Raw genomic sequence first — 66555 nt, 5'->3', positions numbered from 1 at the left:
CCAATGCGTCGATGCCACGTCGCAAAGGCGCCTTTCCAAGGAAAAATCCTTGCACTGGTGGTCAGAGAAGCTGGCCTCCTTGAGAAAGGAATGCCTTAAAGCAAGAAGGACATACACCCGATCTAAGGGAGATCCTTTGCTGAAAGAGGCTTTCAAGGAGGCGAAAAAGGACCTCAAGAAAGAGATCTGAAGGTCGCGACGCCGTAGTTGGAAGGTCCTAATCGAGGAAGTCGATAATGACCCATGGGGTCTGGCTTTTAAAATCGTTTCTAAGAAATTAGTGACGAGGCAAAAAACCCCCGGCCTGGACAATCCCGATTGGGTCAGAAAGATAATAAGTTCTTTGTTTCCTCCTGCAGAGCCGTACCATAGAATGGACTGGAGTTTTTGCAAAGTCGAAGAGGAACAACTCTTTACACTTAGTGAACTGCAAAAAGCAGGCAAAAGATTGAAAACAAGCAAGACGCCTGGAATCGATGGGATAAGTAACGAGATCCTAAAGTTGGTAATCGACACTTCACCCCAGATTCTGCTTCGATGCTTCAATCTTTGCCTTCAGAGAGGAGAGTTCTTCTGCGACTGGAAGCGACAGAGGTTGGTCCTCCTAAGGAAAGGTGAAAAACCTCTAGATAAGGTTTCATCGTACAGGCCTATATGCCTGCTAGATACGATGGGTAAACTTCTAGAGGATATGGTTCTGCAGAGAATGCAAAGCCACTTGACCGAAGAGAATCGTCTATCCGATCACCAATTTGGTTTCCGTACACGCAGAAAAATTATTTTTAATGATTACAATAGTCTATATTACAGCGCGGATATGTGACCACTTTTTGGAATGATTACGAAGACTATGTAATGTGTTAAGAATTTAGTAGGAACGATTACTATAGCTGTTGTAAGGGATACCTTCATGTTTGTACTCCTTATAACAGCTGTAGTAATCATAACAAAAAGTGGTCACATATCCGAGCAGTAATATAGACTATTGTAATCAGTACGAATAAATTTTTCTCCGTGTAAAGGCAAGTCCACAGTTGATGACATCCAGGCAGTTGTGGACATAGCCAAAGCAGGAAAAAACAAATTGGGACCTGGGAAAAAGAAGAGCTTCTGCGCGTTGGTAGCAATTGACATACGCAACGCGTTTAATTCCGCAAGATGGAAAGATCTCATCGAGTCGATGGAAAAGAAAAACATGCCGCCCTACCTGTTGCGGATAATGGATAATTATCTTAGCGACAGGTGGGTTATATATGAGGGAGACACCTGCACTCTGAGGGAAGAGATGCAGCGTGGGGCTCCTCAAGGCTCGAGGGTGGGTCCATTTGTATGGAATGTATCTTATGATGATTTTCTGCGAATAGATCTGCCCGAAGATGCGGTGATCGTCGGCTTTGCGGACGACGCGTTGTTCGTGTGCACTGCCGAAAGTGAGGGGCTCTTGGGACATTGGTGAACGAATGTCTGCGACTAGCAAAAAGCTGGCTGGATACCAGAGGTCTTGAAATGTCCCTGGAAAAGACCGAGGCACTGCTGGTCACAGACAGACGTGGTTATGAGCTCCCACGAATCGTGATAGACGGATTCGAGGTCAAGTGGAGTAAACAAATTAAATATCTTGGTGTGGAGTTGGATGGAAGGTTAAACTTTCACCACCACATGGCTGCGGCGTCAAATAAGGCGATCGAGTGTGCGGCTAATCTTTTACGGCTAATGCCAAATGTTGGCGGACCCCGTGAACAAAAAAGAAGATTGGTGGCGAGTGTCGCCCACGCTAAAATGCTCTATGCAGCACCAGCGTGGGCCCCATCCTTGAGGAGTAAAAGATGTGTGACCATCTGTGAAAAGATACTGTCGGCGCAGAGATCGATAACAACGCGTATCATCTCTGCATATAAGACGGTATCTACGAATGCTGTGCAGGTCCTTGCAAGTGTCCCGCCAGCAGATCTTTCGGCGAGGGAAAGGGAAGAAATGTTTTTTCTTCTAAAGAAAGCAGTTCTCTTTCTATCTCAGAGATAAAAAAATATTCAAAGAGATAGGATTTCTATCCCTTTACTTCCAGCAGGGAACGAACCATTTATTTAACTTTAAACCGTTATATTTTTTGGAAAACTTTATTACTATAACAAGAATGAGGAGAAAATTACTAAATGGAGTTAAATTTTAACTCTTCAGGAGATTCTATAAAAGTCGCACCAGTTTAAAAGTTAAAACGAAGGGAATTAGATGAAAAGATTTGAAATTTAATAACAAGTTCTTATATAACAATTTAATAAAAAGTTAATAAATTAACTCTCTTTTGAAGTTGTTTTATAACAAAAAATTTAAACCCAATTCCAATAGGAATACCAATTCCGAGTGTAAACGAAAAAAGTTCCACACTGAAAAAAATTCATGAGACATTTCCAACTACATCCCATAGTAGAGTAAAAAGTAATAAAAGAAATTACTTTTTCAGTTAGTCTTACTAGCTTTGCATACTTATTTTAACTATTTTATGTAGTTAAAATTTATTAATTCAATTTAAGTAAATTTATAACTGTAGGTATGTTACAGAAATAACTACAGAAATTAGTAGATTCTACTACTTAAAATAGTGCAATAGGCTCCAATGACAGTATAAATGTAGAATGATGTGTAATTTTGTAGTAGATTTTACTTCTTCTAGCAGTTGAATAATTTTATGTAATTTTTGTTAAAGAGTTTTAGAAAGAGTACCATTTATGAAAAAGGTATTAATGCAATTATTTTATTTTTAAAGTAGTAAAATTAACTACAGTTATCAGTTGAACTGTGGCAGGAATGTCCTCAAGTATTAAGCAAGTCATCGTAGCGGGCGAGCGTGGTTAGGTGATCAGGTTATCGGTTTACGAATATTAGGGTCGAACGTTCAATTCCCGGCGTTTAGAGATTTTTCTCTGTTATATATATAGAAATTAAATATGTAAGGTATAGATAAACAAAAGTAAGTAGTGAAAAGTATTTGAAAAATGGAACTCAATAATATTTATAATAAATAATTTTATTTTACTATTTTAAGTAGTTGTCTTTTTTAATGAGTTATCTTAGTAACCTCAACTACAAATAAGCAGTTAATTTTACTGCAAAACTGCTATTGGTTCCTATTTAACTAAGAAAAGTAGTTAATGCAATTGTATTAACTACTTCATTCAACTACATATCCACTAATTAATTTAAGTTTAAAAATATCTTTGGGAACTTATTGAACTAAGAAAAGCAGTTAAAAAGTAGTCAAATTTATTAAGAATTTTTTTCAGTGTAGAACGTGCACACTGAGTAGAAAATGTTACGCGCGAAACATAATATTTAATTTATTCTTGTTATACAAAGTACAAAATTTTTTATTTTCAAATATAATTTTTTTAAATAAATTCATAATCAAAATTTAAAAAATTTCAGAGTGTCTACTATTTTCGTTAAACATCATTCCCGGTTTTTCCCGGCTTCATCCTAATTTTCTCCTGGTTTTTTTCTATCAAATTTAAATTTGATTTCGAACATAAATAAATCTTTAAATTTTTTGAAAATAATGTTTTTTTCAATAATTTTAATTGAAAATTTGAAAAAGAATTGAATTAAACAAAGAATTTTTTCAATTTTTTAAAAAAATCTTGTCTTTTTATAATTATAATTGAAATTTTGATTTTTCAATTTCATTAAAATTATATTGATAATAATTGAATTTCTGCAAAGAATTTTACTACTTATAAAAATAATTAAATCCTTCCAAAGAATGCTATTATTTATAAAAATAATTTTATTCTTGTGAAGAATTTTGTTAAAATTTGTGAAAATAATAAGCAGCAATAATTAATTATTTACTTAATAAGTAATAAACATTTAATTTGCTCAAGAAACAAATAAATATCATTTATTTGGATATTCAGAAATTTGAAATTATAAAAATTTAAGAAAAGTTCAATAATTATAATTATTGAATAATAATATAATAATATAATTTTTAGAAGCAAAAAATTGATTTAAAACTATCCCAATGGGAAATTTACAACTGGCGGAGTACTGCCCCAGCACTGGCAGCACTGGTGGCAAGACTGAGAGCCAGCACTGGCATAACTCTGGGATGATAACGCTGTCTAACGCTGGCGAAGTACTGCCTGCCAGTGCTGCCAGGCAGCACTGAACCAGTGCTGGCTAAGAATATTGCCGCAATAAATGCCGTATTGTTATTAATTAGTCGGAAATTAATAATTATAAATAATTTAACAACAAAATGGTAAATAATATTAATAAATAGTTACTATTCATAAAATATTTCTCTTCTTAAAGAAATTGTATTAAAGGTGGAGACTAACAATGGATATAGTAAATGAAGTAGAAAAAAATTGTTTATAACATTTAAAAATTAAATAATAAACAATTACAGTAAGTGTGCATTAGATTTTTATATTTTAGTACCTAACGATTGGAATCTAGAAATATCGTAAACCTATGAAAATAAACAAAATTGCTGAAGAAGGAAATCGAACATACGACATACGAACTAACAGACTAACGCTCTAACCACTATGCTAACGACACATGTGTACAGTAAAGTATTAATGTTTGAGTCAAAGATGAGATAAAAATAGGGATACGTTAGAAATAATAAATTTAAAGAAAATGAATTAAACTAAATTTGTAATAATTAAATTAAGTTACTTTACTTATTGCATTTAACATTTTACTTAATTCTTACATTACGTTGTAATTTTTTTTAATAATTTTTATGCATAGTAAAAAGTATAATAGTAATTTTAATAGGAACCAAATTATCAAAAATCGCGATTTTTTACGAAAAATTTGGTCCTCCAAGGGTTAATTGTAATTATTAAATTTAATAAAAATAAAAATGAAACAACCTGAAAAGTAAAATATTAATTTTTTCAATAAATTTATATTTATAAATATTCATAAACTTTTTTTATAATTTTTTTCAAGTTTATGTCAAAAAATCAATGTTGGCAAAGAGCGTTGTGAACAATTTTTCTATACTCAGCCAGCACTTGCCGCCGTAGCTTGTCCAAGCTTGGCGAAAACAAAAATCTGTACTGTGCCAGCACTAATTTGTTGAGGCTCGGCTAGACTACGCCGAACAATCGTCTGAGTACTAAGCCAGTGGTGAACATCGGCACTACACTGGCATTTCCCATTGGGTATAAGAGGGACTTAAAGTTTTCAAATAAAATTATAATAACGGTCACTAACTTCCCTGATTATTTTCGAAAAATTTAAATAAAATTCTTTAAAAAATTTAATTATTTTCCAAAATGTAAAGAAATTTCAATTATTCGGTTAGAAAAATTTAATTATCTTGGAAAGAATAGAATTAAAAAATTACAACAATCTTATTTTTCAGATTGAAAAAACAAAATTACGAACATTCAATTTTATTAAACAATTTTAAGTATGTATATTTTTTTTAAATTAACTAATAAAAATGTTATTTATTAATCTTCGCCCTTAAAAAAATGAATACATTAGAATATGACTCTTTATAAGATTCAATTATTAATTTAAAATTCTATTTGTTAAAAAATTTCTAATGAAATTCTTTAACAAATTTAATTACATATTTTCAGTCGAATTTCATAATATTTCTATTAACTCTACAATTTTTTTTAAATTTAGTTACATCATATGTTTGAATTGTTGACTGATTTTTTTATATCAAATTAATTATTTTTAACTAATTTAATTTAGAGAACAGTATAAATATCTCATAAAAATTGAAATAAAAAGTGATTTTTTAAAAACAAATTAAAAATTCCCGGTATTCAAACAATAATATTTTTGAATCAAAGCAGTAAATATTTTCTATATATTGGATTTAAGCTTACAAACTAATTTCAATTAAACAAAATCATTTAAAATTATTTTTTCTATTTAATTAAGTATAATGTTTTCTCAATGTACCCACACTTACCCTACTTAATATTAATAAACAATCTTTATCGAAATTCAATTATTTTCAAAACAATTTTAATTGAATTCCTCAAATAATTCAAATATTTTAAAAATATTTTGAAAAATTTCAATCATGTCCTAAAATTTTTATAAATTCTTCGAAACAATTCAACTATTTTTATAAATAGTAAAATACATTGCAGGAATTTAATTATTTCAATCACTTTTAATAAAATTCTTTTTCATAAAACCAATTGCTGTCAAATTTCAATTACGAATTATTAAAGAAACTTCATTAGTTTAAAAAAAAATTTAAAGAAATTCTTCAAAAGAATTTAATTATGATTTTAAAATTTGAATAGAATTCTTTGCAAGAATTTAGTTATTTTCCAAAATAAGAAAAATTTTTTGAAGGAATTCTATTATCATCAAATTTTTTGATAAAATTATTGCAACGATTCCATGATTTTTAATATATTAATATTAAATTGATTTGAAATATTTTAAACAGAAAAATTATAAAAAAATTATGAAATAAAAAGCAAACAACAACTAATTACAAATTACGAACAGATTACGAAACATTATACTTTATTATATTAATTAAATAATTAATGTTATTATTGTTATTTTATAATTAATTTAAAATTGTAGTTTAATAAGAAAAGTAGTTTCAATTCTTATTTTTCTTAGTTAAAAGCCTTAGGTCTTTTAGAGGTTAAAACTAAATGTTACATTAAAAATATATTCTTAACATTTTTTCAATCGAGAACGAATGAAAAATTAGTATTTTGCTAATAGATCTCAATCTCAATATAAAAAATAAAGGTTTTTGTTGAATAAAAATAAGATTACAATTTCACCTATTTACAAAATAATATTTTCTTATTTGTTTCGCCATTGATAAAATAGAGTGAATATTTTTTTTAAATGTGTTTTTAATTTTTAAACAATATGACATTCATTCTTAATCTTTAAAAAATAAAGGCTTTTGTTGAATAACAATAAATTGAACTACTGCTGTTTACTAAAATCAATTTTTTTCAATTATCTAAAAAAATCTAAACCCAAAGTATAAAAGAAACCCTTAGGTATGCCAATAAAAATAAGATTCAAACTCCTCCTTTTACTGAAAACAATTTTCACATTCGTTTTTCTATTCAAAATATTGATGAGAATATATTTTTTTTAATGTAAAATTTAGTCTCTACCTCTGAAAAATAAAGAATATGACCAATAAAATAAGACTGTTACTTCTCCTATTAACAATAAAATATTTTCTTATTCGTTTCGCCATTGAAAAAATGGTGTGAATATATTTTTGTTTTTAATGTATATTTAATTTTAAACAATATAACATTCAGTCTTAACCTTTAAAACATGAAATGCAACGATTCGATGATTTTCAATATATCAATTTTAAAATTTATTGAAAATATTTGAAAAGAACAATTGTAAAAATTTAAGAAATAAAAAGCAAACAACTAATTTAAATTATAAACATATTAACGAAACAAGTACTTTATTGTGATTAATTAAATAATAATTAATATTATTATTTTAATTTTAGAATTAATTTAAAATTGTAATGAAGAACAAAAATTATTAGAATTTTTTTCACTTCTTTTCATTAAAAGACTAAAATTTTATTAAATATTATATTTTGTCAAATTGAAAAATGTTTTTTTTCTGTTCTTTACTTCTAAACAAATTAGAAAATTTTTAAGCAATTGTGATTAAAAAATAGAAAATTTATTTACTTTGCATTATTTTTGTTAATGAATAACAATTTTTTTAACAAAATTATTATTTTATTTTAGAGAAATAAGAAAAATATTTGCACAATTCCTATTTTTAATCTTATTTTGGAACAAGATTTTCCACAGGAATTAAGACATTCAAAAATTTAAAATTCCATCCTTTTTTAAATGAAACAACTGCAATAAAATTATATTTTCTTATTTTACTTGCAAATAATTTAATTTATTCATAAATTGTTATAATTAATTAAAGTAAAAAACATTTTAAAATAGGTTGAAAAAATTAATAAAGTAAATCTTTGTCAGAAACGATAAATACATAAATAGAATTTAAATATATTACATGTAATTATAAAATATATTAAATACAAAAAATAAATATTAATATAATAATTATTGAACTTGATTTTTCTTTAGTTTATTTCTCTAAATAGATAAGATTATTATAGGTTACCTGAACGACAAACACTCTTACTCTTTACTCTTTCTTCAAACACGATGTTTAAAACTGGACAACAGGAGATCTCAGAATTACCAGCACAAGAAACTAATGAAGAAAAATCAATAAACAATTTGAAAGTCTCTAAATTTTTAAAAGTCACACGCGTTTGACATTCAAAAAAAACACATTAAACATAAACAAACTTCTTAGCTTAGCAACAAAACAAATTCAATAAGGTTAACCCAAATTAAATAAGAATAATAATAATCAAATAATTAATATTTTTGAGTTACCTATTAAAAAGAATAATAAACATATTTTATAAAGTCTAAAATAAACACAAAATACATTAAAAATTAATTACAAAAAATAATAAAATTAAATTAAATTATTGGAAAATTTTCAAATTAATTGTTTGGTTAATTGTTAGAAATTAATTTTTCACGCTGTAAACAGCGACACATAAATTATGATTTAAGAAAATAGTATTTTGTAAATAGAAAGAGCTGTATTTTTAATTTCTGTGAAACAAATAAGAAAATTAATTTGTATCTCAAAACGAGTAGATTTAATTTTATTTTTATTGGCTAAAAACCTTATTTTTTCCGTTGAGACTAAATATTACATTAAAAAAATATTATCATCTCTCTTCAATCGTAAAACGAATAAGAAAATAGTATTTTGTAAATAGAAAGTATATGAAATATTTTATTCTTCAAAAAGATTCATATTTTTTAAAGATTGAGACTGAATATTATATATAATAATATAGATATTTATTATATTTTACTGAAGTCAATTTTCACATTCGTTTTTTTATTCAAAAATTGAGAGAATATTTTTTTTTTTAAATGTAAGATTCAGTCTTTATCTCTAAAAACTGAAGGCTTTTGGCCAATAAAATAGGATTGTAACTCCCTCCTATGGACAAAAAATATTTTCTTATTTGTTTCACCATTAAAAAAAGGGTGTGAATAATTTTTTTAAATATAACATTTAGTCTACACCTCTTATTCGTTTCTCCATGGAAAAAATTTCGAGTATATTTAATTTTTAAACAATCGTAAACAATATAACATTCAGTCTTAACCTCTATACATGAAGACTTTTGTTGAATAACAATAAAATTGAACTACTCCTTTTTTACTAAATAAATTTTCTAATTCGTTTCTCCGTGACAATATGGTAAGAATATTTAAAAATATAATATTTAGTCTCAACCCTGTTTCCTTTAATAGTAATTATTGATAAATTAAGTATAGGTATAATATATAACATTTTACTGTAAATTTGTAATTACTTTCTTTTAATTTAAATACTTTAAAGAATTGTTTATCAAATGAAACAATTTTTACTCCACGACAGTTGAAATTCTTATTGATACTCATTATTATAGCATCTTCGACTACCCCTCTTATTAACCCTCCTACAGTTTTATCATTTTTTAGTTTTGCAAGATATAAATTTATAATTTTGTTAAAATTACTTTTTGACTAATTAATATTTATTTTAATATTAAATGCAGCTATTTAGCTTTAAGTTCTACTACATTCTTACAATAGCAAATTTTACGCACGTAGCGAGATATTCAACTTATTATTGTTATGCAAGTTACAAATTTTTTATTTTGAATATTTTACGAAAGAATTCAATTATTTTCTAAAATTTTAATAAATCCTTCGAAAGATTCAATTATTTTCAAAACAATTTTAATTGAATTCCTTCGATGAATTCAAATATTTTCATAATTGCAATTATTTCCTTAAACTTTAACAAATTCTTCGAAACAATTCAACTATTTTTATAAATATACTAAATTCTTCGCAGGAATTAAATAATTTTTAATCCAATTAAAATAAAATTAAATGAAAGAATTTAATTATTTTCAAAAATTTCCATAAAATACAATTTCAACAAGAATTTAAAATTTTCTAAAAATAATTCAATTATTCTCAAAATATTTATAAAAATTCTATATAAAAATTAAATTACTTTCAATGCAATTTTTAAATATATATTCGTCAAAAGAATTGAAAGAATTCAATTATTTTCAAAAAGTAATTAAAATTCTTATGATGAATAAAATTATTTTGAATATACTTAATTTTAATAAAATTCTTTTAAAAAATTCAATTATTTTCGAAACAACTTTAATTGAATAAGGATCCAGGATGAATTTGTTAAAGAGATCTTTGCAATTTACCAGGGAACAAATACCATCCCTTATAGAAGTTAACAGTTAACAGTTTGCTTATTGTTTTTGATCGTTACTAATAGAATTAAAATTTTTATTATAAATTTTAGTAGTTTTCAATCTTATTAAAATTTTTAAAGTATATTGTTAAATTGAATTCAATTGTAAGCTTACAATTGATAAATATGTAGTTTGACGATAAACATTTATTGAAATCTTTAATAAACTTTTAAAAAAGTTTCGGTGCTGTGTGGAAATTAATTTTATTTTATTCAATTTAAAATATTTTAAATTATTTTTAATTTAAGGGTTCATACCACTTTACACGCTTGAAAATGAAGCTATTTTCTAGAATTTTTTTTTTACGATTCCTATGGATTATATTAATCTGCATTTTTTTAGTTCAATAAATACACACTTTAACTTTATAAAAAACCTTATTTTATTTTAAAAAATATTATTTGTTTATTTAAAATTTAACAATAATTTTAGACCTGCTAAAAATATCGATGCCAGCTGCGGGATTGATTTCTCAAGTTAGAAAAATCTAAAACACAAAATTCAAATTGATTTATCTTCAGTAGGACTATATCTATCGCCCGAACTAGAATTTTTAATTTTTATACAAAAATAACAAAATGGCGGCAATTTAGAATTTTTTTTTCGAAAATTAAAGTTTTTTTAGCAGTTTTTCGATTTTAAAAAATAGTAAAAATTAATATTTTTAAATAATTCTAGTTCCGGCGATACCCACTCATGTGACGAAGATTTTCGTTAGTGTTGCCGCGATAATGGCGAGAGGCGAGACGAAACGAGAGAACTTTGACTCGAGACGAGACGAGACAGTATTTTTTTAATTATCGCTAAAACGATACAAGACGAGAGAGGTGTCACGAGAGACGAGAATTCTCGACGAGAATTTTTTTTTAAATTGCAAAGTTTTATTCTGAAAATATATAGTTACGGTTAACATATAAATATGATAGATAATATATGTATACTAAAATCTTTTATTGTTTACGTTGCATTTAATAGTCTTTTTAAACAAAATATAAGAAATTATAAATATTTTATATAAATTATATTTTTTTATACATAATATTTATTAAATAAATTCTTTTTTAACTAAAAGTTGAAATTTAATTCATTTTTCAGTGTTTTTTTTTTAATGAGCAATATTTAACGGAAAAATAAATTTTAAAAAATTGTGAAAAAAAAAAATTTGGATTTGGATCATAAATTCAGTTTCTTTGCTTATTTTTAAATATTATTGTGAAAATGGGTTCTATATTTAGCTAAAAAATTTAGCAACTTTTATATTTATCTTTTTAAAAATTATTTGATTTGAATCAAATAAGAAATATTCACTTGAACTTGAATGAAATAATTTTTATTTTACTGAAATAAATTATTTTTGAACCAATGAATTCAGAATTTGAAGCAAATAAAATTTATTTGATAATAAACAAAACAAGTAATCAGTTATTGGAGACAAAAACATTTTTTTAATGCAAAAAATAAAAAATTTGCATTTTTGATTATTTGAAAATAAATTGTAACTATTATTCAGCTTAAGGAGGTTCTATCGATAGTTGATTTAATGAACAGATTTTGATAAACTTGAATGAGCAGCTAGATAAAGTTAATATAAAGGCGTAGTTAAATTTTTGTGACCTCTAGGTACCTATGAAAAAAGTTATAAACATTTTTGGTTTTCAACATTTAACATTGAGTCTTATGGAAATTGAGTAATTTGTCATATATATTTACATACTGCAAAGTATTAAATGAACAGATATTGTTCTAAATTTTTTAAATACTAAACCGATATGCAATAATTATATATCTGTAAAAACAATTGTCAATAGGTACCTGTGAGATTTACAATAAATCAATTTGTAAACAAAATTTACGTTTCATCTGATAATATAAACAACACTTATAACGTTTGGCAACGTTGCATGCACTATACACATTAAATTTGAGCGCGAAATTTAAATGATAATTTTCATCACAGGTTAGAAATAATTAGGCGTTGCCAAACGTTTTACGTTATCAAGTGAGTCAAATGATTAAATATTTGTCACTGTTTTGACTAGCTGCGTCAAGCGATAGAACCTCCTTAACATTTTTTATTCCAATATAGCTAAAATTTTAAACCAGACTAATACCTGAGAGACTACCAAGTCTCACCTTAATCGTCAGGTCATTTTTTCGTAATGTGCGAACAAAATTTTACAGACATACATATGTAGATATACATATAGATATACATATGTGACTGTCCACGAGAAAACACGGCTTAGGTCCAAAAAATCAATTTTAAGTTTTATATGGTAATCGACAGATTTTATGTTGCTTTTTCAAATGCAAAAGTCAAAAGTTAAAAATATCAATTACTTTCGACAATATATCGTTTTAAAGATGGGTATGTCAAGCGTAGTTAACTTCAATCGTAGTACTTCAATCGCTCGCCCTGTGAAATTCACGTTTGGGAGCTAAGCCGTGTTTTCTCGTGGACAGTCACATATGTATATATACATATCTTAGATATACATATGTATATCTAAGATAAATATTAACATTAAAAAAAATTAACACGTCAAATTTTTTACAATACTTCTATAAAAAAGCTGAAAAAGACGAGAGAAAACTAGAATGTGTAGCATTCTCGACACTCGAGACGAGACGAGACGATAATGTGTAGCATTCTCGACACTCGAGACGAGACGATAATATGTAATATTTTCGAAACACGAGACGAGACGATAAATTGCCCTATAATAACGAGACAAGACGAGACAGTTGAAATTATCGCCTCGTCTCGTATCGCGGCATCACTAATTTTCGTAAAAAAATTTTGAGAATCGGTCCAGTAATTTCCGAGAAAAACATCCCGCAGCATGGAAAAATGTGGTTTTGAGAAAAACCCGTTTAAAGTTTGTGTTTTATACTTACATAGCCGTGTACGCGCTCAAATAGTATTGAAAAAAATATATTTTGAGTGCTGGGATCTTTCTAAAAATTTTACACCACATTTTTGACATATTTTACTTTCGAAATCGATAATAAAAAATTTTTTTGCTTTTTTGAAGATGGCAAAGTGGTATGAACCCTTAAATTAATCGATTTCTTTTATAAGAGATTATTGATTAAAATTGATTATCTACAGATAAACCCAAAAGTTAATGGTAATTCACAATTTTAGACAAATTAAGCAATCGTTACAAAATAAGTATTCTTCATTTTAAAAAAAAATACTTAAATGCAAATTACAAAATACTGAATTTATGCTTGAAAAATAAAGTACGGGAACCATGAATATAAATCGAATTCTCTAGTTCAATGAATTTCCATTTAATAGAATTTCTATTGAAGAGAATTTTCTTAAATCTGAATATCTATCTAACGAATTATGCTAAAAGAAACATTTATTTTTAATAAAAATTATGTTTAATGAAAATTCAATTTATTAAAAGTCCTGTTAAACATAAATTTTATTAAATGTGAATTCAGTTAAATAGAAATTTTGTTTAATAATAATTCGATAAACTAGATGTTAAATGTTAGAAAAGTACTCAACTTATACTGAAAGTATATGTTTTTATCGATTTCATTCAATTTGAAAAATTTCCCTGACAAACAATTTTTTCCTAACATTTTCCTGACTTGTGGCTCTTTAAGCAGGAGGTGTTTTCAGCTGTAGATAAGTTAAAATCCATTGTATATCTTCTTTTCGGAACCATTTTCTCAAATTTTTAGTTTGGAAATTTTTGTTTAAAATATTAAACTATTGTAACTATTTTGTAGGGTATTTAAAAATACATTTATTTACGCAAAATTCAATTACTTTTACCATATTTATAAAAGTTATTCCATATATTTATATTATTTTTATCTCTATGAAGAGGCAAAGAGTTCATGAAATGAGCACCAAAATTATAAAAAAATATGCAACTTGTAAAAATGATTAAAGATTGTATTTCAATAATTCTTTATTTAAAAGTTAAATATTTTGCATCAATTTAAAAATGATTTTATTTACGAAATTAGTTGAGCACAACTCACAATTTTCTTCTTAAACGTCGTCATCATCATCATCTAAAATAGTAAATAAAAATCTATTATATTTTAAAACCATTACATTTATAATTACATTGAACCATAATATTCAGTATCATTATTGGTAATTTTATCACAGATAATATTGTTTTTCCTATAAAATTATCTGTAATATATGAATGACAAACTTGAAATTTTATCTAATAAAATAAACTAATGTAAAAAAATTTTTGTACTTAGAACTCAATAAAGTATTGCATGTTAACCTCGATAATATTAAAAACTTAAACAATTTTACATCATTACAACATGCAGACTTAGGTTCAAGCAAGATTGAAAAGTTCCACCTCACAACAACCTTGCATTGCAAAATTAAGACAAAATTACATTGAAAAATTAAAAAAAAAATTACACGTAACTTTAAATAATATTGTCAGGGAATATTTAGTAGCCAATGGTGAAATAATATTGAATTGTAACATTTATATTTCATAAAAGTAATATTAAAAAAATATTACAATAACTTTTTGTTTTAAAGAAAAAAGGGCTTAAATATGTTTATTAAATAATGTAAATATACTAGAAATAGTTTCATTGTTGGTTAAAGTTTGGACCGAGGGGGAATTTACTAGTAAAATAGTGTACAATTGACTCCCTGTTCCACTTATTATCATTATTACCAAGTATTACCGAGTATTACCAATTTTTACCAAGTATTACCACTTATTACCAAGTATTACGTATTATTTCCAAAATTTATCCCGCATTGAAATATTAATATCTTTGCTGTATTATTATTTATTACTCATATGTTATTGAGTATTAAGCTTCATTATCAAAAATATTGAGGATTTTCTCTTTTTTAAAACGTAAATAAAAAAAATATCATTTCAATTGGTTTGAATTTTTTTTAAGGGTCAGAATTTCCCAAACGGATAACCTAAATCTAAAAAATTTTCATTTTTAACCAAAATATATTTGTTTTACTCTTAATGTGGTTAAGATTAATCCATGAAAATATTAAGCCAAAAAAATTTTTTTGTAAAAGTTATTAAAAATTGAGTTTTTTAGTACTGCTAAATTAAAAATTTTTTTCTCGAGTTCCAGTTGACGGATTTAAAAATCAAAATACATATGTGTTTTTTCGTCTTAAATTGCACTATTTAAATATTTTTTAATAATTTTTTACATATATTATTTGTTTATAAAATGTTAATAAAGAAATATATTCTTCACATCCTAAAAAAAAATTAAAATTGGATACAATTTAATTAATTAAACGTCTCCGAGTATGAAACTTAAATTAAAGGAGATAAAATTTATAACAGATTCCTCTAAACCGATTTGTGAATTTTTATTTGTTTATATTTTTTGTTACTCAAAGTTAACCATTTACAATATTTTTAGAAAAAATAATGTTTATTTTTTTATTTTTCCATTGCACATGATCGAAATCAATTAAAATTAATCTACTTTGTGTACCAGATAAATAATAATGGATAATGCCATTTATTTAAATTATTGAAAACAATGATAATTAACAAATAGATAACTTTGGTCATTGTTCATAAAACCATTTTTTTTTTTGCAAATAAAATGTTTATTTATGTAATTTATATCTATTTTGCTAAAAAATTATTTTGAATTTAATAATTACCATTGTTATTAACAATAATTAACAATAATAATATAATAATTAATAATAAATAATTAATAATTATTAATAATAATTAACAATAATTTACAATAATCAAGTACAGCTTAACATGACTTTAAACTCGTAAAAACAAGAAAAGCAGTTTTTCTTTTTGCAGAAATAAGCCATTTATTTGTTTAATAAGTAAATAATTTGTTTATAGCAAATGTAATTGTTTATGCTAATAAATTTTTAAGTTTTTTAAAGAATGTACGTATGACCAGGCATTACTAAGTATTAATAAATATTACCAAGTATTACCAAGTATTACCAGGAGAGTGTACACTTGACTCCCTGAGTAAATTCCCCCTCGGGAAAATGTTTTTTGAAGGGCTGTAAAATATTATAAATTCTTGAAGATAAATACGTTTTACCTGCACTCATAACCATAAATATGAAAAAAATAGTTATCGCAAAAAAAATGTGCTACTAATTTGAAAAATAAATTTTTTTACAACAAAAAGTCCCAATTTCGTGAGATTTCCCCATATATATATATATATATATATATATATATATATATATATATATATATATATATAACAATATTTAAAAATAATTGACTGTAGAAATTCTGTTTCAGAATTAAAATGATTTATTAGAGGTTACAATGATTTTAGTATGTAACTATTAAAAATAATTAATAAATATTTATATTAAAAGATATTAAAATAATTATAAAATCTAATAATTTATTATAATTTTATAATTATCAAATAAAAAACCGGAATATCTGTGAATAAATAGTTTAAATATTTGAAGGTTTGTATCCTTTTTTAACACGTTATAATATTCCTTTTTTTATAAATATTAATTTTCTTTCCTATAATTTCTAATTTAATAACAGAAAACAATATTTATATTACAATTGTCTTCTTTAGTAATTTATATTAATTTCATATTTTATTTTACAACTTCTTTATTTTAATTAAAATTTTTAAATTTTAGTAAAAATGAATTCTTCTGGAAATGAATTATTTGAAAAATCATTTAACGAAGCAAATATATTATGTTCAGTGGCTCAAGGTATGTGTTTTAAAATTATTGTATATTAAGGCCATTTGAACCTTGATGACGTCAGTAATTAACATTGCACATTGGCAGCTATACAGTTATTACAATTTTGAATATTTAAAGCTGAAAATTTGTGGAGATGTAGAGAATAATATAATCTTTCGATAGAGCATGTTAGTTTTTCAAATTTTGTTGAAAAATTTTTTTTTAAAAATAATTGAAAAAAGTGTACAGTGAATGCATATGGTTGCCTAACGCAAGGCGTTCTATACACCTGTGATTATTTTACATGACAGTTTTGTTAGTTTATGAAATTATTTTGTAGAACTGAAGCAGAAAATAAGTGATAAATAAATATAATGATAAATTTTTATTAATTTGTTTAAAAATCAAATTATAATGTTGGAATTTAAACATTCGTACTATGACTATTTTACTTTTGTATAATATTATAAAGTTTTTTTTTTATGAAATTGAAACGTAATTATTATTAATTATTTATTTTACTTGATTGTCTTTTTGTAAATTATCAAAATCTGTATGTAAAATAATAATATAAATTATTGATCAATATTAATAATGGTTGCATATAGACCGGGCGCATAAATATAATTTTATAATATACATATATATAGCAATTTACATGGTAAAGATTATAAATTTACTTTTTTACTATTGAAAGAAACATTAATTTCAGAATTTTTATAAATAAAATGCAGGTAAGTGAGAAAAATATGTTTATAAATAAAAAATTTCTGTGGGTAATAATTTCAAATTGCAGGCATAAAGAAATAAGGTAATGTACTTTGCTTTTTATATATTTTATTATATATTACCTTTATAAATAATAAAAGAAAAAAATTTGTTTATTTATCATAATTATTATGAATATTTACCAAAAACATTTTATATACATATGTCCGTCAAGTGGCTCCTTCCGCGTACAGTGGTCTCTGAAAGAAGCTTACACAATTATATTAGTAATTAAAAACATAAATTCTTTTTATTCACAGTTTTTACATGCATGAATTACAAAATTTGGCTGACATTTTCGAAATCTGTAAACAAATTAAATAATTTTAGAACATTTCATGTATTACTTATAAATATAATGGTCATTCTGCAACGTATTTTGAGAGAACGTCTATAATTTAAATCATTATGGTGCGATCACAGCTGGGCTGCCTGTATGGCAGCAATGAAAGTAAGGGAAACAAAAATATTTTCTTTCTCGTCTATACCATTTCTTTACATAGCATAAAATAAAATTACCAGGAAGCAGTTAAATATCAGTTCATCATAAATTGTTATTACGAACAGATAAAACGAATTTTCGATTTTTATTTACATGTTATATATAAGTACGTTAAACCAATTTATTAATTGAAAATTTTTAGACTAATTTATTTTTAAAAAAGTTTGTATACCTGTAAGGGTGAATTTATATATTTGTTTGTAGAAAAATAAATAAATAACCAAGAAATATGAAAATCATGTTCGAACCTATTTTCAAAAAAAGCTAGCAAAAGCATTTGTACAGCATTTGTAGTTAAGGGTGAAGTCCCATGACAGCGTTTTGCGTTGCGTCGTAATGGGAGAGAAAAAGACGCAAATATACGTTTGCTGCATTCTCTCTCATTACAACGCAACGCAAAACGCTGCCATGGGACTGCGGCCTAAGGATGGACGTTACCTCAAAAAAGAAACGATTCCCAAAAATCGATTTTTTTAAAAAGTATCGAGGAATCAAGTACAATACAAATACGTTCTTTTTAAATATATAATAATAATACACCCGAACCCATATATGCTTTCTTTCCAGTTTAATTCTGCGAATTGTTTTTTAATGCGCATAACCAGATACAGAAGGAAAGTATACATGGGTTTGTGTGTAATAAATAATAGTATTTAAATATAATTAACAAAAATTATATTTTAAAATCTTAAGTAATTGTATTATTTATTCAAGTTAATTATTTTTTACAACATTTTTAAGCAGTATTTAAAAAAACCTACAAAGTTAAATGTTAGAGAGGTTATATATATCTAGGGTATTTATCATTGCCGGGTTTGTGGCTAGTGATTAGGTTGGCATTAGTGTCGTGTGTGACGAGCGTTGCGTCGATGCTGGCAACGGCAGTTGGCTTGGGTCAGTCGCCGAGTAATGGCTGTGACCAGGTTGGGTATGTCCCGTCGTTTAATAGTTGGGCCAAGAGTGACGATATATTGGTACCTCGTCGAATTAATGGTATAACTAAATGTAATACGGTGTGATATTAATATTACTTTTATTAATAAATAAACTTAATCTTTAGTTGCGTGTAGTTTGATTAAGTGTTGGAGATCCCTCCCTGTTGGTCATAGAGATACTCTAACATAAAATTGAGTTTTCAGCAGGATGCAAGAGATAATCAGCCGTACTCACAGAAAAAACTTTACTCAAAATGAGTATCATATGATACTCAAAATGAGTATCATATGATACTCATTTTCAAGTGCAACAAAAATGATACCCCTTCGACTCATTCTGAGTTTCTGGGGAAAATACTCAAATTGAGTAAAATCTGGATCATTTTGAGTTTATGAAAAAATTACAATAACATTGGAATAACTGGGAATAATTAATAAAATATGAATTAAAATAATTGTATATAATGAATAAACACGTTGGACTTGTCAAAACATTAATACTTGAAGTCGATTTATCGCAATTTATGAGAAATTAAAAGCAAATTTTTAGGTTAGTCACTTGTTAATTGACTGACAGGGATGGCAACCATGTAACACGAAACATGCGAAACACAAACAAAGTAACGGCGCAACGCGCAGCAGACATTTTCTATATTTGTTGCCAACATAACACACACACAAAAACTAGAACCTGACATTTTTTCTATTTTGAGTCACTTGAAGTTGCCGATTACTCATTTCGAGACCGACTTTCAAATGCGTTGCAACAAAAGTGAGTCGGGTTTTTTTTCAGTGTTTACAGCGTAAACTGCTCAATTTCGCCGTCTTTTATTGTATATAACTTTAAATTATTAATTTTTTTAAGTGGAAAAATATTTTAAAAATGCAGTGAAAAAAGTCATCAACACATATGTTGTCGATTCTCCCATAAAAAAGTATTGAATACCCAAAGAATCGAAAAAGTATCGATTCTCAAATGAAAATCGTTGCGATTCCAAACAGCATCCAGTAGAATCGTCCATCCCTATTTCACATTTGTGTCATTCAATTTTAAGTAATTGTATATTCTGTATAAAGGTTTACTGTAATTTATTAAAAACAAAATAAATTTATAAACATAATTTGAATTTATATAATATGTTTTTGTTTTTTGGATTGTAATAATTTAGTTAGATGTTGGTTTGTTTATTATTTTTTAATAATAAATAATTTGAATTTGTTTTGAATCAAACAAAACAAATGCATTTGTAAACTATTGTAGAAACACCTTTACAGTGAAGCGTGAGGTGCGATCCCATGTGAACAGAATACGTCGACCGAAAGTAGAAAATCATGAGAGCGAAAAGAACAACATTATCTACCTATCTCTTTTGCACTCATGATTTTCTGCTTTCGGTCGACGTATTCTGCTCACATGGGATCGCACCCTGAGAATACTGTCCCACGTGAGCCAAAAGCATAAAATCAATTTCTCCTTCTTGTTTTTAAGGAGCATTCAGACCTCTGCAGACTGCCTGCCTGTGCAGCCAGAAGATTGTTCACACCTCACTTTTCTCGTTGAAAAATGAGGGAAGATTTAAATATCTATTAAAATTCAAATCTTCCCGCATTTTTCAACGGGAAAAGTGAGGTGTGAACAATCTTCTGGCTGCACAGGCAGGCAGTCTGCAGAGGTCTGAATGCTCCTTTAAGTCCAACGCACAATAGGGCCGTTCCAGAATGGACTCAAATGGACTCGACGCAAACGCAGACGCGACGCATCCCAATGCTAATCAAATGGGGACGCGTCGCGTCTGCGTTTGCGTCCAGTCCATTTAGGCCTTTCTCCAATAGGTTTTAAAAAGTGTGCGAATGACTGCGTCTGCGTCGGTTGCTATAGCAACACATGCTAAAATCAACGCAACGCAGTCATTTGCACACTTTTTAAAACCTATTGGAGAAAGGCCTTTTGAGTCCATTCTGGAACGAGCCATAGGTTCGCGAACGAGACGCATGAGATAGACAAGGACACAAATATATCTCTGTCATTTTCTAACTCATGCTTTGCGTTCGCGAACGACTTTCGCGAACCTATTGTGCTTAGGCCTTTAAGCTTTCTGTTCATATGGGAATTTTTTTCATATACAATTTTCAAATCATAATGAAACAGAATTCAAAAAAATATTATTTAATAGATCTATATATCAATTTCGAAACTATTTCATGACTAAGTGATAACAAATTTTAAAAAAGAATTTTGAATTTAAATCATAAAGAATATTAATTTTAATTTTTACCATTTTAAAATTAACTACATTTTTACTTACCTTCTTCCAAATAGAAATGTTGATATACAAATATTTGGATATTATTCTTATTATAATTTAACTACTTGATCATCAGGGCGTCATAATCGGGGTCGGGCGTAGAAGTGACAGAAGCGGCAAAAAGGCGTCAAGACTTTATATTACGATTTTCTAAATCTGTAAAGAGATTTATAATATTTAACAAAGTATTCTTGTTTTTTCAGATAAAAGAAGTCATAGATCTGTTCTTTTATTTTAAAAAACAAGAATTCTTTGTTTGATATTAGAAATCTCCTTACATAATTAACAAATCGTTGTCAAGTCTTGACAAATGGTTAATTTTAAAGAAATTTGAAAAAATGCTTACTTATTTCCTTTAATGAAAACGACTTTTTATATCTCCTTTATCAAAATTAGAAATTATGAAAAAAAAATTATATTAGTTATTCCAATAAAATAAAAAGGAATCGATGTATGAATTTCTATAAAAAGAATATCCCTGACAAAGTTTCGTCTTTTACAAAAAGTAATGAAAATTTAAAACAAATGTGCAAAAATTTAAATAAGAAATGCATTAAAATAGAACAATAAAAGAAAAAATAGAGATATGGAATAGATTATTTATATTATCACATATATGTTGATAATATTAATAGTTTATTCCAAATTTCTTAATTTTTAAAATTCTCGAAAAAGATATTATATAAACCTTAAATAAATTTCATTAATTTACTAAGCAATAAACGAAATTTGAAAATTTTTATCACTTATCTTTACTCTATCAAGTGAGAAATTTAGAAAGGGTTTCTGAAATGCAATAAATATAAACCTTTTCTTCTCTCCAACAAAACATATTACATCATTATTATCTTGCAATATTTCTTTGCAAATTCTTTAATAATGTATTGTAATATGTTTCTTGAAGTGCACATTATATTGTATTACAAACTCAACATTGCTAAAATATTCAAATGCACTGCTATATATTAGCAAACATTTAAAATTTTTGACAATGTGATTGTAATAGCAATTTATAAATAAAATTTTCTTTTATTATACATTCAAAAAATAATAAAGAGATACAGATTCCTACACATAATACAGCTGCTTACAGACATGTCTAATTAAAACAGTTATCTGTCGATGAGTATAATTTGTAAAAATATAATATTTCGATAAAATTTACATGCTGAAACATTTCTTTTTTGCAGCTTCTTCGATGAACTCTTCTAATACCAATTGAAGATTGTAATTCTTGCTTATTTTCTGAAACATATTAAAATATACTATATTAAGCGTTCAATGGAAAATATTTGTACGATAAGATTAATATACTATAAACCTCAAGGTACAATTAGCCCGCAATTAATATACTCAATACAAATACTCTTTTGTATTTTTTTCGGATTATTTAAGAAGGTTTAAAATATTTAAATAATTCTTATTTCTTTTATGTTACTTATATAATTTTTTGTTTTTGTTATTAAATTTTTGTTTATTTTTTGCATATATTCGTCATTCATAATTGTATAATATTAGTCTTAATTTATACGTTACAAACTTTTAAACATTTTACTATGCTTTATATACAACGTATCAGAATATTTATTTTGTAATTTCTGATATTAGTATAAATAAATGTGTATTCTATATTTTACATCCTTTTTTAATTTAATATTTATTTATCCTTTACTTTAATTTACAAAACGTAAATAAAATAGATCATTTTAGGTCACAAAGTATCAACTGTTCCTGATTATCAGTCTGTACAAATCAAAGCTATTATGATTATGCTGCAAAAGAAACAGATAGATAAAAATAGACCAATTTCTATTTTATGCACATTTTTTTATTATTATCGTGTTTTTTACACGATAAATTTAGATTCACTTCAATTGTCTTGGGTGATTTATCTTTTCTATTTTTAAATATTATGTATATGAATGCATGTTATTTTTAGTGCTCATATTATATATAATTTTCTTTTGATTTCGTTTTGTAATTTTTCTTTTACATTTTACAGAATGTATAAATATTACCAATACTCTTTTTTATTATTACTTTAAAACATATTTTCTTTTTAATCAATTTAAGGGCATTTGAACCTTGATGACGTTACAGATTGTGCAAAGCATGTGTGACGTCATCAAGGTTCAAATGGCCTTAAGTTAAAATTGATTTTGGTTCTGTATTATTCTTATTTTTTTTATTTATAGTTTATTTTGGAATCCTTTTTGTTAAAAATTTTCGTATAGTATGTTTTTTTACTCTTATTACATTTGGATGTTCAGAGTATCTAATTTATTTTCATTTTGTGAATCATTATTGTTATTTTCCTTTTTTTAGACAATATAAATAATACCAATAACTTTTTATTCTTTCTGAATGTTTGAAAAACATTTTTTTTTGCACGAAATTTATTTATTTATTTATTTTTGCTTCTTTATTATTTCTTGTCATAGTTTAATTAGAAATGATTCCTTTTTAAAACATTTATATATTTCTTCTACGTTAGAAACTGTATAGAATATTGCAGGGACCGATTCTAAAACAAAACTAAATTAAAAATTTACGTTTAATTTAGTTTTGTGTCGACTTGAAACTAAATTGAAAAACTTTATTTAGTATACTTTATTTAGTATACTTAAAAATTTTAATGCATAAAAATCGCGTTCATTTTTTCACTTTATAATTCTATTGAAGTCTTCTCATACTATTACACCTATATCTATTATTAAAGTTATAATTCTATTATTTCTTAAAATATTGTATTTTGTTAGCAGCGATTTTTTAATTAAAACTAAGTAATAGAGTTTCTTAAATATTTATTTTTAATGTGTTTAAAATTAATACAATTTTTTCAATTTTAATTTAGTTTTTTAAGTTTAGTTTTGAGTCGACACGAAACTAAACTCAGTTTGTTAATTTAGTTTTGTGTCGACTCAAAAACTAAAACGAAACTAAACTTTTGTAACGGTCCCTGGTATATTCTGAAATATTCATTTACTAGTATGGTATGAAAAGATATATGATTTAAGGTAGAATGTGAACGATATAAAATTTTGTCTTTTATTTTAATTTGTTCATTTTCTACTTTATTATTTTTTGAATTTTTCTTTACTTTACAGAATATACATAAAATAGATGATTTAAGGTCACAAGGTATAAACTGCTACTGATTATCAGTCTGAACAAATCATAATTATTATAATCGATGATTATGCTGCAAAAGCAACAGATAAATAAAAATAGACCAATCTCTAAATTATGCAGATTTTGTAAATAATATCGTGTTCTTTGCACACAAATTTTGACTTTTTCTACTTTGCATTCTATTTTTGAAGTTTACTTTTTAATCAAGTCAAATTTTTATTATGTGCATTATATTTTTTATAATAATTTTTATATTCATTTCATTTTTGTCTTTTATTTATGATTTTTATTAATTAAATTTTTTTTAATTCTTTCTCCTATAATTTTCTGAAAGATTCTTTTAATTTTTGTTTTCTTTCTCTTTTTTATTTTTTAATATTTGAAATATTTATTTCGTTATTATTTTTGTAAAGTTAAACTATAGCATACAAAGTATTCAGTTTTTTTAATTCCCTGTCTAATTGTACCTTCGATAACATTAACCCCTTATAAGTATTTAAACCATTACGACGTCACAATTTGGGCAGAGCACATGTTTTAAAACAGTGACGTCAAACAGGTTTAAATACTCTTAAGTATTTTTCGCAAAGATATTGGATGTCAAATTTTTGTCACAAAAGGAACTTTTTCTACTAATTGTAATAAAAGTCATGAGCTTACATTGAAAAGAACAGAATTGCTAAATCTTACATTTTTAACAAATTTTATATAATTTTGATTTTTTTTTACAATTAAAAAACAAAAAAATTTACTATTAGTAATATAAAAACATAACCTTTAATTGTTTCTCCTCCTTCGTTAAAGCTTCATTTCGCCTATATTTTTCCTTAAAAAGTTTGCAATTTTTGTTATTTCTTCGTAACTTTAGAACTTGTTGATTTTCATTTCCTTTCATTCCTTTTTAACCCATGTTGATCTTCAGTTGCAAGTTGTCGTACGGAACTGCTGTTTCAAAACAAATTATATTGTCACAATTATGAGTAGAGGTTAATATTTTAAAATACTGTGAACATATTAAAATATCATGAGAATCTTTAGCAACAACGTATATATTAATAATAAATAATATATGAAATTTACTTACTTAAAAAAATTCAGTTATTTGCCATCAATTCTTGCCATTTGTATACTGGTCTCTAAAACAAAATTAAATTTAGCAGTAAAAGTTCTACTAAACAATGTTTTGAAAAGATTTGACATTAATTTTTCTTTTTTCTTGTTCCATAAATTTTAAATACAGAAACTATGAATTCAATTTTTGAGACTTATAAGAACACGGTCAGGTTTATTTAAATATGTTATATTTTGATGCTGAATGTTTAAGAAATAATTGAGTAAAGTTTTAAAAAAATCTAATGAAAACTAATAAATGTATTCTTGTCCAAAATGTTTGAGGCCAAAGTTGTTAGATTTAAAAAACTGCTATTAACTATTATTTTAAACTAATAGTAGTAGAAGTCAGATACAATAGCCAATTGTATTACTATACAAGTTTTAAATACTTAATGTGCACTTCATAAATGTTATGTAAAATGTGTTTTTATCAATTTTAAGAATTTTAGTTTATTTTCAAATTTTTTTTAGTGTTAATGCAAATTTACTTTTTTGACTCCAATTTAAAATTAATTCTAATTTTTTTAAATTTCTATTAATATTATTTTGTTTAATTTTCTATTGTTTTTTATTCTTGAAGCTTAGATTTTACACTCAAATTACATAATACAGGCGATATGAGGCTGGTAACATCCAACTACTACTAATTATCAGTCTTCAGTAATCACAATGTCAGTGATTATGCTGCAAAAGTAATAGTCAGCTGTAATCGACTCTCATCACCATATTATGCAAAATTACACATAATACACAAAAAATTTATTTCTTGCTTTTATTTTTATTTCATTTCTCAATGTATACATATATTTTTTTAGTATATGAAATACACTGTGTATTGACATTTTCTTTTCTTTTATTATTTTTGGTGTGGTATTCATTAATTGAGTTGTGCTTTATTGTAATATTTATTTGTTTCTTTCCTTTTTAAATAACTTTTTATAATCAAATTTTCATAATTTAGGCCATTTGTCTTCTTATTCAAGTAGCACGCAATATCACCTGAATGTCATGGCGATATCTATTGGGAATATTCCTGTGATATTTGAGAAATGTCAAAATGTCCGCTTTTTCGAATATCCCTATGGAATGTCACAGGGATATTTGAAAAAAGCGGTCATTTTGACATTTCTCCAATATCACATGAATATTCCCAATAGATATCGCCATGACATTCAGGTGATATAGAATGCTACTTGGGTATATTCAACTATTGTATTCTTTTGTACTCTTTGCAAGAAGTTGTACTATTTCTATTAATATTATTTTGTTTAATTTTCTATTGTTTTTTTATTCTTGAAGCTTAGATTTTATACTCAAAAATAACATAATACAGGCGATCTAAAACTGGTAATATCTAACTACTACTAATTATCAGTCTTCACTAATCACAATTTCAGTGATTACGCTGCAAAAGTAATAGTCAGATAGAACCGATTCTCATCTCCATATTATGCAAAATTGCGCATAATACACAGAAAAAATTTATTTCTTGCTTTTTTTTTATTTAATTCTTTTTAAAATATATATATATATTTCTTTTTGTACATAAAATACACTGTGTATTGACATTTTCCTTTATTTTATCATTTTTTGTGTGGTATTCATTAATTGAATTGCGATTTATTGTAATATTTATTTGTTTCTTTTTTTTAAATAACTTTTAATAATCAAATTTTCATAACTTAGGCCATTTGTCTTATTATTCAACTATTGTATTCTTTTGTACTGTTTGCAAGAAGTTGTACTATTTCTATTAATATTATTTTGTTTAATTTTTTATTGTTTTTTTATTCTTGAAGCTTAGATTTTATACTCAAAAATAACATAATATAGGCGATCTAAGACTGGTAATATCTAACTACTACTAATTACACAAGCCTGCAAAAAAATAAAAAATTCGGTTGTCTGAGATCGAGAAGTCATTTCCCGCAGTATTTGGTGCGCTGAATCCGAATCTGGCAACGAAAACCTCCCATTACGTCAAGATTTTGAGAAAAGTGGGGGTAAATTCCTAAAAATCATGTTTTTCGCAGTTTTTGAAAATTTCTACCGGGTAAGTCTGACGTGCTAGAGACTTGTCATAGGAGTCAAATTAAAGCCTGAACCCTGTACTTTAAGAAGATACAGCGATATTCCTAACAACAAACTAAATTAGCCATAAAAAATGATTTTTTTAACAGTTGTCAAGTATAAAAATTGACTAACACTGTCCGTAAACAAAACTATTTGAAAAATGATTGAATTCGCTTAAAATTTGTTACTCAGGGGTTTTTGGGGTCGCTGATTACGAATATGTTGTCAGATTATTAAAATTCAAAATGTCGGATACAATATGGCGGACTTATTTTTCAGAATTGATCAAATTCACTTGAAACTTGTTACTTGGGGGTTTTTAGGGTCGTTGATTATGAATCCAACTACAGATTTTTTATTTTGACATCATATTTGTAAGCAACGACCCCGAAAACCCCAAAGCAGTAAATTCTAAGCGAATCCAATCATTTTTTAAAATAGTTGTATTTACGGACAGTGTCAGTCAATTTTTATGATTGCCAACTGTTAAAAAAAATCATTTTTGACGGCTAATTTAGTTTGTTGTCAGCAATATCGGTTTATTTTCTTAAAGTACTGGGTTCTGGCTTTAATTTGACTCTTATGACAAGTCTCTAGCACGTCAGACTTACCCGGTAGAAATTTTCAAAAACTGCGAAAAACATGATTTTTAGGAATTTACCCCCACTTTTCTCAAAATCCTGACGTGATGGGAGGTTTTCGTTGCCAGATTCGGATTCAGCGCACCAAATACTGCGGGAAATGACTTCTCGATCTCAGACAACCGAAATTTTTATTTTTTTGCAGGCTTGTGTTATCAGTCTTCACTAATCACAATTTCAGTGATTACGCTGCAAAAGTAATAGTCAGATAGAACCGATTCTCATCTCCATATTATGCAAAATTGCGCATAATACACAGAAAAAATTTATTTCTTGCTTTTATTTTTATTTAATTCTTTTTATACATATAATATAATGTATAGTAGGCATTTACGTTTTGTTGGCTACAATTTCTTTTTTTTATTTAAAATTTTTTTCTTATCTCAAAAGCTCCATATCAATAACCAATTTTTTTCACACAACTTTTGCATATTTTGTTAATCTATTTTAAACCTTCTTCTACAGTAGAATTTAATAATGAAACTTTTTAAAGTATATAAGGTTATTCTTTTTAGTTTATGGACATTTGAACCATTATGACGTCACAGATTTTAAACTAATGCTTTGCACAAAATGTGACGTCATCAATGTTCAAATTCCCTTAATGATTAATTTTTTGAACTAAAATTAACTTTGAATTTTTAAGAAATTTTTTATTTAATTATACAACAATTATTATTGCTTCCTCATAGAGGAAGTATTGTTTTACCGAAATTTTTCGATTTTGATTTTTTGACATATCTTTATGTTATTTGACCTCAGGAGTTCAAAAATGACATTTGGGTTGAATTTTTTTTAAATTGTAGGTCTCAAGTGCGGACATAAAATGAAAGTACTTTGAGAAAGATTAATTAAAGTTTAACTATATTTTTAAAAAAATTTTTAATTTTCCAAAAAAACGTTTTTTGCCCATAACTTTAAAAAAATGTTAGGACACCTATAAATGTTTTTCCATAATTTTGTAGAGTCTTTTTAGATGCATCTTTTGAGCTCTTTTTGATCATTTTTCGTTCATATTAATCGGAGATATTATACTTTTAAAAATCAAAAGTTTTGGAATATAAGAGTTTTATGAAAATTTTGTTGGAAAATGTAGAAGTAACTTTAAAAATATAATTACCAAGTTTTAAAGTATTAAAAAACGCTTCGATTGACCTATTTTTAACCTAATTCGATCATAAGTTTTAAAGTTATTGGTATTTTAAAAACCAAAAATCGTGAAAAAGGCCATTTTCTTAACTTTTTTGTTTGAAAAAATTCCTTTATCTATTTAACTATTATAACTATCTTGTAGGATATTGAAAAATCCATTGATTTATATAAAATTTAATCACTTTTACCATGTTCATAAAAAGTTTTTCATATATTTATATTATTATTATTTTATGAGGAAGCAAACTGTTCATGAAATGAGTAGGTACCAAAATTATAATAAAAATGTTTATCTTGGCAGCGGTTTTTCTTTTAAAATAATTTTTGTTATATAAAAACATTAACTTACAATTTTTTTGTCCTTGTCCAAGATAAAACAATGTTGTATGCGAATGACAATATTTTATACTGCTCTTTTCTCTTCTCCTTTATATTGTTACATTTTGCCATAGAACATCTGTAAAGAAACAATAAAAGTATGAAGTGTTATAGAATATATATAATTAATTAATATTTTAAACTTCTCTTAAGTATTATTTTTGTATATTAAATAGAATGAAAAAAATATAAATACAAGCTGTGTATACTAACCGGAAAAATATAAAATCTGATGCAAATATTTCACATTTGCTTGCAAGCAGATACTTCATCCCACCAGGCCAAAAGTTCTTCAATTTCAATGCAACTCTTTAATTCGCAACTAATTTACTGAAAAAATAACAATACAATAGAAAAAGACCTTTTATAGTTTATTTTAAATATATAAGGTGATTAATTACGACATAAGTTAGTCATTATGAACCTTCAATATTTATAAAGGAAATCACTAATTTCATTGCACAAAAAAACAAAAAAAGAATTTTGAAAAAAATACCTTAAACCTAATGCTAGCATAAATAATGTAACACAAAAAGCAAACATTTATTTATTAAAATAGTCCTAACTACTGTAAGATGTTTCATATTCCACATTTATAATTGCACATGCGCAAAACCGTATACCTATTGTAAATTCATGTTACAACTAAATAATTCGTAAAATAGTCTACATCTATCAAAAGATGAACTTTAAAATCGCAAACTGGAAACAATTTTTTCAATTCTAAAAACGGTTAGAAATACAAAATAATTTACCCGAATTACCGAAAGCACGACAAATTGCAAGCACGATAAATTTACTATATAAATTCGTTTACAATTTTCAGAAAAATTAAAGAGTTTCCATTATTAAATAACAAGTATAAAAATTTATAAGGATCCAAAAATAAATATAAATTTAAAATTAAAAATATAATCTGCAATACCGTAAGCACGACAATATAAACTAGTTTAAAAATTCGTATCCATTTTTCGGGAAAAATAGCGATTTTCCATTAATAAATAATGCAAGAAATACTATATTACGGTCAAAACATAAATTCTGAAATCGCAAACAGACACTATTTTCTAAATTTTAATAACAGTCGCAAATAAAAAACAATTTACTTGAAATACCGAAAGCACAACAATAAAAATTTGGGTATTAATATTTTTCTTCTTTTTAGAAAAATTAGCAATTTTCCATTAATCCATTACGTAATAGTACATTGTGCAACGAGGACGCAAAGCGCAAGTTTCTCGTCAGAGCTTGATTTTGCAGTACGAGGCGAAGCCGAGTAATGTAAACAAGCGAGGACGAGAAATGCGTGCGTCCGAGGTACACACGACATTTTATACAAAACGAGAATGTAATCCGCGCTTACTCGGTGCGTTTTGAGAGGGAAAGCATGGCTTTGCTTCAAGTAGTAGTTTTACGGTCCTAGGACCGTAAAACTACTACTTGAAGCAAAGGCATACTTTGCGTCTCAAAAACGCGCCGAGAAAGCGGGGATTACATACTCGTTTTGTATAAAATACTTTTCAACTAGCAAAAGATAAATTCTAAAATCGGAAACCGAACAGTACACTGAAAAAAAATTTAATTCATTCAATTAACCGATTAATTGACTAATATCCATTAAATATTTAATTGAATCAAATAACATTTATTGGAGTCAATTAAATGGGATTTGATTAAAATACTGAAATTATTATTTCAAATACCATTTAATTGACTCCAATAAATAATATTTGATTATTATTGGAATTGAATTTCCATTTTTTAAAAAATTGCTATTTTTAATAAATAAATTTTGCAGGAAATACTCTATAACGATCAAATGCTGAATTTTAAAATCGCACAACAAAGTCTATTTTTTTAATTGAAATTACGATCGAAAAAAAATCTCCTGAAATATTAAAGCACTACAATATAAAATAGTATAAAAATTGTTATCCACTTTATAAGAAACTAGCGATTTTCCAGTAATAAATAAGGCATGAAATACAATACCACGTCAAAAGATTAATTGTGAAATCGCAAACCAGACACACAATTTTCTAAATTCTAATAACGGTCGCAGATAAAAAAAATTACCTGAAATACCGAAAGCACGACAATATAAATTTATGTTTTAATTGTTTTCCCTTTTTCGGAAAAATTGTCGATTTTTCTATAATCACTATTGCGTAAAATACTTTTCAACTAGCAGAAGATAAAATTTAAAATCGCAAACCGAACACTAAACTTCAAATTTTAGTTACGATCGGAAATAAAAAAATTACCTGAAATACCGAAAGCACGCCAATATAAATTTATGTTTTAATTGTTTTCCCTTTTTCGGAAAAATTGTCGATTTTTCTATAATCAATATTGCGTAAAATACTTTTCAATTAGCAAAAGATGAATTTTAAAATCGCAAACCGAACACTATACTTCAAATTTTAGTTACGATCGGAAATAAAAAAATTACCTGAAATACCGAAAGCACGCCAATATAAATTTATGTTTTAATTGTTTTCCCTTTTTCGGAAAAATTGTCGATTTTTCTATAATCAATATTGCGTAAAATACTTTTCAATTAGCAAAAGATGAATTTTAAAATCGCAAACCGAACACTATACTTCAAATTTTAGTTACGATCGGAAATAAAAAATTTACCTGAAATACCGAAAGCACGCCAATATAAATTTATGTTTTAATTGTTTTCCCTTTTTCGAAAAAATTGTCGATTTTTCTATAATCAATATTGCGTAAAATACTTTTCAATTAGCAAAAGATGAATTTTAAAATCACTAACCGAACACTATACTTCAAATTTTAGTTACGATCGGAAATAAAAAAATTACCTGAAATACCGAAAGCACGCCAATATAAATTTATGTTTTAATTGTTTTCCCTTTTTCGGAAAAATTGTCGATTTTTCTATAATCAATATTGCGTAAAATACTTTTCAATTAGCAAAAGATGAATTTTAAAATCGCAAACCGAACACTATACTTCAAATTTTAGTTACGATCGGAAATAAAAAAATTACCTGAAATACCGAAAGCACGCCAATATAAATTTATGTTTTAATTGTTATCCCTTTTTCGGAAAAATTGTCGATTTTTCTATAATCAATATTGCGTAAAATACTTTTCAACTAGCAGAAGATAAAATTTAAAATCGCAAACCGAACACTAAACTTCAAATTTTAGTTACGATCGGAAATAAAAAAATTACCTGAAATACCGAAAGCACGCCAATATAAATTTATGTTTAAATTGTTTTCCCTTTTTCGGAAAAATTGTCGATTTTTCTATAATCAATATTGCGTAAAATACTTTTCAATTAGCAAAAGATGAATTTTAAAATCGCAAACCGAACACTATACTTCAAATTTTAGTTACGATCGGAAATAAAAAAATTACCTGAAATACCAAAAGCACGCCAATATAAATTTATGTTTAAATTGTTTTCCCTTTTTCGGAAAAATTGTCGATTTTTCTATAATCAATATTGCGTAAAATACTTTTCAATTAGCAAAAGATGAATTTTAAAATCGCAAACCGAACACTATACTTCAAATTTTAGTTACGATCGGAAATAAAAAAAATTACCTGAAATACCAAAAGCACGCCAATATAAATTTATGTTTAAATTGTTTTCCCTTTTTCGGAAAAATTGTCGATTTTTCTATAATCAATATTGCGTAAAATACTTTTCAATTAGCAAAAGATGAATTTTAAAATCGCAAACCGAACACTATACTTCAAATTTTAGTTACGATCGGAAATAAAAAAATTACCTGAAATACCGAAAGCACGCCAATATAAATTTATGTTTAAATTGTTTTCCCTTTTTCGGAAAAATTGTCGATTTTTCTATAATCAATATTGCGTAAAATACTTTTCAATTAGCAAAAGATGAATTTTAAAATCGCAAACCGAACACTATACTTCAAATTTTAGTTACGATCGGAAATAAAAAATTTACCTGAAATACCGAAAGCACGCCAATATAAATTTATGTTTTAATTGTTTTCCCTTTTTCGGAAAAATTGTCGATTTTTCTATAATCAATATTGCGTAAAATACTTTTCAATTAGCAAAAGATGAATTTTAAAATCACTAACCGAACACTATACTTCAAATTTTAGTTACGATCGGAAATAAAAAAATTACCTGAAATACCGAAAGCACGCCAATATAAATTTATGTTTTAATTGTTTTCCCTTTTTCGGAAAAATTGTCGATTTTTCTATAATCAATATTGCGTAAAATACTTTTCAATTAGCAAAAGATGAATTTTAAAATCGCAAACCGAACACTATACTTCAAATTTTAGTTACGATCGGAAATAAAAAAATTACCTGAAATACCGAAAGCACGCCAATATAAATTTATGTTTTAATTGTTATCCCTTTTTCGGAAAAATTGTCGATTTTTCTATAATCAATATTGCGTAAAATACTTTTCAACTAGCAGAAGATAAAATTTAAAATCGCAAACCGAACACTAAACTTCAAATTTTAGTTACGATCGGAAATAAAAAAATTACCTGAAATACCGAAAGCACGCCAATATAAATTTATGTTTAAATTGTTTTCCCTTTTTCGGAAAAATTGTCGATTTTTCTATAATCAATATTGCGTAAAATACTTTTCAACTAGCAGAAGATAAAATTTAAAATCGCAAACCGAACACTAAACTTCAAATTTTAGTTACGATCGGAAATAAAAAAATTACCTGAAATACCGAAAGCACGCCAATATAAATTTATGTTTAAATTGTTTTCCCTTTTTCGGAAAAATTGTCGATTTTTCTATAATCAATATTGCGTAAAATACTTTTCAACTAGCAGAAGATAAAATTTAAAATCGCAAACCGAACACTAAACTTCAAATTTTAGTTACGATCGGAAATAAAAAAATTACCTGAAATACCGAAAGCACGCCAATATAAATTTATGTTTTAATTGTTTTCCCTTTTTCGGAAAAATTGTCGATTTTTCTATAATCAATATTGCGTAAAATACTTTTCAATTAGCAAAAGATGAATTTTAAAATCGCTAACCGAACACTATACTTCAAATTTTAGTTACGATCGGAAATAAAAAAATTACCTGAAATACCGAAAGCACGACAATATAAATTTATGTTTTAATTGTTTTCCCTTTTTCGGAAAAATTGTCGATTTTTCTATAATCAATATTGCGGTAAATGCTTTTTAATTAGCAAAAGATGAATTTTAAAATCGCTAACCGAACACTATACTTCAAATTTTAGTTACGGCCGGAAATAAAAAAATTCACCTGAAATACCGAAAGCACGCCAATATCAACTTGTATTAAAATTTGATGTCATTTCGCAGTAAAATTAGCTAAGTTCTATTAATAAGTAATGCATAAAATACTCTACAACTGTCAAAAAATGAATTTTGATTTTGCAAATCTAACAGTATATTTTAAATTGTAGTTACGGTTGGAAATAAAATAAATTTTTACCTGAAATACCGAAGGCACGACAATATAAACTTGTATAAAAATTGTATTCCATTTTTTTTTAAATAGCTATTTTCAATTAATAAATATCGTATGAAATACTATATTACAATGAAAAGTTGAATTTTGAAAACCAAAACTGGACTACCCTAATAATAAATTGAAATAAGAAATACAAATTATTTAAAAAAATTTGACATTATTTAACATGTAATCGACAGTGTTCTCTATTAAATAATTTATACGTCTATGAAAGTAGTTAAGAAAACAATATTATCACCTTTTGACATTCTTTTCTCATCTATTTATAATACTTCTGGTTATAAATATCTGGTTATATAACTTCTGGTTCTTAGTCAATGACACGTTGCTTTCTTCCTCAATCCAGGCTGTTGATTATTTTCTTCACTACTGCAAAATTAATAATCAATATTTGTAAATAACAGTTGATGTTAATTGTTTTATAAATAAATTTTTTTCTCTATGAGAGAAAAGAAAATCTAGTTGATAAAAATATAACCTACAAAAAAAGTTAGGTACTATCACACTTCGTTTTAAGTATAATCTTATTCAAAATGAAATCAAATTAATATTCTACTCACCATACTATTTACAAAAGTCTCCTTTTCAGCAATGAATCCTTTTGACTCTATCGAAGAAACTGTCTTATATTTCATTGGCGACTAACAACATCTATTTCTTCAATTTGTAGGATAAAATTAAAAGATCAGATTACTTATAAACGCACATTACAATTTTCTGCTAAAATAAAAATTTTCTTTTTTGTTAATCAAACATTTTCACTTAATACTGTTAATAATTTTTTCTATTATTTTGGAAAATAATTGAAATGTAACACACTTAGACAATTTTTACAAGAACAGGCTACAACTTGTGTTTTCAGTCAAACAACCATCGAAAGGATAGAATGATATAGCCTTTCTGCAACATTTATAAAGGTGCATTTCCAATTAGGCTGTATCACTGGTAACGTCAAAGTCGATTTCAGTTGTGACGTCAGACCTTCACCCAAAGGGCCGTTCCAGAATGGACTCAGGCCGCAGTCCCATGGCAGCGTTTTGTGTTGCGTTGTAATGAGAGAGAATGCAGCAAACGTATATTTGCGTCTTTTTCTCTGCCTTTACGACGCAACGCAAAGCGCTGTCATGGGACTCCACAGTAAGAGTGAAAAGAACAACAATATCTACCTATCTCTTTTGCACTCATGATTTTCTGTTTTCGGTCGACGGTATACCCATGGCACCGTTTTACGTTGCGTTTTGTAACTAGGTCATGAGTGTAAATATAGCGAACAAAATATATATAAAATATATCTCAAATATATCTCCATCTCTCTCACACTCATAGCCTAGTTACAAAACACAACGCAAAACTGTGCCATGGGACTGCACCGACTGCACCCTTATGGGTGGAAAAAATTTTTTATTTTCTTTTAATGTTTTGCAAATTTAATGTATTTAAACACTTTCTATTTACATGTATTTGTTTATAACTATTATCTCTATGTAAAAAATGTTGTAAACAAACGTTCTTAACCTCAAAAACATATACTTTAACATATTTTCAAGTTCTTGTGAAGTGTTGATTCCACTACAATTATTTTATGGAATTCGTTTCAATTACATATGTGTAAAAAGAAAATGTATAAAATTTATTAAATTTGCAAAATATTGAAAAGAAATTGCAAAAAAAATTTTTCGATGAATGAAAGTTGTTGTAGAAGCAGCCTTGTGGAAGCACCTAGGCGCCACAAGGTTTCTGCTCAAGACGTTTCAGCTATTGAAACATAGGAACACGTTCGATGGGTGACTGTGGGTGTTTTTGACGTCGTCGGTCGTACTGGTCAGTTGCCACATAAAGGTGCTCAAACTGTTTATTTGATGGAGAGTCCACAATAGGTGCAAAAGGCAAGAAGTGCAAGTGCGAACCAATGCTAAATGTATAGGAATCGCACTTGCACTTGGACTTGCTACCTACATATTTGCACATATTGTGGACTCTCCATGAGACTATTTAGTTTAACCTAAATAGTCTCAAATAAGCACCTTTTTTGTGGCAACTGACCGGTACGACCGATGACGTCGAAAACACCCTGTTACTAATTAAAAAATTTTGAATAATAAATAAAAATGTACTAAATAAATTTATATTCACAATTTTAATGTAATAAAACGTTTTTTAGATATAATTTACAACACATATAAATTACAAGGTAAATTAGATTCTTAAGAAAAAATTCTATATTTTAAGGTTATAAAATGTGTTATAAAAGAGTAATGGAAAAAGGTTAACATACAATAATTTTTTTTTTAATTTTAATTTACCTGGTTAATTGTAAATAATACCAAAAAACACTTTATTACATTAAAATTGTCAATTTCAATTAATTTCATGAGACGCATTTCGGTTTTCTAAAACAAATTTGTTAGAACTTTCATTATATAGAATTTTATTTGCTATAAATTTCCCTTATCCGTCCTTTTATGTATCCTACTTAATAATTGTCTTTTACAGAGTAGATAAGCAAAATATATATTAAAAAAATAGAATTTAAACAAATTTACAAAATTTTTATTTTGTAAATGGTAGAAGTTTTGTTTGAAAGAATTATTATGTCTCAGAATTTTTTTTATTAGAAATTTCTTTTTTGTGAATTTTTATTTACTTTGATTGTCATTTCAACGAATTTTTATAATAAAAAATTTGTCCATAACCGAACTTTCAGTAAACAAAATTCACATGACATTGAATTTTAATTGACACAAATTTTATTTGACCGACAATGCTCCATTAGTTACAGACAACAAGTCTGTCTATTGAAGTTTTATCGGACAAATTATATTTCTGTTCTAAACTTGCATGTACTTGATAACTCGGTGAATTAAAAATTCGTGCATATGGCAATTCTGTCACATTTAAATTCTATAAAATAAAATGTACATAGTAAAACACTTTGAAAAATGGAAATCCTACTAATTATAAATTCGGTGCTATGTGAAATAAAAAGTTAATTACATGAAATTTATGTCAATTAATATTGTGAGGAATAAAAATTCGACTAAGAAAAAATTAATTTTAATATTTATTTTGTCAATTCAAAAATTATTTAAATATCTATTTTATTTAATAAATATTTTAGCAATTAAAATGTTTGAGAAATCAAAATCTGATGTAATATGAATTCTGTATAATGATAGTTCGATTAAGGATAAATTTTGTATTTTGAAAATAGTATTTAAATGAAAATCATAGTTAATAAAAATTATCAAAATCGAAATTTCCAATAGAATATGTTGCTGAAATAAAAAATTCTATTAAAAAAGTAATATTGTTGCAACTTTGTTTAAATTCTAATTCCTTTATTATATATTTTGATTATCTACGTTGTAAACACTTATTAACTAAAATAAATAAAACTTATGTACATTTCTTTTGCATTCTTTATAATGGAAGTTCTATTAAATTCACTTTGGAGTAACAGAATGCATCTTAATTTCATTACCTTGTCATGCATAGTTGAAATTGTTTACCATAATTCAAAAAAATATAAAAATTCACCGGTAATAAAAGTATGAATTTGGAAAGAATTTATAATTTTTTGGTAATATTCAGTACACTTTTGAAGTACATCAAATATTAAAAAATTCCGAATATATATGGGGCGTTCCACGCTAAATCGTAAATTATTTTGCTTTTGTATCTTAAATTTTTTTCAAATATTCTTTTTCTTTTAGTTCTCCTTGGTAGTTTATTTCAACGACCACTAAAAGAAAAAAAATTATTTGAAAAAAATTTTGAGATGAAAAAGCAAAATAATATCCGATTTGGCGAAGATCGCCCCATATTCTCTATAAATTATAAATAATAAATTTTCTTTGCTACAGCTTTTTTTTACCATATAGTTTGTAAATTTGTATTTAAAAAGAGAATTAATTTGGATTCAGATTTTGAAAAAGTCTACCTTGGTTCCACTTTTATCTCATATTGTTTGTTTGAAGGAAATTTTGATTTTTTAAAAACAAATAAGATATTTTTTAAACGGCATATTATTTGAAATTGTGAACCGTGAAGTTGCAGAGAGTCATTTCTTTGAAAAAATAAAAAATATCACATTACAATCGAACAATTTTTTTTCATAAATTCTATATAAAGTATTTATGCCAAAAAATTGATTATATGTATATTATATTGAAATGGTATAAAAACTTTTTAAAGTTAAAATTTACATAACTAGTCTTCCGAACTTTTAGTTGCAAAACTCAGTTGAAATAATTCTTTGAATTTCGACTATTTTTCAATGTTTGTCGCAAAAGTTCACTGAACATTACATGACAGTTTAAAAACTCGTAAATTCTCATGCAATGCTTAGTTAACTTTTACCTCATACATTGAATAACAGCGGATATTTAAAAGACAACTTCAAGTTTAATGAGCTTCGCAACTAAAAATTCCGAAGATTGCATTCATGTAAATTTCAGAAATTCATATATTAATTATTTTATTACAGTCTCAATTTTTTTAAATGAACGTCCTTACTTTTAAATTTCATTTTATGATTGATAAATATTTCGTTAAATTAAAGAACAAAAGTTTTGTTTTAAAGAAAAAAGCAAGTAAACTAATTTTTTCGTTTGGACCCCATGGAAATAAGTATTACTTTTTATTACACTTTACAAAATAGATATTATAAAAATTGTGTAAATATTATTGATAGAAATTTTATTATTATATGTTATGTTTGTTATAAAGAAAGAAAATAGAGGTTTTTTTAAACAAAAAACCTCTAATATATAGTAAAATACATTTTTACTTAAAAGTCATTATAACCTGAACCACTACGGTAAAAGCCACCACGATAATTTCCACGGCGATAATAATTTCCTCGATAAATAAAACCACGATGGTTGCCACCTCGATGAGCTCCACGACCGACACCCCGATAATTATTACCGCGTTGATTTAAACCACGATGCCTGAAACCCCGTTGACGGACACCGTGTTGAATGCGGGAACGATGACTTCCGTTGAGGCCTCGACGATTTCCTCTTTGGTGTATAGGAGATCTGAAAGAATGAGTATTTAAATAGATATTAGACAGGCTTCGTCCATAAATTACGTCACACGTTTTTAGCCCATTTTTGACCCCCTCCCCCCCTTTGTCACACTACGTAACATCTGAAGGAACCCCCTCCCTATAAATTACGTCACAATTCGTAAACCCCCCTTTAATAAATTTTTCCAAAATGAATCACTGTCAATATCTAATTTTACATAAATAAAGTGGATTTCTTACGAATAAGGGGGACCTCCAATTTCAATAAAAATTGGTATAAGAACGTATTTTGATGCGTTGATTACGAAAATGATAATGAAAATTGGCGCAAATTTGATGTTCATGGTGAAAACTATAAAAAAAACCATAAAATTGTGGTTTTTTGCATATAATTCGTTGGATTGGATTAATCATATTTTTTTGTGTTTAAAAATATTTGTAAATTTTTTTTGTTTTTATATGGAGGAAGAAGGAGTCATTCACGTTCAGTTGGAATTTTTTTTTTTATCAAAATTTTATTGATTGCAGAGATAATTGTGATATTTTTTGTTATCTATTCAATTCTGAAAAACCCAAGGTGGATAACTCCTTCCTCCTCCATAATTTTTTGTGTTTAAAAATATTTTTAAATTTTTTTTCTGCTTTTATTTCGAGGAGGAAGGAGGCATCCACCTTGGATTTTTCAGAATATAAAAGCAGAGAAAAATTTACAAATATTTTTAAACACAAAAAATTATGATTAATCCAATCCAACGAGTTAAACGCAAGAAAACCCCAATTTTATGGTTTTTTATGCTTTTCACCATGACCATAAAATTTGCTCCAATTTTCATTATCATTTTCGTAATCAGCGCATCAAAATACGTTGGTATACCAAGTTTTATTAAAATCAGAGGTCCCCCTTATTCGGAAGTACACCCAATAAAGTTACTTATATAATTAGTACATTTTTTAATATTTTAAAAATAAGAAATATGTTTAATATTTTTATTTATTAAAATTTTCTCATTATAATAAATAGAGTATAAAGTGTGACATAACTAAATAAAAGGTCCCCACCCCCCCTTTGTCACAATTAGTCACATTTTCATAGACCCCCTCCCCCCCTAAAAAGTGTGACGTAATTTATGGACGAAGCCACACTAAAAGTAACATTGAAATGAAAATTACATCTTATATATGTAATTTTTTAGACAATTTTGAATTTTATTTTCTGTCTATTAATGAATTCTTTATTATTTGCATTAAAAACTTTTAAATCATTATGACTTTTCCACCAGCTGTAATTATTTCCGGAAATTTTAAGGGAGCGAAATTTAGATAGGTAGATACTACCGGTAATGACTACAGGATTTTTTTATCGGTAATAATCCAAAAAATAACTCCCGATACTTTTTCCGATTACACGGATTTTCGATTATTCGAACAAGTGCCTGCATCCATTAGTCCGAATAATGGAGTCTCTACTGCAATTGAATTTTTAATATATTGACAAACATTCGAATAATTTTTTTTTAATTTGCTTGATTTATTTATTTCTTAAAATTAATTAATTAGGTAATAATAACAATTTGTTATACCTGTAAGTTTGTTGATTACTATTGCCTCTGGCTGTATATGCAGTCATTGCTGCTGTTACAGCAGTTTCCACAACAGAATATATATCCTAAAAAAAAATTTGTATTATTCACTTCAAATAATTTCTTAAGGGCATTTGAACCATTATGACGACACAGTTTTAAAACTCAAGCTTTGCACAAACTGTGACGTCATAATGGTTCACATGCCCATAAATTATATATGTTTAAAAAACTTTTTAAATACAAAGAGTAAATTTTGCTCTACAAAGTCATATAATCGCTAAGGTAAACAAATTTAAATTATAAACAATAACAATTGCATTTATATGTTAATTTTAAAGGTTTCACATCAAATATATTTTTTATGATTTAGATTTGTCGTGATGCAAACATTTTTACTTTATTACAGGGTACATTCACTAGTAGTCGGACACTCAAGGATAAGATTTTATATATTATACTCTATATTTCTTGAAATAACAAATTTCCACTATTTTTTAAGCATATTATCAATTAAAAAAGTTTTTCAATATTAAAAATCATGTAAACTTGTTAAAAATACTTCAGTGTTTCATAAAATATAAGCATTTTAATGAAAAATTAGTAAGTCTTCATTACATGGACACTTTTTTCTACATTTTTTAATCCGTCAGAGGTTTTAAGTTTATAAAGTAAAAAAGATAATCGTTAATTAGCTTTATATAGGAAAATTGAACTTAGCTATGATTTTAAAAATAATTAATAAAATATTTCTTGTTTGATTCTAATGTAAAATAACACTATTTTTAAAAAATATAAATTTCACACATTCGTCCAGTTAATTCTTGGAAACAATTATCGCAGTATATTAATTTTTTATTTGACAAAAACACAAAAGTGTCCGACTATACCTGCATTTACATATACCTATTTTTATTTCTGATCTAATGAATTTTTTAGCAAAAAATTGGTTACTTAAAAATATATAATAAAGTTATTTTTTTTTAATCGTTTTGAAAAATTTTTTAGTCTATTTTCATATATTAAGGATAAATATTTTACCAATTTTTACTATTTATTAAAATTCATTATTGTGTTTACACTAAAAGGGGATTCACACATAAATACATCTACTAATGCGAAGAGGAACTCGTACATAAAATTTCTAAACAGAAGTAAACTTGTTTCAAGAATTTTCAGAACTATTAAAAAAAAAATTCAAACACTTACGCAGATTATAACTTACATTTCGTAGTTTGGGAGGAATTTCTGCAACTTCATTACTTTCACTGTTTACCGCTTTATTAATAACCTCACGGTTAGAGGATTGACTGCGAGGACGTCCACGAGGACGACCGCGTGCACGGCCGCGCAAAGGCTTTGGAGAAGATTGTTCATTACTGTCGACATCAGCTTGCATAGGCACTTGCTGTGTATTATTAACACCTCCTATAAAAAATATATACACAAAATGAACAATAATAATCGCAATTTACAAATATTTACTTTGTTTACCTCTTGTCTTTGGAGCCATTTTGTTTTCTTTGCAAAACAGTATCTTCGAATAAAGAATTTTAGCAGGGCTGGACAAATAATATACTTATTTTTTAGGGTGCATTTACACTTCAGTTCGTAGGGTTGGTAGTATCAAAAAATGTCGAGATCGCGTGTTTTTACAATGAATTGCAAATGCATTTGTTATGTCTAATTAGCATCAAATAATTTAAAAGGATAATAGTTAACACAATGCGCACACATCCCAGTCTAAACATCTTGCAGTTACGGTCAGGGTTGGGCGCGTAAAATACCTCAGGTAAATTACATGGATTTTTACAGAAAAAAAAACCTCGTATTTTACTTCAAAAGTTTCATACACAATGTATTTTTTGGGGGAGGGGGGTAAAATACGTATTTTACCTATGTAAAAAACCAAGTATTTTACGTCAAAAACCTCGAGTGACGCGTCACTTCCCAACACTGGTTACGGTGCAGTCCCATGCTGGTAGAATTATGGAATAGTGTAATTGATTTGACCAATCAGAATAAGTGTTTAAAAAAATCAAATCCTTTGATTGGTCAAAGCTGTTCCACTATTTTACTATTCTACCACCATGCGACTGCACTCTCAGGCCGCAGTCCCATGGCAGCGTTTTGCGTTGCGTTGTAATGAGAGAGAATGCAGCAAACGTATATTTGCGTCTTTTTCTTTCCCATTACGACGCAACGCAAAACGCTGTTTCACGCCATCATGGGACGGTACCTTTATGGTGCGATCCCATGTGAGCAGAATACGTCGACCAAAACAGAAAAACATGAGAGTGAAAAGAACAACAATATCTGCCTATCTATTTTGAACTCATGATTTTCTGCTTTCGGTCGACGTATTCTGCTCACACGGAATCGCACCCTCATGCTGATTCTACACTCACTGAGTCGTCCCGACTTTCCGGAACGACTAGCATGAGAAGGACAAAGACAGCGACAGTTTCCGTCTTTGTCTATCTCATGCAATTCGTTCCGGAAAGTCAGGGCGACTCAGTGAGTGTAGAATCAGCATTAAGGAGAGTCCAGAATAGAGTCGAGACGTCGGTATGAACGCGCTTATACTGACGCGCATAGGAGGAGCGCGTTAATATCAACGCGTTCGACTCTATTCTGGACTCTCCTTTACTTTTTCAGGAGACAAAGGACAAACCATTTCACAAGTCTGAAAAATAATAAGAATATAAGATGAGTCGAGGAAATCCAAAAAATAATAAAGGTATTTAAAAACTTATAACAAACATAATATTTATAAAATCATTTCTAAAACATATTTAAAACAAAAAATGGTTTTTCTAAAGATTTGAATGCATTCGATGTTCTGATGCGGAAGCATCGCCAAAGAGCAGAACGCCATGAGGAGGAGGAGATGCAAGTGCAAGAACAGAGAGAGAGAACAGTAGTAAGTATTAAAGATTCCGTATGTTTAATATTTAACTTTTTTAACAAAGAAATTTTTTTTTATTTCCTCTTTCCTTTAACCCTTTCAGTGTCCTGCGCCTTTGACAAAAAATCTTATTTCTATTTAATAGATTGGCTTAAAAGTTGTTACTCGGGTATTTACAGAGATACGAAGTATTAATCCAGTGCAAGTTTTCCAAAATTTAAAATTAACGAAGTAATAAATTTAAGTAAATTTATTTTTATGTAAACAATTTTATTCATTCCTAACACGCGTGATTTTTTTTGTATTTTGACCTGCTTAAATTCATATTTAAAAAATTATTTTTTAGAACTTGGAATCAGTAATTGAAGCGGCTATTACTGTGGTAGACAGGCTGAGGCGACGCAGAGTTCATCCGTACTATCGACCGCCGAGAAATATAAATCAAAACGATCGTCATCGTCGTTTCCAGGAGAATCAACATCTCCGTGATGAACGAAATAACCAGCACGATCGTCGATTCCAGGAAAATCAACATCTCCGTGATGAACGAAATAACCAGCACGATCGTCGTTTCCATGACGATCGTCATTCATATTATAGGAATAATGAGCGTTTCAATAATCAACGACGATATGACCAACAACGATCCAATGATCGCCAAATAAACGAAAATCGACAAGACGATTGTTTAAGAGACAACAATCGTATTGTCAATTTTCGTTTCAGAGACAATCATCTCCAAAACAATAATCGAAGCGATGAAGAGGACCATCGTAGAAATAATTTGCGTCGTCGAAATGATTTGCGCTATAGAAGTGATGGCCAGAATGAAAATAATAGAAAATTCAGACGCTAAATTCTTTAATCAACGTTTTTTTGTGGCAATTGTCAACATTATTATTATTATTATTATTCATTTAAAAAAAATGATTGTGAACTTTAAAACTTTTTATTAAAATTATAAATACATATAGCTTAAAAAGCAATTGATATTGTTTAAAATTTTTTGTATTTTCGCTTATAATTTTAAAATAAATGTAGATTCAAATTATTTCGCTCTGGTTTTATTAATTTTTTGATTTGTCTACAAAATATAATAACAGAAACTTATATAATTTTGTAAAAGTTGCAATTTGACGGTCTATAGGTACAAGAATAATGCAAAGAAATTAATTCGAGTAATAATGTGCAGAGAGCATAAGTAGCTTAATCCCCGTAAAAGCAATTAATTATCATTATTTACTGTCATTAGTTTTATTCGATATTTAATAACTGAACGCAACTTTTATATGTATTGTTTTGGTGGATTCGATAAACGAAAATTAAAAAATTCTTTGGGATATATAATTATTCTTTTCTAAAATGCAATTAATACAATAGTCAATATAAATTATTGATTATGTAGTTAATTATTAATATTTTATTTACATTAATGTCTATAATATAACAAATGTGCATTGATTTATGTCTCATATCGTAAATAATTTGAATTATTTATTTATTAATTTATCTCAAAAGTTTTTATTGTTAATTTCGTTTTATTCTTTACGTTTATACTTCTTTTCCAAAAAATAAATGGACCTAGCTGAATTTATTCTTAGTCCATCAAATCCGCATGGGAATTCAATGTTATTTGACTTGCAAATGTTTTTTGACAACTGTGTTAATTTTTTTTATTTATTTTAGCCTTATTGGTAAGAAAAGGCTTGTGATGGTGGTTAAAATAAATTAAAATAAATTCTCTCATCGAAGTATGATTTATTGGGTAATAATCCTCTTTAAATTTATTTTTTTTACATAATTTTCCTCAAAACTTATAATTTTTTTTATTTTTTTCAAGTGATTCTGATCCCAGGTGAAAATGATTCGTAAGAAATTCGTTCGGAATTTTTCCAGAATTCGGGTTGAATTCCGATAGAAATTCCTGTGGCGTTTTGGAACGTAATTTGGACGAATTCCAGGCAGAAAAAAGGATAAAAAATTGATAAAAATAAAATTCCACACAGAAATCCGAACGGAATTTAGGCCGTAAAATCTATAGGAAATCTTTGGTAATTATTCCGCTCGAAATCTGGTCGCAATTCCGCACGAAATAATTTCTAAAATTTTTTTAAAGATAATATCTGTCCACTCTTCTGAACGAATTCTGCACGAAATTCGAGCGAATTCTAGACGTTTTTTCCAAAATTTTTTTTTAAAATTCTGCTCGAAATCGGGTCGCAATTCCGGATGAATTAATTGCAAAAAATTTTCGCAAAATCGCAATTTTCACAAAAAATCTCTAACTTTAAAGAATTATATTTTTAATATTTACACTATTAAATTGGTTATATCTTATCCTATTTGACTCTATATTTATTGAACTTTAAAATGATCCTACTTTGATAGATCTTACATCTATTTTTACAGAAATATTTGAATTTTAAATGAAGCGAGCACTTAACAGTAATCAGTACAAATGTACTGAAACTTTTTGACCCCAGTGTAGGTAATTTTAATTAAAATTCCTGACTTTTCCCTGATTTCCCTTAACAATTCTAATTTCCTTGACTTCCTTGACTTGTGGCAACCCTGACACTTTAACACATTTTTTCCGCTAAAAGTACCTTAGATAAAAATTTTCTTTTAAGGGGACATTCCAGTTCAAAACAGGCAAAAAGAAGGCTTTTTTAGTATATATTATTAAAATAATTATGACATTTATTTAAAAAATTTCTTTTACATGTAATAAATAATTTATTTAAGAATTTGTAAAAATTTTTTTTTATTATTTTTATTTCAAAATGGCGGCGATATACGCCATTTTCGGTGGTAAGATAGATTCCAAACTTTCTAAAACAGATAAAACCAAAAACGAAGTGACATTCTCTTCGTTGGATAATTCTTTAGGTGTGGAACCTCAAAAAAGTGGAATTTTCTTTCCCCCCTTTTTTTTAGAGTACTTTTTCCCAAAAATAATCAAAAAAAAGGTGTTTTTATTCAGAATTTCTATTATAAAAAGAAGAAGAGTTGGAAATTTTCCTGTTTTTTTGAGGTTCCACTTATAGGCATGATGACGCTGAATCAAAAGCCGTTTGATTTTTTAAAATCGCTTCAGAAGAACTCGAGATATCACTCTTACCAGATCAAAAAAAGACATTTTGAGAAAAATGCATTTAAAGATTTGTTCATAAGTTTCGAAATTTGTTTTAAAAAATCGTCGGATTTGCTTGAAAATCTTTACTCGGGGGTTTTTGAGGTCGCTAATTACGAATATGGAATCAGATTTTTAAAATTCAAAATGGCGGATCCAATATAGCGGACATTTTTTTTTCAAAATCATTGGATTTGCTTGAAAATCGTTAAGGGGGGTTTTTGGGGTCGCTGATTACGAATATGACATCATTTTTTCATAATTAAAAATGGCGGATGCAATATAGTGGACGAAAAAAAAATTAAAATTAAAAAATTGCCTTTTTCGCCATATTGGATCCGCCATTTTTAATTTTGAAAATTTGATATCTAATTTGTGATCAGCAACAACAGCAACAACATTTTTGTTTGGCTTTTTTAAAAAATGCAAATGAGAAAACATTTAAATCATTCAATTGCTTATCCGCATACAAAAACATCTTTGACATGGCGAAGAATAAGGATATATAACTTTTGTTTTACTTCGAATTTTGTAATAATATTTTAGGAGAGTATTCTTGACACTATAAGAAATCCGAAAATAAAAACAAAAAAATCGATTTTTTTACATTTTGAACTGGAACGTCTCCTTAAAGAATACATCAATGAATATGTAATAATGCAAAAAATACAAAAAAGTGAAATTTGAAAAAAGATCCGTGTTGAGCCCTTTTCGAAATTCCCTATTCAATTATTTACAGAAAATTAGTTAACCTTTAAAACAGAAGTTGAAGCAATTTTATTTGTAAATATTTAATAACCAGCGTTCTAAGCCGTCTATTAAAAATTGAACTAATGTTCAATTGTTTGGGTGTCTATTAAGGGTTTTCGGACCATTAAGACGCCACAGATTTTAACAGAACATTTATTTTATGACTGTGATGTCATAATAGTTCAAATTCCCTTAATGGATAATAAAAATTTGACAATTTATTAAATTGTTAACGCAATTTATTTTTCTTTTTTCACATACTAGGCTCTGTGATGAGTATCACCGCGATAACTACCGCGATGACTACAATGATATCTGCCGCCGCGATAACTAGGTACTACGATAACTACAACGGTAATTACCACGATAGCTACCGCGATAACTGCCTCTACGACGAATGAATCCCCGTTTGGGACGATTGTTATTTACGCCACGACGACTTCCACCTTGACTGTTATCACTGGATCTGTAATTGTTAGAAAAAAATTATTACAATTAGAAATATTAAAAAAATTAGAAATGCTTATGTGTAAATTTGTGAGATACCTGTTGTTTTGGTGAATATTTTGCCCTTCAGTTTTAAATTCCGTCATTGTGGCGGCAACTGCGGACTCTACGACAGTATAAATATCCTGGAAAAATTAATAATGAAACTTTTTAAAGTATATATACAACAATTATTAATTATGTGAAAACATTACCTTACAATTTTTTCGTCCTTGTCCGAGATGAAACAATTTTCTATGCGAATTACAATATTTGTTACTGCTCCTTTCTTTTCTCCTTTACATTTTTACATTTTGCAATAGAACATCTGTAAAGAAATATTAAAGATGAATTTAGGGATGTGGGATTAACAAAGAATATATAATATATTTTAAACTCCTCTCAAGTACTATTTTTGTAAATTAAATGAAATGCAAAAAAAATAAGAATACAAATTATCAAGATTCGCAGTAGAAAATCGCTGTCAAATTTATAAAGCAAAAATCGCGAATATACATTCTCGAAATATCGGCTGTTTTTCGATAAAATCGAATAACTCGTATAAATCTTGACCGATTTGGATCATTCTTTTTTTGTTGGATAAAAAACAAAAAAGAAAGAATTCTGTTAGATTTATTCAATATTTTTGATACTTTTATACAATTTAAGCTAAGAAAATTGTAAAATAGCGATTTCTTGAGATTTAGACAAATTTGGAGCGTTAACTCCTAAATGGAATTCTAAAATATTCTAGAATATTATTAATAAGGTTAAAATCTCGATATACATTCCAAAAAATCTTAATACACATTGTATTTTTTGAAAAATTTTGATTTTTCTCAAAAAAATTGAATTTTTTGACATTTAGACAAACGCAGAGAGCAAACTTCTAAACGAATATGTAAAATATTCTAGAATATTATTGATTGTGTTAGAATATCAATATTTTTGCAGGAAATTTTAATACACTTCGTATTTTTGGAAAAATTTTGATTTTTCTCAAAGAAATTAAATTTTTTGACATTTAGACAAACGTACAGACTAAACTTCTAAACGGTTATGTGAAATATTCTAGAATGTTATTGATTAGGTTAAAATCTCCATATATATTACTGAAAATTTTAATACAGTTTTAAGATCTTGGCGTGAATTATTTCATTAATTAAAAATTAGAAACATTATTGACGTCAAGACCTTAAATCGGCTTCAAATAGAATATTTTTAAGACGAATAATTGTATTTTATTAGCTGATCATTTTATTCATTAAATTAAATTTTATATTTGTTATAACAGGGTGCCCACCATATCTTCGTTACAAAATTCCCTGACTTTCCCTGACCGAGCAAAATTTTTCCTGACTTTTTAAAACTGTCATATGGCGATTAATTAATAAAATAAGGTTAAAAATTTATTGTACAAGTTTACAATAATTTCAAGAAAGAAAAAATTTTAAATTTAGTAATAACATAGCAAAATCTCAACAAAAAAATTATGTCAACAAAAAATGCTACTCTTGATGACATTTATTATTTTCGCCTTTCGAAAACCCAGTGGGCACCGAGACATGGGTCGTCTTTAAGGCGTCCTTAGGACAACTTTAGGAGGTCTATACCCGTTCAAAGGACGTCCAAACGATATCTTACATCTTAAAGACATCCTTAGGACATAAGATGTCTTTGGATGTCTTTCGAACGGACATAGACGTCTTAAGGTTATCCTAACAGTGTCCACAGGGAATATTTTCAGAAATTATAATTTTAAAACTTTAAATTTTATAATCTATTTAAATTATTGTAAACTCAAGAATTCCAAAATCCAATTATTTTTCAATTTTTAAGTAACATTATTCTCTAAATACTTTATAAATATTAATTTCATGAAACTTATTTAAGATTAAAAGTACTTACAATAAAATTATTTTCTTATTTGTGAAAATTAATTTTATTGTCAGAAATGGAGAAAGTTTTAAATTTAGTATTAATTTTTGAAGTGATTTTAAAGTTTATAAGCAGAATATGGAAAATTTAAGAAGAATTAAATGTTTTTAATATTTTCAATGATTTCAAGACACCAAGAATCAGAACTTTTTCTTTAATTCTAAGAAGAATAGTTTAATACTTTTTCCAATATTTTTGATAAAATTCTCTGGTTTTTCTCGGATTTTCTCAATTAATTATAGTTTTCCTAATTTTTTTACTGAATTCTCGTATTTTTACATGTATATTTTATACAAATCCCCTGACTTTTCCGTGACTTTCTGCAACTTTTTAAATTTCCTGACTTTCCCTGACTAGTGGACACCTTGTTATAATTCAATACAAAAACTTTAGTTATAAATTTTATTTGGTAAACTTTTATTTCACTAATCATTTGGACATTTGCAAATTTTTTACTTGGAAGAAATTTTTTCATCCAAGATGTTTTTATTGGAATATATACTAACCGGAAAGATATAAAATCTGATGCAATTATTTCACATTTGCTTGCAAGTAAATATTTCATTCCTCCAGGCCAAAACTTCATCAATTCCAATGGAACACTTTAATTCGCAACTGATTTTCTGAAAAAAAAACAATACAATAGAAAAATACCTTTTAAAGTTTATTTTGGAAATATAAAGTAATTAATTACTACATAAGTTGGACATTCTAAACAATCAACATTTATGAAAGAAATCTATAATTTTATTGCACATAAATAAATAATACCTAAAATAATTTATCACGAGCGAAAGATAAATATAAATTTACAGGGTGTCCAGCTACCTTATAAACCTTGAAAACACCTTGAATTTTATGACAAAACCTTGAAAAATTAAACTTCTTAAAAATGAGATTTATTTCCTTGATGTTTTAAGTTAAATTCTCGTCAATATTCCAATTATCTTTATAAATATAAAAATTCTTCGCCGAAATTCAATTATATTCAAGAAGTTTAATAAAATTCAATGCAAAATACAATTATTTTCATAAAATAACAACATTCATCATAGGAATTCAATTAGGGGTCGTCCATATACCACGTGGACATTTTTTAGGCACTTTTTGACCCCCCCCTCCCCCCTCGTGGACAATCGTGGATTTTTGACGACCCCCCCCCCCCCCTCCCCCTGATTGTCCACGTGGACAATCGGGTTTTTTTATTTTTAAATAGTGAATAATAAACAGATATTTAATAAGAAATACAATTAAAAAATTTTTTTATTTATTTATAACAAATTTCTTTAAAATTGAATAAAGATTAAATTATCTTAAATGTTATTAACCCTTTCACGCCCATGGGACATATACGTCCCACCTACAAAAACCTCAATATCTTCGACAAAAATTAATATTTTTGAGTCAAATTTAGTGCGTTCTTTTCTGGAAGAATAGGCCTTTAAAAACATGTTACCTAGATCATGTTAAAAAATTCCTATTGTTTAAAAAAATTCATAAATTATTGTTAAAAATCACGAATTTTTTGAACATTTTAAAATCGACTGAAAATTGTTACTCAGGGGTTTTTGGGGTCGCTGATTACGAATATGACATCATTTTTTAAAATTTTAAAATGGCGGATCCAATATGGCGGTCAAAATTCAAATTTGATCAGATTCGCATGAAACTTGTTACTCGGGGGGTTTTTGGGTTCGCTGATGACGAATCTGACGTTAGTTTTTAAAAATTCGAAATTAGTCTATTTTTAAATTTAGATTGTCAGCAACTCAGTTTTTATCTAAATGATCTTAGATTTCTAAAAAGCATTAACTCTTGAAAGTAAGTATCAAGCAAATCTAAATTAATTTTGAAAAATCTCATCAACCATATTTGCAAACGCCATTCTGAATTTTAAAAAACTATTACCGAATTTGTAATCAGTGACCTGGCCATTTTGAATTTCTAAAAACTAATATCAGATTCGTCATCCACGATCTGGGTGTAAAAGGGTTAAATAGATAAATACCATTTTTAGTATTATAGACAGGACTTTGGCTGCAATACATTGCCGCGAAATTTGAAAGTTGAATAAAAAGAAAAAAAGATATAAAATTAAACTTCTGTGTCCACGTGGACATTTGTATTGACCCACCCTCCCCCCTCGTGGACAATCGTGGAATTTTGGCGAACCCCCCCTCCCCCCTAAACTGTCCACGTGGTATATGGACGACCCCTTATTTAAAAAATTAATTAAATTCTTCGCAGAAATTCAATTATTTTTAAGTAATTAAAGAAAAATTGTGGTCATCTTAATTATCTTTATAAATAAATAATAATAATCTTCGACAAAGTTCAATTATTTTAAGAAATTTTAATAAAATTCATTGCAAAATTCAATTATTTTCATAAATAATATTATTCATCACAAGAATTCAAATATTTTCAAAAACTTTAATAAAAATCATGGCAAAATATTCAATTTCATTATTTCAAAAAATTTTCTCACTTCTATGGTTTTCAATATTCTACTATTATAATAAAATATCCTAAAAGAATTTAATTATTAAACAAAAGTTTTTAAAAAATTCCACACAAGCATTCAATCATTTAAATTAAAATTTGCATAAATTTTTTCGCAAAAAACAATTGTTTTAAATTTTAGCATTAAATTCTTCGCAGTAATTCAATTAGTTTCAAAAGTAATATAATTTAATTATTTTCTAAAATTTTTAAAAAATTTATTGCAAAATTTCAATTATTTTCAAAAAAATTTTTAATTTAATAATTTGTATATCAATAATTTTAATAGAAATTCCCAAATGAATTACATTGTTTAAAAACAATTTTAATTGATTTTTTAATATTTCTAATATTTTATGAATAACTATTGTATGTAGAAATTATAAAATTGTTTATATTAATAATCTCTAAATTTGAATTAGTAAAAATGTTTACTAATTTGAATCCGTGACTTAGTAAAATTTACTAATTCAAAAGCAAAATGTCAGTTATTAAATCTAATTAGTAATCATTTTTACTACTTCAAATTTAGAGAGTAAATCAAAATTTACTTGAAATACACTTATTAGTTTATTAGATAACTAATAAACAGATCTTACTCAATTTTCACTAGATTATAAATAACAAATGTTTTAAAATGAACCTTGAAAAAAGTTATTGTAGACCATAAAAACCATGAAAAGTCCTTGCATTTTTTTTAAAGAATCGCTGGACACCCTGATTTAAGAATAAAGTGGAAATCTGAAAATCCAGAAAGCACTAGTAAAAGCTTCTATTAACAATTTTTTATTTTGATCACAATAGTCCGGGAGCTAGCGACCAAAACAACTATCTCATTTCATACCGGCTGAAAATTTGAGTATAGATTACTGAAGACATGTAATTAACAGAAACCCACGTCTGGCAGGCCGGCGCTGGGGCAGGGGGCGGCGGCGGGGGGACGAATAGGTGAAAAGTAATGTAAAATTTTCTCATTTCATACCGATTAAAACCTTTAGAAATCGAAAGTTTACATTCAAACAAGTGTAAAAATGTGCGTCTGGCAGTTCTGGGGTGGGGCGAAGTACGTTTGGCAGCCCTTTGAAAATGCAGCAAATGGGTCAATAGGTGAAAAATAATGTAAAATTTTCTCATTTCATACCGCTTAAAACCTTCATAACTCGAAAGTTTACATCCACACGAGTCTAAAAATGTGCGTCTGGCAGTTCTGGGGTGGGGCAAAGTACGTCTGGCAAAGGGTTAAACACGTAAAAAATCGAATTTTTTTCTCATTTCATACCGATTAAAACCCTTATAAATCGAAAGTTTATATACAAACAACTGTGAAAATACCCATCTGGCAGTTTTGGGGTGGGGCAAAGTACGTCTGGCAAAGGGTTAATCACATAAAGAATCATAAAATCTAATCTCATTTTATACCGATTGAAACCATCATATATCGAAATTTTACATTTAAACAAATGTAAAAATCTACATCTTTAAAAGGCCGCCAGACGTACTTTGCCCCACCCCAAAACTGTCAGATGGGTATTTTCACAGTTGTTTGTATATAAACTTTCAATTTATATAGGTTTTAATCGTTATGAAATGAGAAAAAAATTTCGATTTTTTACGTGTTTAACCCTTTGCCAGACGAACTTTGCCCTACCCCGGAACTGCCAGACGTACATTTTTACACTCGTACAGATGTAAACTTTCGAGTTATGATGGTTTTAATCGGTATGAAATGAGAAATATTTACATTATTTTTCACCTATTGACCCATTTGCTGCATTTTCAAAGGGCTGTCAGACGTACTTCGCCCCACCCCAGAACTGCCAGACGTGTATTTTTACACTTGTTTGAATGTAAACTTTCGATTTCTAAAGGTTTTAATCGGTATGAAATCAGAAAAAATTTTCGATTTTTTTTCGTGTTTAACCCTTTGCCAGACGTACTTTGCCCCACCCCAGAACTGCCAGACGCACATTTTTACACTCGTGTGGGTGTAAACTTTCGAGTTGAGAAGATTTTAATCGGTATGAAATGAGAAAATTTTACATTATTTTTCACCTATTCGCCCCCTGCCCCAGCGCCGGCCTGCCAGATGTGGGTTTCTGTTATTTACATGTCTTCAGTAATCTATACTCAAATTTTCAGCCGGTATGAAATGAGAAGTTGTTTTGGTCGCTAGCTCCCAGACTACAAGGATAATTTACACCTGTAATCGCGAACTCTAGACTTTTTCAAATTTGTAATAACGATCGGAAATAAAAATAAATTTACTTGAAATTCTAAAAGCACGTCACTTTAAATTTGTTTACGATTCGATACACTTTTTTAAAACTGAATAAGAATTTTTCGTTAATAAATAATTTAGGTCTAAAGTAAAAATAATGTTACATTACCTTGTTAAAGGAAGCACCTTTATTTTGATGAATGGAATGTTTTGGCAATTCCAAATTTCCTGCTATCTTTTCCACAATTCTATCTTGATGAATTTTTTCTACATTTAATGTCATCTTTCTTAATTAATCCAATCTCAACATTTAAAGAAACCTATAAAAGTAATAAACGTTTCATTAAAAATAAAAATCTTTTATTTAAAGCATTAATAATCTAGAGAAAAATTTGTTACCTCAAATTCTAAATTGTAGATTAGGTTCTGATTGAAAATTTTTTATTTACCAAAGCTGATCAGTCTGTATGATTATGCTAAATTTTTAGAATAAATTAATGACACTCATTTAGAGTTGATTATTTTAATAAATTTCGAATTTGAATTTTTACATTTTTAATACAAAGTATTGATTTTTTTCAGAAAATAGTTATAAATTTTAAGAAACTTAAATTTCTTCCAATTTGTCTACATTGAAAAATAAGAAAAATTGCTTTCATTAAAGTTACTTTTAATGTGTACAATGATGTATTAATAACTTTCTTATGTGATTAAAAATTGATTATGCGGACATAGAATAATAAAAAAAAGAAACCAAGATGGTTTTTTCCAATTTTTATAAGCGTAGAATCTATAGTGACAATTTAAATTATAATTATGAACAGTAGTACCTAGTGATTTTTTTCGAGTTATTCTTCTCTAGATCCATAGTTTTCTGCGACAACAGGGGCACCTCTAGTAGGATATACTATGGTCTTAGTTGACTAGAAGCTATGTTTTGCGCTATAATCAACTCTGAATGTAAAACATCCTTACCCCCCAAAAAAAAAAAAAAAAAATTGTTATTAACATCTCATAAGCTACTTCAAAAATATTAAATAATAAAAAATAAAACAATTTAATAACTTATTATTGAAAGTAAAGTTTACAAAATTTAATTGTTAAAATGAGCCGAATACTTTTTTATTAGTGAAATTTTAAACATTTTATAACCAAATGGACCTTATAATTTAATGTAGAATTAATCATTCCACTGATGAAGAAATTTTATATATTTAAATTAAGATAGAAAGTATTATTCATTCATTTGATCAATAAATAATTTGTAATTAGTATTACCAATCAGTTTCAAATCCAATCAATTAAGATAATATTTCATTGATTCATCCAACCACCGAAGGTAAGATGTGAAGGTAAGATGTTCATGAGTTCGTAGTACGCCTAATCCAACCACTGAAGGTAAGATTTGTTGTAAGTCCAATCGATTAAGATAAGACTTGATTGTTTTATCCAACCACCGAGTGTAAGATCTGATGGTTATCGAGTTCATGAGTTTGTAGTATAGCTAATCCAACCACTGAATGTAAGATTTGCTTTAGTCCAATCAATTAAGATAAGATTTCATTGATTTATCCAACCACCGAAGGTAAGATCTGATGTTTATCTAGTTCATGAGTTTGTAGTGCGGCTAATCCAACCACTAAAGGTAAGAAGTATTTTCATTCAATACAATGGGGTCCAACAAAGCAAAATCATTCATTAAAGTTTAAAAGTAATGTAAGTCCAATCTATTAAGATAAGATTTCATTGATTTATCCAACCACCGAAGGTAAGATCTGATGTTTATCCAGTTTAAGAGTTTGAAGGACGGCTAATCCAACCACTGAAGGTAAGAAATATTTTTATTCAATACAATAGGGTCCAACGAAGCAAAATCATTCATTAAAGTTTAAAAGTAATGTAAGTCCAATCAATTAAGATAAGATTTCATTGATTCATCCAACCACCGAAGGTAAGATCTGATGTTTATCCAGTTCATGACTTCTGTAGTGTAGGTTATTCAACCACTTAAGATAAGATAAGTTTCATGTAAATTTAATGTTAAACGGCATGTACCAATTCTGTTATGAGATTGTCCAGGATGTAAAGGCATAACGGTGCGTTGTTAATATTAATAATGTTTAATTACCTAACTTTGCTTTCCTTAAAAAAATATCTGAAGTACCTGTTATGGTATGTGCTAAGTTTCTCCATGTAACATAGCTGGTCAATAAGTTGTTAATTATTGCTCTAGGGTAATAATCAATACTTTATTAACCTGCGGGCGGTCAATAAACTTTAATAATTAATAAACAATGTTGTATTTTGTCTAAATAAAAAAATTTTAGTTTTAAAACGTACAAATTTAAATTTTTTTTTGATTCCTGAAAAAGCTGAAAATGAAGAAGGTTAATTTCTATTTGCATTGCTTATGTTAAAAAAGTATTTTTTAAGTAATTATCAACTTGGATATATTAAATGTTTATATTATAAAAAAATTGTATTATTATAATATACTACCTATCCAAAAATGTAGTTGGGAGTTTTGTATATGCAGTCCGCTGAAAAGTAATAAAAGTAACCCACGTGTATAAGATGAGATGAGTTGATAATTCAATCCATTGACACAGTGCTCCAACCACTGAAGGTAAGACATGTATTACATCCAGTCCAGTAAGGTAAAATAAAGTAAATCCATCCATAAATAAAAACTTTTCTTTTTCGAAAATTATACTAAAATGATGTGAAAAAATAGCAGATTGATCATCCAATTTATCAAAGGTTTATAAAATTCCATAGTCTTCCATAGGAAAATGTGTAACATGTTGTGTGGTGATTATTTTAAATAGTGCATTCTCATACCTAAAGCATATTCTGAATGATAAACTTCCCATGGTTTTTTTCCAAGCAAAATTGTAACCATGTTTGCAGCAGCATAAACTCCACAACTGTTAAAGTCTGGCTGAATAGTCACAAAAGGAATCCTAATTTTATTCGACATTGTTGAATTTGGATAACGCTTTTCCATATACGATCTCTCTTCGGGCGGCATGTCCCCAATTTTTGCCAGACACAAGCTGTCTAATATATTTAAGTAGGATCCATCAAAATAAAGGCAACGCCAGTGGGCTGATTCGTTACCTCCTATTAATTGAATGTCTATTCCTCCGCAAAGTTCGCCTTCGAAAGGTCGTATGTATTGTTGTTGAAGTAAATGTTGGCAATCTAGGAACTCATGATTTTTAAATGTTCGCCTCATAACGTTTAAAAATTTATTTATACATACTGTGTCCAAATATGCAGTACTTAAAATTATGCCCCGGCATTCTAAAAGTGGTATTCTATCAAAAAAGTCGCTGTTAAACTGCTCTTTTTTAATAGGAGCTTTAAAAACTCCAGTAATTTGTACATCGTCGTCTTCTAAATTTTCAAATTTCTCTACAGATGCATTGTTGCTACTGTTTCCTAATTTCGTTTTACTACATTTTTCATTACTTTGTAAAAGATTTTTTACCTCTGTTGTAGACTTTCTTTTCGTTCCTTTTTTTGCAGTTTTACTATCGCTGATAATTTCTTCGTCATTCATATTATTACTAACATTACTTTCATTGGGCATGATTTCTAGAACTTTGAATTGATCTTTCTTCTTATCTGCATTTAAAGCCTTCAAGTTTTGCTTTTTTTCTATTGCTTTCTTAATATAATCTGGTTCTCGTACATTCATACTTCTTTTTGTACGACTATCTACAATTTCAGGAAGTAGCCACTCATTATAAAATCTTTTTAATTTTGATTCCATGACATCTCTCCAAAAATGATCATCACGCATTACAATTACTTTTTTTATTCCTATCGTTGACCACATTGCAAATACGCAGTATTCTCGTCGACTTACATGAAGTTGTCCTTGTACTTGATAGTAATACTTGTGTTTCCTATTCATGTGATTAGAATTTTTTTTATCAAATGCATTTCGAAGATTATTGTTATTTTCAATTGCATTTTCAATATCTAAATTTTGTGCTTTAAATGGGCATTTTATTTCAACAATACCACCGGGAATAACACTGTACAAAAATTCGGTTGTTACTTCTTGAACAATACTTTCAGATACATTCAAGTCTGAAAATGTTATGTCTAGAAGGCCATCTGGTGTAGCTGCGAAAATCTCCTCCTCTGGATCAATTATTAAACCACTTTTTTGTATTTTCACAGGTAAATCTTTCTCCAAGTCTTTCAAAGCATTTTTCTCATTTTCTAATCCATATTGTAAAGCTATTACATTGCTTCCTTCGCTACATTCCTGTGAGTGAACAATTCTTTTCACTAAACTTTTGCAGGAGGTTGTTTCTCTTTTACTACATATATCGTACATTCTTGATGCAGTAATCATCATTGATCTCAAGTCCTTCCAATCATCTGACATGTATTGATCAACCGTATCTTTAAAAATTTTTTCTCGTTGTAATTGATTATCTTTCAGCTTTTTAAAATGTTGGTTACACAGTATTTCATAAATGTCCTCAGTTACATCAGCTTTCTGTGCATTTCGTCCGTAATCTTTATTATTGTGTTCACTTCTGTTGTTAGACTTCGTTTCCTTCTTTTTCTCATACTCTCGATTTCTTATCACTTGTAGTTGACGAGTGTATTCCATAACTGGTATAACTTCCGGAACTTTCTTTTCAAGTTTTTCATACATTGTTGATAGTGCTCCTTTTTTTGTTGACTGCAACACTTGAAGATTACATCGAGCTGCATATCCCTTTGTGTCCAACGAGATTTGTTCTTTTACCACCAGTTGCTTTGCAAATATTATTGTTGAAACATTCGCATTGGTTTGTAGTACCATTTTTTATTAAACTTTTTGCTTCTTTGCACATTTCCATAACTATGTTTTGTATCGGTATCAATTTCTTACTATCTCTTAATAGTGGTAACATATTTTCTTCCCCTTCTTGTAATTTTCCACCGCATGGAAAATTTAGTTGTAAACAATTTTTATGTTCTCCAAAGACATGGTTTACAACATTACTTATGTCTTCCACATAGTAATTTTGTCTTTTCCAACATGGAACTATCTTCAAGTCGTCTTCTTGTAGCAGCATCCAATACTTCAAATCGAATATTTAAAATGTTTTTGTCTAAAAGTTGACGTGCTTGCAGACCACCATCCCCACGTATTTCTGCAGGATCTTTTTTTGCGGCAAACTTTTGTAAAGCCTTACACAATTCTTTGAAATGTGACATGTGCATCCGTACTTTTTAACAATTATATCATGATCCTTGTATGGGTTTGCATCTAGAATACCTTTGTATACACTACTGTCGCCATCTGAAATTAGAATATTGTAGATAAGTCCATACTTTTCAATACTCGTCGTGAAAGCCTCAACTACAGCAGATTTCTCCATTCCGCCGGAACTTTTGCTCCTTTCATAATTTTGTAAACAGATGTGTTCTCTTGGTTCTCTACCTTCTCTTTCTGCTCTATCGCATGTTGCACAAACTTTTGTTCTAATGATAACGTCAATTACTTCCCCAGTTTCTACGCCAATGACAACTGCACAACATCCTAAAGCATCATAACCACCACCCTTATAGGACCTTTTGCTCCACGAACCATCAGTCTTAACAGCAATATAAGGAATGCCAGTTTCTGTCACATGACCCTTTTTCGAGCAATTTCAAGTTCCTTTTTCGCTGATTCTTCCATACATTTTTTAGATATCTTCATACTATCCAAATATATATCTTCTTGATATTTTCGAAATGTTTTTGCACTCATGGTTCGTACTCCTTGTGCGGCTCGCATCTCTTCTGCATTGGAACATCCAATTCCTGCCGTCAAACATCCAAGAACATAAGAATAGTTGGGATTTAAAGAATTTTCATCATTCGGATGTGTTAAGAATTTTATGACTTCCAAACATTCGTTACACTGCAAATAAATATATGTCATTTCACCTTTGTCCGTAAAGTCAAGAAGTTCCCATTGTCCATTAACACATGTACTTTTATGTCGATTTTCTTCACAAGTTAATCTCAATATTTCCTTTGTAACATGGCCCAAATTAACATACCTATGTCCTATTCTCGCAAAACAATTTCTATTTAAATCATCCTCTACTTTGTTTCATTATTATCTGAAAGTGTATTTAAATTTTTCTTTTCCTTCTCTTTTTTATTGTCTGTGACTGTAATGATATTTTCCGCTTCTTTATTATAAAAAACATTCTCCATGGCTGCAATTAAATTATCCTCTTCTTCTTTTTCCAGATTGCTTAAGACATCCGTTAACTTACCTTCTTCTTTCAACTTCCTTGCCAGGGACTATAAATGACAGTTTCTCTTTTCTTTCTTTCATATCATCAGAGACTATAACTACATTACCCTCTTTATTATTCTCAACATTAGTCGAAATTTCTTCAGAATGTGCGTCTGCTGGTAAAAATCCAAATACTCTATTGAAAATGTTATCTGACATTAAATGTTCTTCTTCCTCTTCTGCTAACGCATTGTCCAAGAATCGTTGAAATTCCATTTGTCTAATGGTACTGCAACCTGCGTCATCTACAGGTAAATCTGTGTCATCATTAAAAACTACTTTATTTTCCATTGTAAATATTGTGTTTACATTTTCTATCTCCTCTTTAAAAATCAGACCCAGCATCAAATTCAAACAATTCCTCCTCGAATTTAATTACATTGTTTTTCTTTTTCCTTATCCTCTTCATCTTCTCCATTTTTAACAAGCGAAGTACCGAATTGACGATTTTAAAACTATAACTACAGAATCGTTTACTAATTTTTGAACAGAATCATTCATAGGTATTTTATCATCTACACTTTATTAACTTTGTTCCCTCCATTCCTTATCATGCTGATTCAATAATTTCTCCAAACGCCTAAATAGAAAAAGATTTTTAGTATTTCTATTATTAGTAAATGAAGAAAAATTTTGTGCAAGATTTAAATTCTTATTTTCATACCTATACGGAAAGAATGTCATTTTGGGCATATAATGCAGGCGGAATTTATGTATTTAGGGTGGAGTCCCATGACAGCGGTTTTCGTTGCAAAATGCAACGTAATACGATGCTATAGGACTGGATCCTTAAGGGTGCAGTCCCATGCTGAGCAGAAAAACAGAATGCAAAGCAGAATTTCGTGAGTGCAAGAGAAATTCTGAAAAAATTCTGCTTTGCATTGTGTTTTCTGATCAACATGGGATCGTTCCCTAAAGGTTTTTTATTTGGGACAAAATTTCTCAACTGAACCAACCCCACAGCACAAAAAATGTTAGCAATATTGCAAAATTTGCTGAAATGTTATCAATATTTCTAAAATATTGCTGCAATATTATAATATTTCAGGGACGCTGGTAATATTGCTGAAATTTTAGTGCGATGGGAAACCTAAAATATAAAGTTGTTGGCACAGTAGATTTATAAATATACTTTTTCCACCCCCACAGCACCGAAATTTTCCTAAAAATTTATTAAATATTTACTTGCAATAGTCGGAATATTTAATTGCAATGTTTATTGAAAGTTGTGTACAGATTTAAATGGCCCGATTTACTAATGTTTAGCGCGAAGCTTTCCTAAACATTTCAATAAAATCTTCGCATAATTATAATTATGCGTAAGATTAATTTCATGTTCAGGAAATGTGCAGGAAAGCTTCGCGTTAAACATTTATTTAATCGGGACATTTTTTTAAATCTTTACACAATTTTCACTAAACTTTTCAGTTAAATTTGACGAATATTGCAAGTAATATTTAATAAATTTTAATTAATTTATTAAATTTAATTAATACTTGTGTGACTTGCAGCACTCGCCTACGGCTCGAGCTGCAAAACGTCACACTCGTATAATCAACGATTTTAGCGCACTTGTATCATAAATAACTATTTGTTGGAAAATTGGCTGTCAAAAAATTGAGATTTTAGTCCTGGTTTAGTAACCTTTTGGTTTTGTTTACCATTTCACAACTTGGACTTAGCCAAATGTACTCATAGATGAGTACATGACCTCAAGATAAAAATTATTTAGTTTTTCATGATAATAAATGTTTTGTAATATGAAAAGTTTTTAAGAAAATAATTATGAAATCATATAGGTCAGTTTGGATAATGTAAACCGTAGATACATGTAAACTTTTATTTTTCAGACCTCCCACGAGAGAAATTTAGGTTTTGCCGCCAAAGTTTGTCGGTTTGCCCCAAGGTTGGACTAACTTGTGCATGCGAAGTTTCGTTTGCAAAAGTTTGCCCACCTTTGGAAAGTACTAGTGCCCTCAGTTGGCCCAACTTTGAAAGCCAACCTACCGGTAGAGCATTTACGTTAAACGCGAAATCAGTTTCGAATCTGTTCGACTTGAGGTAAAGCGCGCTGCTTACTCTCAAATGGAGAACGGTTCTCCTTTTGAAAAAAAACGGTTGCACTTTTTGGAAGTAAGCAGCTCTATTTGTGTGGAGAAGAAAACGGATACTCCTCAAAATGTAAAACCGTTTGACGTTTGCGGCGCCACTGCTGCGTTTTATATAGAGAAAACAGCGGTCTCATGCCAAATCAAACAACTTTTTTTTTTCTCTCCGTGTATACTACAGCTTTGGAAATTTTAAATTTCGAACCCATGTAAAATTCGAGTTTCTGCACACCTCCAGTATGTACGCTTTTTTGAAATAGTTTATATAGGGTCATTGGGGTAAATGTAAACGGAATATCTATGTTTCACAAAAACATTAGTTTTTTTTGTTAAAATGTAAACAAACGGATTTCTTTTGCATGAACTTGTTGCTAGTGTTCCCTAGAAAAATTTTATGAGGTACAACAAAATATTGATGCACCTGAATCGCCTAAAACTGACTGTTTACATTTACCCCGAGATTTTGAAATTTTCCTAAAATTCGGGGTAAATGTAAACACCACTGTAGTTAAGCGAGGTTTAAGAAACAAGTTATTTCAAGTATACTACTGTTTTAAGGGATGGAAAAACTGAAAAAAATTCTTCGTAGATGTATAGTAAATCAACCAGTTGACTGATAATGTATCATATAAATAAACAATCAACCATTACAAAATTAGTAATGTAAAAACTTGAATAACTTGAACAAATTTTAATAGATTTTCATTCAACTTGGTAAAAAGAAGTTTTTAAGGTTGCTGAATAAGAATCTAAAATCGAATTTTAAATTTCAAAATGGTGGATCCAATATGGCGGATGAACCTAAAAATAATATTTTTAAAAATTGATCAAATTGCTTGAATCTGGCTACTATTAGGGGGTTTTTGAGGTCGCTGAATAGGAATTTAAAGTCAATTTTAAATTTTCAAAATGGCGGATAAACCAAAATATTTTTTAAAAATTGATCAACTTTCAAAAAAAAAAAATTTTTTTTTATCAAATTTTTTTTTTCAAAGAGGACCTATTTTCCTTTTCTGTGTAATATTTACATTGACAAATTAAGAAATTGTGAAATGGAAGCAAATTTATTCAATTATTTTCTTTAAAATGTAGTTCAAGTTCTGTTCACATTTACCCTGAGTTTTCGAATTCTCGGTGTAAATGTAAACACTTAATTATTTATTAAGTAAATTGACGAAAATCAAAAATCAAAGTCGTTTTTGTTATGGCATTAATAAGGAAGAATTACATATTTTTTGTTTGATTTTAAATTCATTTTTATTGCAAATTCGAGACAAAATACTGAAACAGTAAATTTTGATTTTCAATCTTTTTTTGCATTAAAAAATAACTTCACTATGGCATTGCCAATTGTCAAAATAAATATTGGCAATACTCAGAACATCTTGTAGGTGAGCTGAGGTAAAAATATTGACGTCGTACTTATTTTTAAATTTGTAAATTTAGCTGAAACATCTACTGTTACATTACCCTTGTTTACATTTACCCCAAATGACCCTACTTATCGCTGTGAAATAGTGAATTTTTCGCTAATTCAGATTTATAGAGTGTTTAATAATAATAGGTATAAATGTATATATGATGTCCCTAATAATGATAACGTGTTAATTGTATAAATACTTTAATTTTGCTTTCTCATAGAGGAAACATTGTATTAACAAAATTTTGAATTGTTATATTTTGACATGTTTATAAACTTATTTCCATTATATCTAATACTTTAGTACTGTATATATGCATGGACATAAAATGAGAGTATTTTCAGCCTGATTCACAAAGTTTAAACTAATATTTTTGCATTTTTAATTTTTGCTAAAAATGTTTTTAACCCTAACTTTAAAAAAAAAATGTTAGTACATATATAAATGTTTTTAGTTTTGTATAGTTTTTTCATACGCTCTTTTTTGAACCTCATTTAACATTTTTCGTCCTATTATCCGAGATATTAAACTTTTAAAAATATAAATTTTTGGCAAAATAAGGCTTTTTAGAAAATTTTATTGAAAA

At 27.6% G+C, this 66555-nt stretch overlaps 2 protein-coding genes and 1 long non-coding RNA gene across 5 annotated transcripts; 1 reads left to right on the top strand and 2 right to left on the bottom strand.

Moving 5' to 3' along the window:
• Positions 1-40356: 40356 nt before the first annotated feature.
• On the bottom strand, positions 40357-44416 carry LOC122508748. The gene is made up of 4 exons (XM_043622267.1): positions 43693-44416; positions 43424-43626; positions 42199-42284; positions 40357-40628 (listed from the first exon to the last, which is right to left on the bottom strand). Exons 1-4 carry the CDS (start codon positions 43709-43711, stop codon positions 40376-40378), a joined length of 561 nt encoding a protein of 186 aa, XP_043478202.1. The 5' UTR covers positions 43712-44416; the 3' UTR covers positions 40357-40375.
• Positions 44417-44853: 437 nt separating this feature from the next.
• LOC122508749 (GATA zinc finger domain-containing protein 14-like) lies at positions 44854-45993 on the top strand. Its single transcript, XM_043622268.1, has 3 exons — positions 44854-44938; positions 45021-45121; positions 45453-45993. The coding sequence occupies exons 1-3, from the start codon at positions 44908-44910 to the stop codon at positions 45960-45962; spliced, it is 642 nt and encodes a 213-aa protein (XP_043478203.1). The 5' UTR covers positions 44854-44907; the 3' UTR covers positions 45963-45993.
• Positions 45994-48854: 2861 nt separating this feature from the next.
• LOC122508747 lies at positions 48855-57104 on the bottom strand. 3 transcript variants are annotated; one of them, XR_006302263.1, is made up of 8 exons: positions 56964-57104; positions 56533-56609; positions 56303-56453; positions 54559-54656; positions 51920-52036; positions 49691-49803; positions 49536-49621; positions 48855-49455 (listed from the first exon to the last, which is right to left on the bottom strand). It is a non-coding gene; the product is annotated as an uncharacterized LOC122508747 (long non-coding RNA). The 3 variants fall into 3 exon arrangements; XR_006302262.1 differs by lacking the exon at positions 54559-54656; XR_006302264.1 differs by lacking the exons at positions 54559-54656; positions 56533-56609.
• Positions 57105-66555: the final 9451 nt, after the last annotated feature.

Source organism: Leptopilina heterotoma, unplaced genomic scaffold (assembly GCF_015476425.1).
Source record: "Leptopilina heterotoma isolate Lh14 unplaced genomic scaffold, ASM1547642v1 Lhet_567, whole genome shotgun sequence".
NCBI lineage: Eukaryota > Metazoa > Arthropoda > Insecta > Hymenoptera > Figitidae > Leptopilina > Leptopilina heterotoma.
This window is presented reverse-complemented; position numbering and strand designations above follow the sequence as displayed.

Excerpts from the sequence above, each read along its gene's own strand:
- LOC122508749 (XM_043622268.1), top strand. The coding sequence starts at position 44,908 with ATGAGTCGAGGAAATCCAAAAAATAATAAAG. Across the intron at positions 44,939-45,020 it reads AAATCCAAAAAATAATAAAG|ATTTGAATGCATTCGATGTT; the intron begins GTATTTAAAAAC and ends GTTTTTCTAAAG. Across the intron at positions 45,122-45,452 it reads AACAGAGAGAGAGAACAGTA|AACTTGGAATCAGTAATTGA; the intron begins GTAAGTATTAAA and ends ATTATTTTTTAG.
- LOC122508748 (XM_043622267.1), bottom strand. Across the intron at positions 42,285-43,423 it reads TTCCTCCCAAACTACGAAAT|GATATATATTCTGTTGTGGA; the intron begins GTAAGTTATAAT and ends ATTTTTTTTTAG. Across the intron at positions 40,629-42,198 it reads AGTAATCAACAAACTTACAG|ATCTCCTATACACCAAAGAG; the intron begins GTATAACAAATT and ends TCATTCTTTCAG.